A 72,089-nucleotide genomic window follows, 5' to 3' on the forward strand; every position below is an offset into this window, starting at 1 on the left:
TGCAGGTGGACTGGGAGAATCAGGTAGGTGCTGGACCCCAGGATAGGGAGTTTGTGGAGTGTCTAAGGGATGTATTTTTGGAACAGCTTGTGCTTGAGCCAACCAGGAACGAGGCTATTTTGGACTTGGTGATGTGTAATGAACAGGAATTGATAAGTGATCTTGAAGTAAAGGAGCCATTAGGAAGTAGTGATCATAACATGATAAGTTTTTATCTACAATTTGAGAGGGATAGGGGCAGATCAGAGGTGTCAGTGTTGCAATTAAATAAAGGAGACTACGGAGCCATGAGGGATGAGCTGGCCAAAGTTAAATGGGCGGATGCCCTGGCAGGAAAGACAGTGGATCAGCAGTGGCAGATATTCTTGGGCATAATACAAAAGATGCAAATGCAGTTCATTCCAATGAGAAGGAAGGATTCAAAGAGGGGGAAGGGGCCACAGTGGTTGACAAAGGAAGTCAGAGATTGTATAGCATTAAAGAAAAAGAAGTATGACAGGGCTAAGATGAGTGGGAATACAGATGATTGGGAAAGTTTTAAGGAACAGCAGATCTTAACTAAAAAAGCAATACGGAGAGAAAAAATCAGGTATGAGCTCAGTCTAGCCAGGAATATAAAAGGGGATAACAAAAGCTTTTTTAGCTATGTGAAGAGAAAGAAGATAGTTAAGAACAATGTTGGCCCCTTGAAGAATGAATTGGGAGAAATTTTTATGGGAAACAGGGAAATGGCAACAGAATTTAATGCATACTTTAGATCTGTCTTCACCAGGGAGGACACAAGCAATCTCCCAGATGTATGGATGGGCCAGGGTCATAAGATATCAGAGGAATTGAGACAGATTGACATTAGGAAAGAAACTGTGATGAGTAGACTGGTAGGACTGAAGGCTAATAAATCCCCGGGTCCAGATGGTCTGCATCCGAGGGTTCTAAAAGAGGTGGCTCAGGAAATTGCGGATGCATTGGTAATCATTTTCCAATGTTCCTTAGATTCAGGATCAGTTCCTGAAGATTGGAGAGTGGCTAATGTTGTCCCACTTTTCAAGAAGGGAGGGAAGGAGAAAACGGAGAACTATCGCCCTAACGTTAGCCTAACGTCAGTCGTGGGGAAGATGCTTGAGTCCATTATTAAGGACGAAATAGTGGCACATCTAGATGGCAGAAATAGGATTAGGCCGAGCCAGCATGGATTTACCAAAGGCAAATCATGCTTGACTAATCTGTTGGAGTTTTTTGAGGGTGTAACAAGGATGTTAGACGAGGGTAAGCCAGTAGATGTTGTGTACCTAGATTTTCAGAAGGCATTCGATAAGGTGCCACATAGGAGATTGGTGAGTAAAATCAGAGCTCATGGCATTGGGGGCAGGGTTTCAACATGGATAGAAAACTGGTTGGCAGATAGAAAGCAAAGTGTAGCAGTGAATGGGTGTTTCTCGAACTGGCTGGAGGTGACTAGTGGGGTACCACAGGGCTCTGTATTGGGACCACAGCTCTTTACGATTTATGTCAATGATTTAGATGAGGGCATTGAAAACTATATCAGCAAGTTTGCTGACGATACTAAACTGGGTGGCAGTGTGACATGCGAAGAGGACGTTAGGAGAATACAGGGAGACTTGGATAGGCTGAATGAGTGGGCAGATACTTGGCAGATGTCATTCAATGTGAATAAATGTGATGTTATCCACTTTGGAAGCAGGAACAAGAGGGCAGAGTATTGTCTGAACGGTGTCGAGTTAGGTAAGGGAGAAATGCAAAGAGACCTAGGAGTCCTAGTTCACCAGTCACTGAAGGTGAATGAGCAAGTGCAACAGGCAGTGAAGAGGGCAAATGGAATGTTGGCCTTTGTTACAAGGGGAATTGAATACAAGAGCAAGGATGTCCTTTTGCATTTGTACAGGGCCCTGGTGAGACCACACCTGGAATACTGTGTACAGTTTTGGTCTCCAGGTTTAAGGAAGGACATTCTGGCAATTGAGGAAGTGCAGCGTAGATTCACTAGGTTGATTCCTGGGATGGCAGGGCTGTCTTACGCAGAGAGATTGGAGAGATTGGGCTTGTACACGCTGGAATTGAGGAGATTGAGAGGGGATCTGATTGAAACGTTTAAGATAATTAAAGGATTTGATAGGATTGAAGCAGGAAATATGTTCCAGATGTTGGGAGAGTCCAGTACCAGAGGGCATGGATTGATAATAAGAGGGCAGTTATTTAAAACAGAGTTGAGGAAGAGCTTCTTCTCCCAGAGAGTTGTGGAGGTGTGGAATGCACTGCCTCGGAAGACGGTGGAGGCCAATTTTCTGGATGCTTTCAAGAAGGAGCTGGATAGATATCTGATGGATAGGGGAATCAAGGGATATGGGGACAAGGCAGGGACTGGGTATTGATAGTGAATGATCAGCCATGATCTCAGAATGGCAGTGCAGACTCGAGGGGCCGAATGGTCTACTTCTGCACCTATTGTCTATTGTCTATTGTCTATTATCATCCTATGTGATGGATAGAGGGAGAGAGGGAGGGACAGAGAGAGGGGGAGGAGGGAGAGGGGAGGGAGGGAAGGGGGAGGGAGGGATGGAGGGAGGGGAGGAGGGAGAGGGGAGGGGGAGAGAGAGAGGGAGAGAGAGAGAGACGTTTGCATAGGAACAGTGAGAGGTGGTACATTTGTGGGGACTGTCTCTGGCAATTCACTGAATGCTGTATAATTGCTGTTAAGAATTGATCAAGCAGTTTGTGTATTTAAGCATGTCTTTAAATTAGTGTCAAGGAAAGTAATTAATTATGGATGCTGCAGAAATTAAGCTTTGGTGAGATTCAAAGGGAATACCCACAAAAAATGTTTGTATTCTCAACGGGGTGGATATCCGCAGCCCAGGTGAATTGTTGATTAGAGTACTAAGTTCTATTAAAGTATTGGGTAAAGTTACATTGGTTGAATGGTGGTTTGATCAATCAGCAGGTAAGGATGTCATGTTAGTCCAGACTAGCAGAGACAAGACTGAAGTTGTGCAGCCTGATAAGGTAGGGACACCCAGAGAGGCAGGGCCAAGGGTAGTCCATTCTTTTTGAGAAGGGTGGCATGTAACTGAGGGTGAAAATGTTAAAAATAAATTGTAGCTGGTGGTGAAGGCTTTAGGGACAAGTTGTCATCATTTCTGTGAAGTGAGGGAAAGGAGTTGTCTGGTGTGAAAAGTCTAATGGGCCCTTCAGTGGGTGGTGAAAATTCTGAGCTGGTTTCAGCAATTACATCACTGATAGGTAAATGCCAAAGGGTACTGGCAGAGAATCAAAGTAATTGTAGGCTGAGAATGTTCTCAGGAGTCAAGCCCATCCGTGACGGGAAGGAGGAATATGAGACGTGGGCGGAGCAAATATCTCAGTTGCTGGATAAGTGGCAGTGCTCAGATAATGAAAAGGCAGCAACTGGTAGAGAGTCTAAAAGGTCCAGCTCTGAGGTGGTGAGGTCTCTAAATGCAGAAAATCCATTGGTCACGTCCATGGGCTACATGCAAATGTTTGAAAATATAAGCATAAATGAGGAACTGTATGGTACACCTAGCCCCAACCCATCATATTATGTCCTGGAGAAGTAGCTAGAGTTATGGGAAACTCCAAATTCCCCAAAATGCCTGATGCCAAAGCCCTCCTGGTGGATGCTCTGGAGAATTACAAAGAAGAGGCTTGCTGGGATGGAGGTGAGACCCGAACTGCAGAAACCTTCAGCTGTACACATAACAGTAAGGCAGTGATTGTCAGGAACACCTCGGAGAGAAAGGTCACCCTCAGGCGTGGGATGCCAATAGCATATCTTTTCCCGACGACCATAATGTCAAGTTTTTCGGTGAGAATCTGGGAGAGAGACAATCTCCTGGATCAGGAAAGTGAATGGCAAAGTCATTCAATTTTAGTAATTCCCCAATACCCAAGGAATGGAAAAAGAGACTAACAGAAGATATTGAAGTTTGAAGATGTATTTTTTCCTGATGAGTTTGATGTGGGTTGCTCCAAGAGTACTCACCAGACTGTCCAAGTGACAGAGGACACCCCTTTCAGAGAAAAGTCTCAACAGTTAGCACCAGCAGAGGTGGAAAATGTTCAGCAGCATCTGCTGAAGCTGAAGGAAGCTGGAATTATTACTGAATCAAGGAGTCCCTATCCATCACCCATAGTGATGGTGATGAAGAAGAATGGGAAGGGATGAATGTGTGTTGACTATTGGACACTGAACGGACACACTGTCCCTGACCAATATACTGTTCCACAGATCAAGGATGCTCTGGCCTGCCTGAGTGGAGCAAATTCACTGAGTGTGTTGGACCTAAGGAGTGAGAATTATCAGATATCCATGAGTGAAGCTGAGAAAGAGAAGATGGCATTCATAGAAACATAGAAAACCTACAGCACAATACAGGCCCTTTGGCCCACAAAGTTGTGCCAAACATGTCCCTACCTTAGAAATTACTAGGCTTACATATAACCTTCTATTTGACTAAGCTCCATGTACCTATCTAAAAGCCTCTTAAAAGAACCTACACGTCCTCCCTTACCACCATTCAGGGCCCCAAACAGTCCTTCCAGGTGAGGCAACACTTCACTTGTGAGTCTGTTGGGGTAATCTAGTGCATCCGGTGCTCCTGGTGCAGCCTCCTCTACATTGGCGAGACCCGAAGCAGATTGGGGGACCGCTTCGTCGAGCACCTCCGCTCCATCTGCAACAACAGACAGGATCTCCCGGTTGCCACCCACTTCAACTCTGCTTCACATTCCCATTCGGATATGTCCATACATGGCCTCCTCTACTGCCATGATGAGGCCAAACTCAGGTTAGAGGAGCAACACCTCATATACCGTCTGGGTAGTCTCCAGCCCCTTGGTATGAACATCGAATTCTCCAGCTTCTGGTAATTCCCTCCCTCTCCCTTCCCCCATCCCACCTTCACTCTGTCTCCTCTTCTAGCTGCCTATCACCTCTCATGATTCTGCCTTCTTCTACTACCCATAGTGCTTTCCCCTTAGATTACTTCTTAATTGGGAGGGTGAACAGCCAGAAGTCGTGGTCCATGTAGGTACCAATGACGAGGTTCTGCATGTGGAGTTCAGAGAGTTGGGTGCTAAGTTAAAGGCCAGGATCTCCAGGTTTGTGATTTCAGGATTGCTACCCATGTCATGTGCTGGTGAGGACAGAACTAGGAAGGTTATACAGTGTACTATGTGGCTAAGGAGTTGGTGTAGGAGGGTCAGTATAAGGTTTTTGGATCATTGCACTCTCTTCCAAGGAAGGTGGGACCTGTTCAGAAGGGACAGCTTGCACCTGAACTGAAGGGGGGACTAATTTCCTAGTGGGAAGGTTTGTTAATGCTGCACAGTGGGGTTTAAACTAGGGTTTATGGGAATCAGAGTGCCAGAACAGTTTGTCACCAAGTTTCAGATATGGCCCATGTGCAGAGCGAGAGACACTGAAGCAGGTCGACATTTCACAGACTTTAATACAAACAGTGTTAAGGGAAAATAAAACAAACGCAAGGCCAAACAGGGCCATTAACTAAAACTCTCAAAGGAAAACAAGACCTACACTGCGGCTGAAAAGAACATCTAAACATTAAATGAATATCGCTAGTCTTCAGAGCTAGTTGATTTGAAAGTCCATTATATCAGGGAAAGGACGTATACAAAACAGCAGCGAAGCGTTGCTATGCTCTGTCCAAGTCTCAACAAGCACTACGACGTCAAGAGTTTAATACTATCACAATTAAATAATAATTATCTGACAAGTGCAAATTCACAAGCACAATTGCCATATCTACTGCACTGCTGAATCCGTGGTGGTGACACAGTTAGCGAAGAGGTTGTGGAGGCAGATGTTGGTTAGACAAAGTTAGGAATCCAAAGGTTGAGCGTGTTGCGACTAGAGTCCTGAGCTGCATATACTTCAATGCAAGAAGTATCATAGCAACGGCAGATAATACTGCTAAAGATGAGTTAGCTGGTTTGCAGACAGTGGCGATGTGTAGTGATGAGAGGCTGTTGATAGGACAAAATTGCAGTCAACAGAATGAGTTGCAACGTAAAATATGGACAAAATCAGAAAGGGCAATACAGGACTAAAAGTGTTGTATCTGAATGTGTGTAGTATACGGAATAAGGTAGATGAACTTGCAGCACAGTTGCAGATTGGCAGGTATGATTTTGTAGGCATCATGGCTAAAAGAAGATTATATCTGGCAGCTTAATGTCCAAGGTTACACAGTGTATTGAAAGGACAGTCAGGAAGGTAGAGGGGGAGTCATTGCTCTGTTGGTAAAAAAATGAAATGAAATCAATAGGAAGAAGTGATATAGGGTCAGAAGGTATTAAATCATTGTGGTTAGAGCTAAGGAACTGCAAGGGTAAAAAGGCCCTGATGGGGTTGTATACACAAACCCAAACAGTAGTAATGATGTCACCTACAAATACAATGGGAGATAGAAAATGCATGCCAAAAGGGCAATGTTGCAATAGTCATAGGGGACTTTAATATGCAGGTAGATCGAGAAAATCAGGTTGGTGCTGGATTCCAAGAGTGGGGGAATTTCAAGAGTGCATATGAGATGGCTTTTTAAGAACAGCTTGTGGCTGAGCCCACGGGGGGATCAGATATTCTGGATTGGTTGTTCTGCAATGAACCAGAACTGATTAGAGAGCTTAAGATAAAAGGAACACTTCAGGACAAGTGATCATAATATGATTGAATTCACCCTGAAATTTGAGAAGGAGAAGCTAAAGTCAGCAGTATCAGTGTTTCAGTGGAGTAAAGGGTATTACAGAGGTATGAGAGAGGAGTTGGCCAGAATTGATTGGAAAATGACACTGGCAGGGATGACGGCAGAGTAGAAATGGCTGGAATTTCTGGTAGCAATTTGGAAGTCACAGGATATATACAACCCAAAGAGGATAAAGTATTTTAAAGGAAAAATGATGCAACCGTGGCTAACAAGTGAAGTCAAAGCCAATATAAAAGTCAAAGAGAGGGCATATGATAGTACAAAAATTAGTGGGAAGGTAGAGGATTGGGAAGCTTTTAAAAATGAACAGAAGACAACTAAATAAGTCATTAAGAAGGTAAAGATGGAATATGAAAATAAGCTAGCCAGTGAAATTAAAGAGGATACCAAAAGTTTCTTCAGATACATAAAGTGTAACAGAGAGGTGAGAGTGGATATCGGACTGATGGAAAATGATACTGGAGAGGTAGTAAAGGGGGACAACAAAATTGCAGATGAAGTGAATAAGTATTTTGTGTCAGTCTTCACAGTGGACGCAGCTAGCAGTATGATAGAAGTACCAGGTGTCAAGGTCATTAAGTGTGAGAAGGTACCATAACTAGAAAAAAGGCTTGGTGGAGACTGAAAGGTCTGAAAGTAGTTAAGTCACCTGGACCAGATGGTGAACAACCCAGGATTCTGAATGAGATGATTGAAGAGATAGTGGAGACATCACAAATAATCTTTCATGAATCACTAGATTCAGGAATGGTTCTGGAAGAATGGAAAATTGCAAATGTCACTCCACTCTTCAAGAAGAGAGAGAGACAGAAGAAAGGAAACTTTAGGCCAATTAGTCGGACCTCAGTGGTTGGGAAGACGTTGGAGTCACTTTATTAAGGATGATGTCTCAGGGTACTTGGAGGCATATGATAAAATAGGCTGTAGTCAGCATGGTTTCCTTAAGGGAAAATCCTGCCTGTCAAAACTGTTGGAATTCTTTTAAGAAATAACAAGCAGGACAGACAAAGGAAAATTGTTCAAGATCAAGATTAATTGTCATTCAACCATATATGAATACTCAAGAATACAGTGAAACAAACCAGCACTCCTCTGGGTCTAAGCTTCAAAACACAGTACCAACAATCATATACAGCACAGGGCACACACAGCACATAAAACAGCAGTAAACATAGAGTTACACAAAAAATAAATAATATAATAAAAGTCCCTGAGTGACATGTTCTATGAATTGATGGAGCATGAACGTTATTGGTAAAATCAAGCTCCCTACAGTCCACAGACGAATGCACACACCAGTCGAGCTTGCCTACCACCAATCGAACACTAGAGGGCAGTACCTATGGGAGGGGCCTGATCCCAATCCAGAATGGATGGTGCATTGCCTCAATTCCTTTTTTTATCAATCATTTTATTAGTTAATTTAAAAAAGTATATACATGTGTATATATATAAACAAGAGGAGAATTGTCTCAAAAATCTATATCAATAACAATTCAAATGGAAGGAAAAACACAAATTATCACAATCATACATAGAATTAATCTAAAAGTATATAATAAAAAAGAGATAATTGATTCTCCTCTTATCCATAACAAGAAGGAAAAAGATAAAGAAGTTTTTGTAATTGAAATGTACATCGAAAAAAAAACCCAAACCACAAAAAAATGATAAAATAAAAGCTGGGCAGCTCATCTTGAGAGTTACAGCAGGAAAAAAGGAAAAACTTTCTGATCAAATCCAAAACTTCCAAAAAGGTAACTGGAAGGGCCTTAAGTCAGAGCCTTTGGAAATAATGAATAAAGGGTCTGGCTCCTTAATTCCTGTTGGCTGCAACAAGCAGCAGCGCAGCAAGAGGCCTAGTCCTCGCGACAACCAAGGCCATGCAGCTCCTCCGCCTTCTGTCTCACCAATTAATCAATAAACTGGACTTACTGACTTACAGGGTCTCGTGATCACGAGAAACATGTCCAAGACAATCACTCACTGTTGGCCTGCACACCACTTTTGTGCCCCGACTCCAATGGCTTTCTGTAGCAGGCAGCAACACAGTCTGCACCGAGTCCAGCTTCTTCAGCTCTTCCGCTAATGAGCTACTTGCCAGTGGTGCAGACCTGCAGTACGTGACATTCTTAATGTCCAGCAGAGTCTTGCAATCATAAAAAAGACAAAAACACCTTTGGTTTGCCCCAGAGAAGCTGGTGCATCTGTACGCACCGCCATTTTTCCAGATTGTCCACCGTACAAACATCCTATAAAGTTTTTGGACCTTTCACTATTCAGAATTTGTCGGCAATATGCGCTGCACAAATTGCAGATGCAGAAGGAATTCCTAAATGGATTCTTCAGAATGCTGGGAAGTTACAGGCCTTCTGGGCTAGTCATACACCCCAGCATATTCACCAATTCTTATTAATGTTATTCCCATAGCTTTGTTACCAACTCCACGAGTGTGGAAAACCATATCAGATATACGCATGGATTTACAAATAAGTGGTAGAGATGTATACAAAGGACTTAGTACTGAATTGAGTAAAATAGTCAAAAATCAGGGCTTGATAACAGCACATAAGATCAGAGAATAAATGGCAAAGGCAGACTGGGGCCTAGTTCATTCTATAATGTTACACCTTTATCCTAGCGAAAACTTAGTTTTCACTAGCCCCCTAGTCAGGTTGTTGAAGAGATCCTGCACAGCCGTATGGTGGTAGCAGGATTACTGCTCATTCCCATGCAATGGCAATGAAGTGCTAGCCCTGGTCCTCCACTTTACTGAATGTAGGGTTAGTAACAAAATCATCAAACCAACCTTGATCACATTCACAGTGTTCTCCTACACCAGTCTCTCAGCAGGGAAGACACAAATCAAACAACTTCCTGGAGATCGCCAGCTTTAGGAAGAGATATTCACCCACTACCTGGAAGGCTGGGCACTAGGTATAGGCCACGATCTTTAGCTCTGACCTTTTCTTTGTGGAAGAAAGACGTAGACCAAGACCCTCCTTCCAGGACAGCATCCATATCGCTATTATGGAGAAGAGTATGAGTGCACGCCGTGCATGAGGCCCACCTCATCCTCACCCTCTAAATATCAAAGCCACTGGGCCCATCCCCTCCCTTCCCTGCAGCTTGGGGAATACAAAATGTAAAGGGGGGAAGGCCAACGTTACTATAATAAAAGCTGTGCAGCAGAATTTCAGCAAGCAGTAGACCTTCGGACAAGGAACCTAACAAATTTATGCGAATTTATGTTCCTCCAAAAACTGTTGTAGCCATCTGCTATAATCAGGGTGGAGAAACATAAACCCCAACAGAACAAAACTGAAATCCACTGCCTTGGAGCAATGTCTTACTGGAGTAAGACAATGGCAAGAGGACAAACCAACTATTATACAAAGAGAGCTCGCAGCTTTATAAAAATGATAGTAAATTACCAACAAATTAATGAGCTACAATTACTAGATAAGGGAAGTGGCAAACTCCTTTACAAGATAACACCTTAAAATGGGAAAACATTCCTGTGAGCTATGACTTATAATCCTTCCCTGTCAAGGAAGATGCAGAACAAACTTCTCCACGACCCAGTATACTATCACATTCGTCAGATAAGAGGATCCCTATCATTAACTGAGGGGTCCATGGACCCCAGTTTTGGAACGCTGTTTTAGAGCAATATTCACAAATATGGCGCTGTGATGGATCAGCAGTGAAATTCCAGAAAGACAGATCCACTCAATTGTAATCCCTGCTGCTGATTACAATAGGGTTTTTTTTATATCAGAAACTGAATTTGAACCACATGAGTTGCAAGCACATCTTTTAGGGAATCATACAGATGAATTTGCAGAGGATAAAGCCCTAGGATTAAGTCTAAAACAAGTAACTATAACAGAACCGGTTTTGATATGTACTGACGCTAATTATGTTTGGAATGTGGTAGAAAGAGATCTTCTCATCTGAATAACTACCAGATGGAAATATTCCATGTGAAAGAATATTTATGAATTAATATTGACTAGACCATTAGTACACATGTTACACATCCCCAGACATAATGCAGGTCTCTTACACAGCTGTGGTAATAAACAAGCAAAGCAAGCTGTTGGGATGGACCTCACTGTGGTAAGGGAGGCCAGAGTTTTGGTAGTAACTAAACAACAAATAAAAAATAATCAGGATGATTACTTCTAAGAATTCTCCTGGATACGACTGAACCCAATTCCACTGGATTTCCAACAAGGTACAAGTATGAAGCTGATGGTAAAACTAAGGTTTGGCTTTGACCCGCTAAAAAAAATAAGAAGCAAATGCCTTCTGCCCACATGCAGGAAGCACTGATTCAAGAAGCCCACAAGGATTGAAACACAATCATGGTGGTGGAATAGCCACTCATCCAAAATTAGCTGAGTTATACTGGTGACCTTACATACTGAGTGATTATAACAAATTGTAATTGTATCTGGCTGATAATAACAGAGCAGTCACAAGACTACTTCCTATAAGACAAACAAAACCAACAGTGCCAATGTAGGTGTGGCAGATTGATTATTTAGGCCTATTCAAACATCCAAAGGCAGCCCAAATTATCGGTATATTCCTGTGATAATTGGTTTTTGTACAGGATATACGTGGTTAAACTCAACGAGTTCTTGTAGAGAGACTGCAACCACAACAACACTCTAAAGCTCTGTATTCGGAAATGTTAGCAACCCCAGCTGCAAACTTGCCAACCAAGGGTCTTCCTTCATTGTTAAAGCCATGCCATGTGTGAACCAGCAGGTGTACAAAAGGAGCTCAGCACCCCAACTCAGCTGCAGTTGAGTGCCACAGTGGATCCAAGGAATTGAGGGATTAAGAAAGCCTGGCAAAACGGGTCTACTCTGGAGACAAAGTAGGCTACACTTGTCCCTGAAGTGCGAATGTCAGTAAATAGAGTGCCAATTGTGACAACAGGAGTAGACAAGAATGCTACACCTTATTTCAAATGTACAATGTCCACCTAAATATACCCCTGATGGCTAAAGTAGATTGACCATCGCCTACACCCCAATTCAAAAGAAAGCAAGGGAACCTTAAAAGAGAGATTGGAGACCACAAAAAAAGGGACTGGGTCCAAGAAAAGAAATTCCATAAAAATAAGTCTGACCCTAGCTTCCGTCCTAGATGGAAACTTCCTTGTGTCGTTACCTAGGTTATCAATGATAGGACTGTGGTAATCGTGATCAGAAGGGGAAACAACACTGTAAGTAAAACTGTCTCTACAGATAATACCAAACCAGCTTCAGCAGGATTTATTTCCACAGAATGAGTGGAACCCTTATATTAGACGAGTACTTGGGTCCACCACGTAACCCCTTGGTAAGGGCTATTAAGATGTATTGATGAGTCTCTATTTTTATAGACTCCTCAACCTCATTTATTCATTATGAAACAATTTCAAATCCGCATGGTAGATGGTGCTTATTACTGGCTTACTTTCTAATTAAAAAATTGTTATGGTTAATGTTTATGCTCTGAATGTCAATTGTCCTGAATTTTTTAAGCATTTACTCACATTTCTTCCCAATTTAAATGATTATATGTTAATAATGGGTGAAGATTTTAATTGTTGTTTAAATCCTTCGATGGATAGATCTAAGTCTAATCAGCTACTCCCGAATAAATCAGCTTCTCTCATCAACTCCTTTATGGTTGACTCTGGAGCTTCAGAAATTTGACGATTTCTACATCCCAAGGATAATGAATTTTCATACTTTTCTCATGTATATCATAATTATTCCAGAATTGACAATTTCTTTATTGACCATCATTTACCATTATGACCATTATTGACCATCATGTTATTGATTGTAACTATGACTCTATTACCATCTCTGACCATGCACCCCTGAAATTATCTATCAGGATAATGGTTACATCTTCCAGTGCTAGACAATGGTAGTTCAATTCTACTCTACTTCAAGATTCAGACTTTGTCAATTTTATAAGACAACAAGTTGTTTGTTTCTTTTTAACAAACTCTACAGATGAAATTTCTAGTGGAATATTATGGGACACTTTTGAAGTATTTATCCATGGGCAAATTATTTCATATTCTGCTGGAGTGAAAAAAAATGAATTAATACTGAAATGCTCACATTGGTTGATAAGATTAAAGAAATTGATAAGATATACTCTGTGACTCCTAGTAAGGAGCTTTATAAAAAGAGAGTTGAACTCCAAATGAAGCATAGTTTATTCTTATCCTCTTTGATTAAAGATTAATTAAGTAAAACTAGGACCCCGTTTTATATACATGGAGATAAATCTGGTAAATTATTGGCTAATCAATTGAAAACCACTTTGGTTAAACATCAGTTTATTAAGATCCATAAACGAGATGGTACTTTGACGGTTGATCATGATGAGATAAACAAAGTTTTTCAAGAGTTTTACAATTCTTTATATCAATCAGAATTTCCCAATGACCTCACCATAATGCATGAATTTTTAAGGAAATTGAATATTCCAAAGTTATCAATCAATGAATGTTTAACATTAGATGCTCCTATTATGGAAGATGAAATAAAAGAGGCTATTTTTTCGATGAATTCAGGCAAAGCTCCTGGCCTAGATGGTTACACAGTGGAATTTTTCAAATCTTTTTCTATTATACTTTCTCCTTGGTTATGTAATTTTTTTTTCTTTTTGTAATTCAAATTTTTATTATTATTTATTTTTATTTTACAAAGCAGCACAGCATATCATAGAGCAGATACAGTACAGCATATTTACACAGCTATCCCATGAGAGGAAAACATATAAAACTAAGAAACAGAAAAAAACTTCTAATTTAAGCTTAAATTAACATACAACCAAAACTGATCCTTGTGTCTTGCACTTATCCCTCACTATTAATTCTTCCCAACATGTGTTCGTATGATGAAATCTTAACCATTTCCTCAGTCCATTCCCTCACAGTGTGACATCTGGGTTTTTTCCAGTTTTGCAATATAATTCTTGCAGCCGTGATGAGACTCACCTTTAAAATAGTAAATTTGTCACTGTTTACATTAGGTATCACTGTCCTATCCCCCAGGAGACAAAGCCATGGGCACAAGAGCAGTGTAGGACCCAACCAATTCCCCAACAAACTAAGAACTTTACACCAAAATGGATGAACCATGAAACACTCCCAAATCATGTGAAAATATGTGCCCACCTCATTTTTACATTTCCAGCATTAATGATTATCAACAATCCCCATTTTGTAGAGTCTAGTTCAGGCATGGGTAAACTACGGCCCGCGGGCCATATGCGGCCCGTTAAGCTTTTTAATCCGGCCCGCAGAACTTGATGAAATTATATTAATAAACCTTGTTAACGTTTTTTCCCCGCAATTCTGGCGTCTTCCCAATAGATGACGCAATCTATATACATTGACCTTTGTTGAGGTGCAGCGTATTACTCCACATTTGCGCTTTACTTTGTGACCTTGTGGCGACCCATTTCCTGGCACATCCGAACTGGCTCACAATTAGCCAGCGTTCCGGCTAAGGGAGATAGCCTGCGGGGATTTGCGAGCACAGAGCTCCGCATATTGGCGCGCTCTCACTGTTCTGTCATTGTGCAGGTCGTTGTTGAGTTTTGGCACAGGGGACAATTGAATAAGAAGGAGCAGGACAAGTAGACCTGCATCTCCTACCGTTTTTGAAATAAAGACAGTCAGGAGGAGAGTGATGATGATAATATCTTGAAGGATAACAGAATTTTCAGTGCTTTAAAATAATAACTGTTACTATTAAAAAAAGCTGTATTTTATTCATTTAATTTTCAGTGTTTTAAAAGACATTTCAATAAATAGCTAAATACCATGGGACTTCAAAGACATGTTGTAATGCATTTGTTCATTTTCAATTGAAATTAAAGCACATGTTTTCTACATATCCCATGATATTTTATTTTCTCTTATGAGGTGTATTACCAAAACACTCCGTCCATCTGCTCCTGGTCCGGCCCACCCTGTCAAATTTTAGAACCCTTTGTGGCCCTCAAGTCAAAAAGTTTGCCCACCCCTGGTCTAGTTGGTGTCCAATAATATTTGTGTACTATCTTATACTGAATAAATTTCCCTCTCGCTTCCCTAATATGTCTACACACATTTGATAAAATATTTGATCACTCATTATCTTCAATATCACTTCCAAGATCCTCCTGCCATACTGCTTTGAGATTGTTACACGGTTCACCCACAGAGTGTTTGAACATTTTATAAAACACTGATGCTTTATGAACTTCCTGTGGTAATGTAAAGTATTCACTCAAAGGGTTACTTTGTGGGCCACCATTCTTGAATATGCTACTAATGCAATGTCTTATTTGTAAATACTTCCAGAAATTCCCTTTATCTACAAAGTTATATTTCCTCTGCAAATCCACAAATGACATCAAAATCCCATTCTCATTGAGATCACCTACTGTATTTACACCTTTAATTTTCCATTCTTTCCAGTGCACTATTCTTTTCCCAATACGTATCACAGGATTATTCCAGAGCGAGGAGTACAACTGATTTAAATGTGACATTCTACAAGCTTTATGAATTGTACTCCACACACTCCTTGAGTGAAATAGTATAGGATTTAGATTAGTCTTGTTTTCCACATGTTGTGAGAGAATGTTAAAGGGAGTATGTGGTGCACCCAAGCTCCATTTTATAACTACCCAATCTAAATCAACATCAGCCCTGTCCCACTATTTAGATAACTTGGTCATTTCAAAGGATAATTTATATGCCCTGTCGTCTGGTAGACTGAGCCCTCCTATGTCCCTAGACATACGCACCTTACTCATTTTAATTCTGGGCTTCATAGGAAGTCACTAATAATTTTGTTGTATTGCTTATAGATCAAATCTGAAATATTTAAAGGAAGCATCATAGAAAGATAGTTAAATTGAGGTGCTATGACCATTTTAACTACATTGACTTTACCCCAGAGTGACAGTCACAGTGCCCCTCACTTATCCAGCTTATTTCTTATCCAACTCAATAATGGATCATAATTTAAAGTAATTATTTCATCCAAATTCTGAGTTTGACCCCTAGATACTTCATTTCAACTGGCACCCATCTGAAATTAAACTGAGATACTGAATTTGAATAACACAAATTTTGACATTGGCATAGCCTCAGATTTAACTGCAGTTGATTTTATAACCAGACACTTCAGAATTGCTTTCATTAGTGGGGGTAAGGAATTAGGAGGGTCACTAATCAGTAATAAAATATCGTCAGCATATAGCATCAACTTATGCTGCTTTCCACCTCCCTTCACCCCTCTAATATTTGGATCTGCTCTAATCATGACTACCAACGGTTCCAAAAAAATCGTAAATAACTGTGGGGAGGGAGGCAGCCTTGGCGTGTACCCTGTGAAATATTGAAAAATGGGGATATGATACCATTTGTAATAACTGCAGCCTTAGGGTTTTTATACAAAATTCTATTTTCTCTTCTTTCTGAAGAAAAGTATAGTCACTGTTTTGTCATTGAATAGTCTCACGCACAGGAACATGGCATAGTTAGACTAGAACATTGTGAAAGACCCTATTTTGTTTAATGAAGACTTCTTGATTTGACAGATATCTTATTGCTCTTTCCCTTTGTGGCCAACAAAAAATTGAACATATTTTCAATGAAGATTTTAGATGTTTCCATTTCTCCAAATATGGCCACTATTCCACTGCATTGTTAACAAGACAACTTCCTGCATTTCTGGGTTATGTTCTAAAAGGTTCAGTGAGGTCCTTGATTTGAGTTTTTGCATAGGAAGATAAGATGGAATGATACACTGAAGGAGAAGCTAAGATGTTTTCCTACCTGGTCAGCTGAAACTAGTAAGTCCAATAAACATTCAAGAGATTTTAATTCCATATCTACCCAGATCACCAATTTGCCCTTAATCAAACAGTTATGAATAGTTTGTGCTGTGTGCTGTGGTTAACATACAATGGAAATTAGTCCAGAACTATTGGGTGTCCTTACAAATTGAATTACATTTCAGATAAACTTCAACTATAAATTGCAAATGGGGAAACATGCCTATGACAAATCGTACTACTGAAGACCAAATAATGGTCTAACTTTTAATGCTAACTTTTGGGCTTACACTGATAATACTACTCCCCAACTGAACAGAATCAGAATCGGTTAATATCACTAGCATGCGTGTCATGAAATATGTCAGAATCAGAATGAGATTTATTATCACCAGCATGTGATGTGAAATTTGTTAACTTAGCAGCAGCAGTTCAATGCAATACATAATATAGAAGAAAAATAAATAAATAGATAAATAATAGATCTTATTCAGTGTACTTTATGCAGTATATTTATATTGAATAGATTAAAATCATGCAGAAACAGAAATGCTATGTATAAAAATAAGTGAAGTAGTGTCCGAGGGTTCAATGTCCATTTAGGAATCAGATGGCAGAGGGGAAGAAGCTGTTCCTGAATCGCTGGGTGTGTTCCTTCAGGTTTCAATACCTTCTACATGATGGTAACAGAGAAAAGGGCATGCCCTGGGTGCTGGAGGTCCCTAATAATGGAAGCTGCCTTTCTGAGACACACTCCTCGAAGATGTTTTGGGTACTTTGTAGGCTAGTACCCAAGATAGAGCCGACTAAATTTACAACCCTCTGCAGCGTCTTTTGGTCCTGTGCAGTCGGCCTCCCATACCAGACAGTGATGCAGCCTGTCAGAACGCTCTCCACAATACATCTACAGAAGTTTTTCAGTGTATTTGTTGACATACCAAATGTCTTCAAACTCCTAATTAAGTATAGCTGCTGTCTTGCCTTCTTTATAACTGAATCAATATGTTGGAACCAGATTAGATCCTCAGAGGTTGTGACACCCAGGAACTTGAAACTGCTCACTCTCTCCACTTCTGATCCCTCTATGAGGATTGGTAAGTGTTCCTTTGTCTTACCCTTCCTGAAGTCCACAATCAGCTCTTTCAGCTTACTGATGTTGAGTGCCAGGTTGTTGCTGTGGCACCATTCCACTAGTTGACATATCTCACTCCTGTATGCCCTCTCATCACCACCTGAGATTCTACTAACAGTGGTTGTATTGTCAGCAAATTTATTGATGATATTTGAGCTAAGCCCAGCCACACAGTCATGTGTATATAGAGAATAGACAATCAACTATATGCTTTCTAAAGCAAAGTGCATAAGTTTATAAAACTGTATACATCTTGATGCATCTGCAATTTCTCTTTGAATGAGGTATTCATCCTAATTATTCCAACTTCTGCCCTCATCAGATACCTCTCCAATTGTTCTTTGGAATCTAAATCCATCATGACTTCACAAGGTGTTTTCCAAATCTTTACCACCCTCTATGTGATACCATTTTCTCATTCTTATTTTCTTGCACATTTGGCAATTAATTTATATTGGTGACTCTTGGTTAAAGTCATCCCAATTGAGAGAATTAGCTTCTTTCTACTTGCTCTTTTGAAATCCTAGTATTTAAAACTTCCATTAGGTAACTCTTATACAGTTAAGTAAAATGTCACCGTGTCTCGCCAGCGCTATCTTGCCATCTCTTCCTTACTTTTGCAAATGCTTCACCTTTAATGTATATTATTATACTGTGAACTCATGTTACTGATAGACATAATTTTCTATAACTAAAATGTGCGATTACTATTCCTTAGGCAAAAGAAGACAGCAATACATAGACAGTAACTTGTTTGCAGGACTTGTTTTCAGAAAACCTAAGTAAAGTTGTACACTGCATTGACAACAATGCAGACACCCCTGCGAAAGAGGTGAACTACCTGATAAATTAATGGTGACAGAGACTGTGATTCCAACTTGCATCAAGGAAATTACAAGAACAGTTTTTTTTGGAAAAAAAAAGATTTTAAATGGACTTATAATATGGACATTAATGCATCATTGTTGTATGTTTTTGGAAAATTATAATGGTAATATTCCTTTGTGGTATGGAAACTGAGATGGAAGAAATAAATACTCTAATAATAAAATCACACAGAAACCCTTACATTAGAAAGTACTCAAAGAGTTCTTTGAGCAATGGATCAACAGGGCCTTCTTAGCATTGGCAGCCCATTGGATCAGTTGGGTGGAGCGATAGCCTATTCCCAAGAGTCGTATTGGTGGGAGTCTTGATCTAGAAGTCGATATCCATAGGAAAAGGCTGGGTTATAAATCTCCACTTAGCAAGTAAGGGGGTTGTAATGGAATTTTGCTTCCTGGGCCAGTGTGCCTCATATTTTGCCAAGCTCGGCTTTCTAAGCACAGCAGCTGCTACTTGTAAGATCAAATAGTTGTAACTAAACTTCCAACTAACATTGTTAAGCTTCTGGTCATAAACATGAACCAGTCTTCAATTCTTAAAATGTAAATGGCAAACAGTAATCCCCTTGACGTTAAAACACACAGATTAGCAAACAAGCTCTGTGTATGGAACAGACTGCTAGCCCATAACCCCTGTCTAAATGCTGGAAGAGGTGCAGTATAAATCAATAGGTTATTTAATTTGGCTTGTTTCAAACAGGCAAGCTGACTAAATTGCTTCATCCAAAGAAGCTTGCAGACTAGATGGAAACTAACACTTAGCATATCAATAACTGGTCAATTAATGTTGGAAGTTTTATGTATCCTAGAAAGTTAGCTTCACAGCATTAATTGGAGGTAGCTGGGATTTATGTCTCCAAGAGGTTTTTAGAACCTTTGTGTAAAAGGTATCTGAGGAAATATATCAGGTGTGTGAAAATTCAAGCTTATCTGGAATGTTGGAATGGGATACGGAATATCAGGAAGAATGAAAGAAACATGTGGTGAACCAGAATCCATTCCTCTGGCTTTGATTTTTGTGACGGACAATCTTTATCATTTATACTGTAAGTCTTCTCTTATTTATAGCAATTGTACTTACATTTTGGAAATCCCTTGTGTTTTAGGAATGGCTTATAATTTGGAAATGTTTTAAGATAGAAATCCTCTGTGAGTTTTAAGCTTGTTTGAAGAATGTTGGTTGGATTTAAATGTTTATCAATGAAAACAAGTGAACTGTGCTGTGGTCCTCAGTCTCTGCCTGAATGCCTGAGTAGAAGAACAGCCAGGTTATCAGGCTTGCCAAAGTGCGGATAGCAGGGTAAATAGAGAACTTTTTAAATGGTCAGATTGAAAGGTATTGATGGTTGTACATGAATCATTGAAATGTGTAAGTACATCAAGCAACTGGAAAGGAAAATGGCTCATTGGTCTTTATTGCAAAATCTTAAGATGAGAAGCTATGTGTCCTTCTGTAATTGTATAAGTCATCACTTAAAACAATCTCTTCAGATCTAGTTGCAACAAAGTTTCAATGGATTGATTCCAGGGATGGTAGGTAATACATTCTCTGAGGAGAGATTAAGCAGTATTTCAAAATTTGAAGAATGAGACATGATCACCTTCAAATATTCAAAATTATTGTTGTTAGGCTTGACAATGTAGTTTCAGGGATGATGTATCCTTGACTGATGTATCCAGAGTCACAGTTTTAGAATATGGGGTTGGTCATGTAGGATTGAGATCTGAAGATAATAAATATGTAGTATATGCAGGCACAGTCACCGAATATCTTCATGTACAGATCAATAGATTTCTAAATACTGAGGGAATTAAGGCATATGGGATGAGTTTGTGGCAGTGATACTAAGGAACATATAAACTATGATCATACTGAATAATAAAGCAGGCACCTTGGGGCTGAATGTCCCTCTTTCGTGTTGATTTCCCATGTTCTTAAGTTGAGGCAAGAAGTTACTCCCAACATTGGAGAACAATCACTGGAAGGGCCGGAGCCATTCGAGAAACTGGCTCACTGCCATGCTCATGGGCAGTTTTGAGTGGGCAATGACACTACCCTTTACAGCATTGTCCATATTATAAATTATATTGACGGAGTGTGTTCAGACAGAGGCATTCTGCACCAAAGGTGGATTCTGACTGACCACAGTCACTCTCTGCTGTGTTATATGCTTCATTTGTACAACAAGCATCCACAAGGTGGAGAGTTGTCCAAGATCAAACATGTTTCATCAGTTTCCCGACTGAAGCTCTAAAAATACAAGGCCAATCCTTCAAAAACCCTCTACGTGACCTTGTAACTAATTATAATACAATGGATTCTGGTTAATTGGGGCAGCCGCTTATTTGTGACCATTCTTAAACAACAAAAACTAATGGAGAGAATAACCAGGATCCACTTTGTTTATTTGGTACACTATGTTGCTTAATTGGGACAGGAGGTTGTCATCGAAGAGTTTCTAACTAGTGTCAGCCACATGTACTTGTGTGATTTTGAGAGAACAGTTTTTAAACAGTGGCAGTCGTGTGTACTTGTGTTTAAAAAGCAGGGATTTTTGTCACTGATAGTTGGAGAGGAATAAGCAGGAAAACAATTCAGAACTGTTTTGCTCTTTGCAGTTTCAAGCATTTAGGCTTGGAGATGCCAGAAAAGACCAGGAGTGAAAATGAAACGATTTCACTACTTCACACTACAAATAATTTGAAGGAGTCAACAATGTTCTTGAATGTTAAAATGAAACTTAAGATTTAGAGGATGTAATCGTTGACAGCATTCTATGAAGGCAGTCCATTATCTGCACGGATTTTGTCGTTAGGAATTAATACACAGTTGTATAGCACTCATAAAGTATTGGTTGTGTTCTAATTTGTTCTGTATTTCATTTAAGTGTTACTTAGTTGTCTTTTTTTGTACCTTTTAAAAGTACTTGCTTGAAATCGGAGCATCCACTTATTTGGGCCAGAACATTCTGGTCCCAATAAACCGGAATCCACTGTACATTTATTTGTAAAGATCTGTCAGAGTTTAAACTTCACCATGAGGATAACGGTCCAGGGGTCCTTTCGCGTTTAGGCTCCTGCCTGTATAAGGCTGTGTTCATAATTATTTGTGGATAGATGTGCGATTGATTAGTTACTATTGTAGTTATTTTTAATTGTTGAGATAAATAATATTAATAAGAGATCTGTTCGAGCGAGGAGACGAGCAGGCAGTCGCGCGGCCGCTTTGTGCGAGGCCCCGGACATGCCAACCAAGCACAAGGCGGCGGGTGTCGGTGGCGACGCTGAGAAACCTCCGGCTACGGTACGGGACACCGACATCAGCGCCGGCCGCGCTATGGAGAACGACATCCTCGATTCGCTGGAGGATCTGGGGTACGGAGGGGGCTGGGGTCGGGGCGAGCTGGGCTGGGCTCGGGTGGCCCGTACCTTCCCGAGGCTTCCACCGAGCTGGGCCGCCGGCCGAGGCCGGTGCCGTGCTTTCGCCTTAGCGTTGGAGACCGGCCAGCCTTCCTCCTCTTCCCGCTGCAAGGCAGCGGCATTTCGCTGGAGGTCCGTGCTTGACGCGAGCTGCCGGCGGGTAGGAAAAGGCCTAGAGGCCGCTCGGTCGCCATCCTCTCCTTTCTGATGCTACAGGTTTTGATGTAACCAGCCTCGAGCTTGATTTTATTCTAAACACACACAAAATGCTGGAGGAACTCAGCAGGCCGGGCAGCATGTGGCTTGCTATATTAGTTTATTCTGCTCTTTTTATTTAATAGTTTGTCGGTCTTAAATACCTGATACAACCTTGTGGCAGGCCTGGTGATCTGACCTATTTTAGGTCTTGCCCTAAATGACAGTAGTCAAGGATGTTAAACATTTCCTGAATCACTTTTCAGCATTATTGGCTAAATCTTTTTGCTACCACACAACCTGATTTGATCTATGACAATGTAAATTCATAGATGTGTCATATTAATTTATTTAATCTCATAAATCAAGAAAAGCAATAATGTAGCAAAACCGGGATGTAGGGATCAAATTTCAGCAAGTGATAGAAAGGACTTATTAAAAAGAGCAATGTTACAATATTCATGGGGATTTCAATATAGAAGTAGATTGGGAAAATCAGGTTGGTGCTGGATCCCATGAAAGGGAATTTGTAGAATGCCTATGAGATGGTTTTTTGAGCAGTTTGTGGTCAACCCCATTAGGAGAAAGCAATTCTGGATTGAGTGTTATGAAATTTGATTAGGGAGCTTAAGGTAAAAGAGCCCTTATAACACGATGGTAGTTTCACCCTGCAGCTTGACAGGGAGAAGCTAAAGTCAGATGTATTGGCATTACAGTGGGGTAATAGGAATTGCAGAGGCATGAGAGAGGAGCTGACCAAAGTTGCTTGGAAGGGGACACCAGTGGCTGGAGTTTCTGGGAGCAATTTTCAAGGTGCAGGAAAGATGCATCCCAAAGATGAAGAAGTATTCTAAGGGGAAGATGAGGCAACTGTGGCTGACGAGAAGTCAAAGACAGCATGAAAGCAAAAGAGTGGGCATGTAATATAGCAAAAATTAGTGGGCAGCTTTGGGAATAATTGGAAAGCTTTTGAAAATCAACTGAAGGCAACTAAAATGCATTATGAAAGGAAAGATGAAATAGGGTGATAAACTAGCTAATAATATCAAGGAGGATACCAAAAGCATTTTCAGATATATAAAAAGTAAAAGAGAGGTGAGAGCAGACATCAGACTGCTGGAAAATGACACTGGAGAGGTAGTAATGGGGGACAAAGTAATGATGGATGAACTTAAGTATTTTGTGTCATTCTTCACTGTGGAAGACACTTGCAACCAGAAATTCAAAAGAGTCAGGGCAGAAGTGAGCGTTGTTACTATTACTAAGGAGAAGGTGCTTGGGAAGCTGAAAAGTCTGAAGTTAGATAAATCACCTAGACTGGATGGATTACACCCCAGAGTTCTGACAGAGGTAGTTGAAGAGATTGTTGAGGCATTGGTAATGATCTTTCAAGAATAACTAGATTCTAGAATGGTTCCGGAGGACCAGAAAATTGCAAATGTCACTCCACTCTTTAAGAATAAAGGAAATTATAGGGTAGTTAGCCTGACTTCAGAGGTTGGGAAGATGTTGGAGTTCATTATTAATGATGAGATTTCGTGCTACTTGGAGGCACATGATAAAATAGGCCAAAGTCAGCATAGTTTTCTAAAGGGGAAATCTTGCCTGACAAATCTGTTGGAGTTCTTAGAGGAAATAACAGGCAGGATAGATGGCCAATGGATGTTGTTTATTTGGATTTTTAGAAGTCTCTTGAAAAGGTGCTGCATGTGAGACCTCTAACAAGATAAGAGCTCATTGTATTACAGGAAAGAAACTAGCATGGAGAGAAAATTCAGAAATCAGAGATGCAAAAGGACGCATGCAGTATTCCTAAAGGTTAACTTCCAGGTTGAGTCAGTGGTAAGGAACACAAATGCAATGTTAGCATTCATTTTGAAAGGACTGGAATACAAAAGCAAGGATGTAATGCTGAGGCTTTATAAGGCATATATGGCAGGTTGAATTCAGAGTATTCTGAGCAGTTTTGTGTCACTTATCTAAGCTAAGTGTTGGCATTGGGGAGGGTCCAGAAAAGGTTCATGAGAATGATTCCAGGAGTTAAAGGGTTAACTTATGGGGCATGTTTGATGCTCTAGGTCTTGACTCACTGGAGTTTAGAAGAATGAGGGGGGATCTCATTGAAATCTATCGTATATTGAAAGGCCTAGATAGAGTAGATCTGGAGGTGGTGGTTTCTCTAGTGGGAAAGTCTAGGACCAAAGGGTACAGGCTCAGAGTAGAGGGATGTCCATTTAGAACAGAGATGAAGAATATTTTTGTCCAGTGGTTAGTGAGCCTTTGCAATTCATTACCACAGACGGCTGTGGGGGCCAAGTCATTGGATATATTTAAAATGGAGGTTTATGGGTTCTTAGTTACTCAGGGCATCAAAGGTTATGGGGTTGAGAGAGATGATAAATCAACTATGATGGAATAGCAGAGCAGGTATGATGGGCTGAATGCTGTAATTCTTCTTCTATGTCTTATGGTTGTATATTACAGGCTTGCACTAGAGTTAAATACAGTGGTTTGTTGTATCGCCCAACTATTAATTGCATTCTCTTTATAGATAGAATGTGAGCATTCTGACTGAGAAAACTCAACATCCTATTTGATCCTGAAAATCTAACACCATGGTGAGGCAGAGCTGGCAGGGTAGGGTTTTAGATAGAGAGTGGTGGAATATGGAAAGAATTGCCAGAGGATGGGCCTGTTTCTGTGCTACATAACTGTGTTCAATGGTATTACCATTAAATTTTTTGGATGGCTTACCATTGATTTTGGGCAAGGGGGTTATTTCTGTGCGGTATATCTCAGACACTCTTACGATACAAATCAAGGGTTAGTGTGTACTCTCCACTTGTCTGGGTGACTGCAGTTCCAGCAACATTCAAGCAGTTCATTGCACTGGATTCTGTAAAAATGCTGTGTAATATAATTGTTTGTTATCTTTGTCATCAGTTTACCTTGGCTGCTCTGTATGCCACATAAACAATGTGCTGCAATCGCAAACATCAAAATAATTTTCTGTTCTCCATACTTTCAGGGGCTAGTCTTTGCTGATTGATTGTTGAGGAAGTAATTGTCTCTTAGCCTGGTGTGGCTGATGTAGTCTGTTTGGTTTTCACTACAGCCTTTGTCAAGGTTCCAAATGAGATACTTGTCCAAAAGGTAAGATCTCATGGAATCCAGGGCAGTTTGGCAAATTGGATCTAAAATTGGTTTGGTGGCGATTGAGGCTTGTTTTAGCAAACTGTGCCTGTGACCTGTGGTGTATGGATTTTGTGCAGGGTCATGTTTACATTAACATTTTGGATTTTTTCATAGAAGGCAAGATTGATAAGTTTGCCAAGACGTGAATATTGGTGATAGTATTGATCATGAGGATAATCTTTGGCAACAGAGCAAGATGGATGGAGAATTGGTAAATGGGATTAAATCTTGAAGAATATGAGGTGATGTATTTTGGGAGGTCACTGTCGAAAGTAAGTAGTTGCTTTAAAAGGGGTACACAGAAGATTTATCAGTACACTGATGTTCATAGTTGATAGGTGTGTTCAAAGACATTTTCAGTCTCTCGTTGCTATAGTTGGAAGTTTCTACCTGCTTCAAAAGGCAGCAATTATGCCTGTACCCAGGAAGAGCAGAGTAAACACAAAGTACACTGCAGATACTGTAGTCAAATCAACACATACAAACAAGCTGGATGAACTCCAGCAGGTCGGGCAGCATCCGTTGAAAGGAGGAGTCAATGTTCAAAGGTCTCGGCCTGAAACATTGACTGCTCCTTTCAACGGATGCTGCCCAACCTGCTGAGTACATCCAACTTGTTTGTAAGAGCAGAGAGAGCTGCCTTATCATCCAGTAGCACTCACATATATGATGATGAAATGCTTTGAGAAGTTGGTTAGAATTGAGGTCCTGAACTTGCCTATCTTTTGCCCAACAATTTGCCATAATAGGTCTATGGCCAATGAGCTTGGACCACCTGAAGAAGAAGAAGAAAGCCCTTAACTCTGAGTGGAGTCATCGTGATGGCGTTTTTTTTAAGCAGGCTTTCTAATTTTTACAAGGTCGAGTTGCTAGTTCGATGCTCAACCCAGCACGGATGGAAAGCGTACAAGGGAGCCGGCTGGATTCGAACTTGGGAGCCTTTGCTCCGAAGTCTGGTGCTAATGCCACTACGCCACCAGCTGGCACTTGGACCACCTGGACAATATTAATAACTGTGTCAGGATGCTGTTTATGGATAGTGTTTTAACACCATTATTCCTGCAGTCCTGATAGATAAGCTACAGCACCTGGGCCTCTAACTGGATCCTCAACTTCCTAACTGGAAGACCACAATCTGTGGAGATTGGAAATACCATCTCTACCTTGCTGACAATCAACACTTGACACTCCTCAAGTATGTGTGCTTAGCCCACTGACCTCTCTCTACACCCGTAACTGTCCTACTCACTCTACACAGCTCAAATGCCATCTATAAATTTGCTAATGACACAACTATTGTTGGCAAACTTTCAGATGGTGACGAGAGACTAAAGGAGTGATATATCAGCTAGAGTGCTGTTGCAGCAACAACCTTGCACTCAACGTCAGCAAGACCAAAGAACTGATTGAGGAATGAGAAAGTAAGATGAGGAAACACACACCAGTCCTCGTAGAGGGATCAGAAATGGAAGGAGTGAGCAATTTCAAGTTTCTGTGTATCAGCACCTCTAAGGATCTCATCAGGACCCAACATATTGATGCAGCCACAAAGAAGGCACGACAGTGGCTATATTTCATTAGGAGTTTTGAGAAGATGTGGTACGTCACGAAAGCCACTCACAAATATCTGCAGTTGTACCATGGAGAGAATTCAAACTGGCTGCATCACTGCCTGGTTTGGACGTGGGGTGAGGGGAAGCGGCTGCTGCAGAGAGTTGTAAACTTAGTCATGTCCATCATGGGTACTAGTCTCTGTAGTGTCCAGGACATCTTCAAGGAATGATGCCTCAAAAAGGCAGCGCCCATCTTTAAGGACCCCCATCATCCAGGCATGCCCTGAAGGCACATACTCAACAATTCAGGAACAGCTTCTTTTCCTCTACCATCTGATTTCTGAATGGACGTGTACTTTAATTCAGGTTCCCCCCCCCCCCCTTTTTATGTGTTGCATTGTGCTGCTGCTGCAAAGACGACAAATTTCACAACATATGCCAGTGATATTAAACCTAATTTTGATTCTGACATTGTTTTGGTCAAGTGATTTTGGATATGAGTGGAGACTAAATTGGTTGGGTTTGTTTTCCCAGAATTAAAACATAAGACCAATAGCAGAATTAGGCTATTCGGCCTACTCTGCCATATCATCATGCCTGACTTATTAGAACACTCAACCCCATTCTCCTGCCTTTTCTCTGTAACCTTTGACATGCTTACTAGTCAAGCTGAAGGTTAGAATGAACACGGAGTCATTCTGTATTGTGACTGAGCAGTTGATGGCTCTGGGCTTGTACTCGCTGGAGTTTTAAAAAAAATGAGTGAGGGGAGGGTTCTCATTGAAACCTATTGAATATTAAAAGACCTAAATACACTGCACGTTAAGAGGATGTTCCCAATCGTAGGATAGTCTAGGATTGGAGGACATTGAGTCAGGATAAAAGGACGTCCTTTTAGAACAGAGATGAGGAAGAATTTTTTTAGTGAGAATGTAGTGAATCTATGGAAATCATTGCCAGAGGTTGTGGAGGCTCAGTCATTGAGTATATTTAAAGTGGAAATTAAAAGTCCTTGATTAGTCAGGGCATCAAAGGATAACGGAAGAAGGCAGAAGAATGGGCTTGCTAGGGTTAATTAATCAGCTATGATGGAATGGCGGAGAAGACTCGATGGACTGAATTGCCTAATTCTGATCCGATTTCTTATAGTCTTATGGACTCAATGAAATAGACAATAGGTGCAGAAGTAGACCATTCGGCCCCTCGAGTCTGCACCGCCATTCTGAGATCATGGCTGATCATTCACTATCAGTACCCAGTCACTGCCTTGTCCCCATATCCCTTGATTCCCCTATCCATCAGATATCTATCTAGCTCCTTCTTGAAAGCATCCAGAGAATTGGCCTCCACCGACTTCCGAGGCGGTGCATTCCACACCTCCACTACTCTCTGGGAGAAGAAGCTCTTCCTCAACTCTGTTTTAAATGACTGACCTCTTATTCTCAATCCATGCCCTCTGGTACTGGACTCTCCCAACATCTGGAACATATTTCCTGCCTCAATCCTATCAAATCCTTTAATTATCTTAAACGTTTCAATCAAATCCCCTCTCAATCTCCTCAATTCCAGCGTGTACAAGCCCAATCTCTCCAATCTCTCTGTGTAAGACAGCCCTGCCATCCCAGGAATCAACCTAGTGAATCTACGCTGCACTTCCTCAATTGCCAGAATGTCCTTCCTTAAACCTGGAGACCAAAACTGTACACAATATTCCAGGTGTGGTCTCACCAGGGCCCTGTACAAATGCAAAAGGACATCCTTGCTCTTGTACTCAATTCCCCTTGTAACAAAGGCCAACATTCCATTTGTCCTCTTCACTGCCTGTTGCACTTGCTCATTCACCTTCATTGACTGGTGAACTAGGTCTCTTTGCATTTCTCCCTTACCTAACTCTACACCGTTCAGACAATACTCTGCCCTCTTATTCCTGCTTCCAAAGTGGATAACTTCACTTTTATTCACATTGAATGACATCTGCCAAGTATCTGCCCACTCACCCAGCCTATCCAAGTCTCCCTGTATTCTCCTAACGTCCTCTTCGCATGTCACACTGCCACCCAGTTTAGTATCGTCAGCAAACTTGCTGATATAGTTTTCAATGCCCTCATCTAAATCGTTGACATAAGTCGTAAAGAGCTGTGGTCCCAATACAGAGCTCTGTGGTACCCCACTAGTCACCTCCAGCCAGTCCGAGAAACACCCATTCACTGCTACCCTTTGCTTTCTATCTGCCAATCAGTTTTCTATCCATGTTGAAACCCTGCCCCCAATGCCATGAGCTCTGATTTTACTCACCAATCTCCTATGTGGCACCTTATCGAATGCCTTCTGAAAATCTAGGTACACAACATCCACTGGCTTACCCTCGTCTAACATCCTTGTTACACCCTCAAAAAAACTCCAGCAGATTAGTCAAGCATGATTTGCCCTTGGTAAATCCATGCTGGCTCGGCCTAATCCTATTTCTGCCATCAAGATGTGCCACTATTTCGTCCTTAATAATGGACTCAAGCATCTTCCTCACGACTGACATTAGGCTAACAGGGCAATAGTTCTCCATTTTCTCCTTCCCTCCCTTCTTGAAAAGTGGGATGACATTAGCCAGTCTCCAATCTTCAGGAACTGATCCTGAATCTAAGGAATATTGGAAAATGATTACCAATGCATCCGCAATTTCCTGAGCCACCTCTTTTAGAACCCTCGGATGCAGACCATCTGGACCCGGGGATTTATTAGCCTTCAGTCCTACCAGTCTACTCATCACAGTTTCTTTCCTAATGTCAATCTGTCTCAATTCCTCTGATATCTTATGACCCTGGCCCATCCATACATCTGGGAGATTGCTTGTGTCCTCCCTGGTGAAGACAAATCTAAAGTACACATTAAATTCTGTTGCCATTTCCCTGTTTCCCATAACAATTTCTCCCAATTCATTCTTCAAGGGGCCAACATTGTTCTTAACTATCTTCTTTCTCTTCACATAGCTAAAAAAGCTTTTGCTATCCCCTTTTATATTCCTGGCTAGACTGAGCTCATACCTGATTTTTTTCTCTCCGTATTGCTTTTTTAGTTAAAATCTGCTGTTCCTTAAAACTTTCCCAATCATCTGTATTCCCACTCATCTTAGCCCAGTCATACTTCTTTTTCTTTAATGCTATACAATCTCTGACTTCCTTTGTCAACCACTGTGGCCCCTTCCCCCTCTTTGAATCCTTCCTTCTCATTGGAATGAACTGCTTTTGCATCTTTTGTATTATGCCCAAGAATATCTGCCACTGCTGATCCACTGTCTTTCCTGCCAGGACATCCGCCCATTTAACTTTGGCCAGCTCTTCCCTCATGGCTCCGTAGTCTCCTTTATTTAATTGCAACACTGACACGTCTGATCTGCCCTTATATGTTGGAAATATATTGTCACTCAGTGATATTTCATCAAAACCTTTGAGATGCAACTGGCTTCAATAAAGTGGAGAACCAGGAAAAACTGTTTAGGTTTGGGGCAGCATTGGGTGTGGGGGGGGGGGGGGGGGGTGGGAGGGAGAGTGTAGTGTTTGCTTGGATTCCCAAAGTTTATATTTGAAGAATGGGCATTTATTGATGGCAATGAGAGGCAGGTTATTTATGATAAGCTAAATAATGCTGCTTCAGGTTTGAGTTGAGGAGGTAAGCAAGAGAGATTGACGGAGACGGAGGTAGACATTTGCTAAATAAACTTTATTAAGACATTTAGCAAGATGCCACATGGTAGGCTAGTCCAAGAGGTTAAGGCACATGAGTATATTCAATCTGAAGTTCAATCCAAGTTGGTGATGAGAGACAGAGAGTGATGGTAGAAGGATACTTTTCTGATTAAAAGTCTGTGTGCAGGGATTGATGCTCGGTCCTTTATGGTTTGTAATATGTTAATGACTTGAATGGGAATGTAAGGGGTATATGAGGGGTAAGTTTGCAAATGACATGAAAATTGTTGTTTCATGGATAAAGAGAAAAGTTGTCTTCGGTTCCAACAGGATAAAGTTCAGATAAAAAGGTGGGTGCCATGTTGATGGATCGGTTTTAATCCTAACAGTTGTGAGGCAATTCATTTTGCAAAGTGACATGTCTAGATGTACACACTGAATGATAGGCTGCTAAGGAATGTTGAGGAATAGAATGACTTTGAGATTTAAGTTTGTTCTTTGAAAGTGATAACACAGTGGATAGGGTGGTGGTGGTGAAGGTAAATAGCATGCTCGTTTTCATAATTTTGGGCATGAAATGGAGACTATAAATGTTGGAATCTGAAGCTCGAAATAAGCTGCTGGAAGAACTCTGGGTCAAGCATCATCTGTGGAGGCAAAGAAATGGTTATGTTTCAAGCCAACATCTGATAGATGTGGGAAGTGTAAAGAGACGATGCAATGTTGAAAACTGAATCATTTAAATGAGATATTATAAGATCATACTTGGGAGTATTGAAAACAGTTCTATTTGTCACATTATTGAAAGGATTTGGTCCTTCTGAAAGGTGTACTGGGGATTAACCAGGATATTTCTTGGATTGGAGAATTTAATTATGGAGAGAGATTGAAAAGTCTAAGTTCATTTTCTCTGGAGTGAAGAAGGTTATGAGGGGACCCAATAAAAGCATATAAAATTATATGAAACATAGTTGGAATAATTTTCCTTTGTAGGGTTTTCAAAAACAAGAAGGCATACGTTAAGGTGAGAAGGAGTTTTAGAGGGGAATTGATGGGGTAAATCTTGTCGTGTGGTTTATATTTGGAACTTGTCACCACAGGAGGTGTGGGGGATCAGATACAATTGCTACATGCATGAGACATATAACAGGCAAGTCATAAATGCAGACCAATACACAAATATGAGTAGTGTAAATGGGCAAACATGTTGGCAATGGTGTAATGACCAGTCTTTCTATGCTGTACAACTCTGATTTTTCCCAATATACCTAGCACACAGACACATCTGATAGATGTGGGAAGTGTAAAGAGAGGATGCTATGTTGAAAATGCACAGGTGATCAGATAGCATCACTGGAGAGAAATCAACAGCTCAAATACCATTTATCAGAATTTCTTTTTTTTATGAAACTATTTCATTAGCATTTCAAAGATGTGAATGAGAACATGCAGACCTAAACTGGATATTAACCAAAGTATTTAAGTGAAAGTTATGTTTAGAAAGAATCATCCTGACATTTTATTTAACACAACACACAAAATGCTGGAGGAACTCAACAGGACAGGCAGCATGTATGGAACAGAGTACACAGATTTGGGCCGAGACCATCGGGATTTTATTCAGAGAGTCTAATTCTTTTTGAGGCATGTTTCTCAGTTGCAGTGGATTAAACTACTGTTGGATTAATAATTAATTTCAAAACATTTCAACAAATTCATATTCTTATTGGTATCTGTGCTTATAGCTTTGCTTCAAAAGAGTGTAGAGGTTGGAAATCCATCTATACATAGGACTTCATTAATAAATGTGGGAATAAAAGACTTGAATGTTCACTGTAATATTTTACAGATACAAAGGCCCACTACTAGACAATGGCGCTCTGGATTTGGCAACAACTAAAGGGGCAGCTTCTCCAGAATATACTAAACTATGTGCCTGGCTTATAATGGAACTGAAAGCTCTTTTCAAACTGGTTGAAAATGTCAATGCAACTACTAGTAAGTTTTTTAATCATTTGTTACAAATTGTAAAACTTGAATGACGATTTTAATCCGGATTGTACATGAAATAACAATATTGGAAAATAATGTTGTAACGAGGTGCTACACACAGCGCTGAAATAACGACACACAGTCAGTAAGTCGTTTCGAGACTAGTTTATTCAAACTTCGCGGCGCTGGCATTTAATCCCTAGTGCCCACCCTCTCCGGGCGGAAATGATGTCAGAGGTGCATTACCAAGGTCTTCCCCCGCATGCTGGCTATTTGTGAGCCGGTTCGCCTGCACAAAAAGTGGGTTGCCACATAACCCCACCCCCAGAACCAGCGATACACCCCCCAATGTCCACAGTCTGGATCAACCTCTGTTTGGGAGGTCTGCCTCTGCGCCGCAGTGCCTGAACCTCGAATGGCTGCACCAAGTCCACATGGACTGGTTTGAGTCTGTCTACAGTGAAAACCTCCTCTCTGCCCCCAATGTCCAGAACGTACGTGGACCCATTGTTGTTGATCACCTTGAAAGGCCCCTCGTATGGCCACTATAGCGGTACCCGGTGTCTGCCCCTTCGTACAAACACAAACTTACAGTTCTGCAGGTCTTTGGGTACATGGGTCGGGGTCCGTCCGTGCTGTGAAGTCGGTACCGGGGCCAGGTTGCCAAGCCTTTCGCATAGTCTGTCCAGGACTGCTGCGGGTTCTTCCTCTTGCCCCCTTGGGGCTGATATGAACTCTCCAGGGATGGCCAGGGGTGCGCCGTACACCAACTCGGCCGACGAAGCGTGCAGATCCTCTTTGGGCGCTGTGCAAATTCCAAGCAGGACCCAGGGAAGTTCGTCCACCCAATTAGGTCCTCTCAGGCGGGCTATGAGAGCCGACTTCAAGTGACGGTGGAAGCGTTCCACTAGTCCGTTCGACTGTGGGTGGTAGGCAGTAGTGTGGTGTAGCTGCATTCCCAACAGGCTGGCCACAGCTGACCACAGGCTGGAGGTGAACTGGGCACCTCTGTCAGAGGTAATGTGGGCCGGTACCCTGAAGCGTGCTACCCAGGTTGCAGTCAGTGCTCAGGCACAAGAATCAGCTGATGTGTCAGTGAGTGAGACCACCGCTGGCCACCTCGTGAACCGGTCTACCATAGTTAGGAGGTACCGCACTCCTCAGGACACTGGTGGGGGGCCCACGATATCCACAGTAATGTGGTTGAACTTCCAGCGGGTGGGTTCGAACTGCTGCGGCGGGGCTTTAGTGTGCCACTGCAGCTTGGCTGTTTGGCACTGCGCGCACGTTCTGGCCCATTCACTGACCTGCTTGTGAAGTCCGTGCCACACGACTTACTGGAGACCAGCCAGACAGTTGTCCTGATAGATGGGTGCACCATACTGTGTATGGAGTCGAAAACTCGCTGCCTCCAGGCTGCCGGAATGATGGGGCGAGGTTGGCCGGCAGCCACGTTGCACAGGAGGGTCCTCTCACCTGGGCCTACGAGAAAGTCCTGCAGCTGCAAACCGGAGACTGCGGTCCTGTAGCTGGGCATCTCATCGTCTGCCTGCTGCGCCTCCACCAGTACTGCATAGTCCACCCCCAGGGACAGGGCCTGGACAGCTGGTCTGGAGAGTGTGTCCGCCACGGTGATGACCTTTCCTGAGACATGCTGGATGTCCGTCATGTACTCAGAGATGTAGGACAGGTGTCGCTGCTGGCGGGACGACCAGGGATTGGACACCTTCGTGAACGCGAAGGTCAACGGTTTGTGGTCCGTGAACGCAGTGAATGCCTTCTAAGAAGTACCTGAAATGCCGGATTGCCACATACAGTGCCAACAGCTCCTGGTCGAAGGCACTGTACTTGAGTTCGGGTGGTCGTAGGTGCTTGCTGAAGAACGCCAAGGGTTGCCAGCGCCCCTCGATGAGCTGCTCCAGCACCCCACCGACTGCTGTGTCGAATGCGTCCACTGTGAGTGCGGTCGGAACGTCCGTTCTGGGGTGCACCAGCATTGCGGCATCTGCCAAGGCTTCCTTGGCTTTAACGAAAGCGGCTGCAGCCTCCTCGTCCCAAGTAATGTCCTTGTCTTTACCCGACATCAGGGTGTACAAAGGGCGCATGATACGGGCTGCTGAGGGGAGGAAATGATGGTAGAAGTTCACCGTACCAACGAACTCCTGTAGGCCTTTGACAGTGTTGGGCCGGGCAACGTGGCGGATCGCGTTTACCTTGGCGGGCAGAGGTGTTGCCCCGTCTTTGGTAATCCTGTGGCCCAGGAAATCGATGGTATCGAGACCAAACTGACATTTGGCCGGGTTGATCGTGAGGCCAAAATCACTCAGGCGGGAGTAGAGCTGGCAGAGATGGGACAGATGCTCCTGGCGACTACTGCTGGCTATAAGGATGCCGTCCAAATAGATGAACGCAAAGTCCAGGTCGTGTCCCACCGCATCCATCAGCCGCTGGAACGTCCGTGCAGCATTCTTCAGGCCGAACAGCATTCGGAGGAACTCGAAAAGGCCAAAAGGGGTGATGAGTGCCGTTTTGGGGATGTCTTCAGGGTGCACCGGGATTTGATGGTATCCCCGGATGAGGTCTACTTTGGAAAAGATTTTTGCCCCGTGCAGGTTTGCTGCAAAATCCTGTATGTGCGGCACAGGGTAGCAGTCTGCAGTTGTAGCCTCGTTCAGTCTGCGGTAGTCACTGCATGGTCTCCAACCCCCCGCTGCTTTGGGCACCATGTGCAGGGGGAGACCCATGGGCTGTCGGACCTCTGTACAATCCCCAATTCCTCCATCTTCTTGAACTCCTCCTTCGCCAGGCGGAGCTTTTCCAGGGGGAGCCTTTGTGCGTGGGCGTGAAGGGGTGGTCCTGAACCCCGTGTCTGGGCATGGCTGCCATGAACTGCAGTGCCAGAATCGATGGAAAGTCCGCCAGGAATCTGGTGAATTCGTTGTCCGACAGCGTGATGGAGTCCAGGTGTAGGGCCGGCAACTTGGCTTCACCCAGGGAGAACGTCTGGAAAGTTTCAGCATGTACTAGTCTTTTCCCTTGCAAGTCGACCAGCAGGCTGTGAGCTCGCAAGAAGTCCGCCCCCAGGAGTGGTTGGGCCACGGCGGCCAGTGTGAAGTTCCACGTGAACCAGCTGGCACCAAACTGCATCTGCACTATGCAGGTGCTGTAGGTCCATATCATGCTGCCATTTGCGGCCCTCGGAGTGGGTCCTGGCTTCCTGTTGCAGGTGTCATACCCCGTCGGGGGCAAGACGCTGATTTCCGCTCCGGTATCAACCAAGAAGCGGCGTCCTGACTGTTTGTCCCAGACGTACAAGAGGCTGTCCTGGTGGCCAGCCGCCATAGTCATTAGCGGCAGCTGGCCCTGGCCCTTACAGGGCAGGTGACAACGGTAGGCTTTTGCGCCCCACCGCTGGTGGCAGAAACACCACTGTTCACTGGCCTCCTCACTTCTGCCTCTGTGTTGTATGCGCCCCCCTGCCGGGCCTGGTCTGGTCCGCTGTTGGGCGCGTGGCCTCGTAATCTGACCGACGGACACCACGCTCTCCCTCTTGGCTTTCCACAGCACGTCTGCCCGGGCTGCCACCTTCCGGGGGTCACTGAAATTTGCGTCAGCCAGCAGCAGATATATGTCCTCAGCGGTCGCAGCGTCCAGAAAGTCATCAGTTTTAGTGAAACTGCATGAACAGATGAAGAATCGGTCATCTTTGGTCCAAATCCCGTTCGGACTGTCGGGGTCACCAATGTAGCGATGTGCTACACACAGCTCTGAAATAACGACATGCAGTTGGTAAGTCGTTTCAAGACTAGTTTATTCAAACTTCGCGGCGCTAGCATTTAATCCCTAGTGCCCACCCTCTCTGGGCAGAAATGATGTCAGAAGTGCATTACCAAGGTCTCCCCCCCGCACGCTGGCTATTTGTGAGCCGGTTCGCCTGCACAGAAAGTGGGTCGCCACATGGTAGTAATTTTGCACTAACTTGTTGAATAGGTATTCTGATGCAAATATGTTCTGATAACTTTGCAGGCCTTTGTGCTCATTCATTACTCGCTTGTACTTTTACAGTTATCAGTCTGACTTACTGTGCCTTTGTTCAAGTTAATAAAATCACAGAAAATCAATTGATAATTTGTATCGTAAACACCACTCGGTTCAAGAACAGTTACTACTCCACGATCATCAGGTTCTTGACAAAAGGATAACTACACTCACTTGCCAATCAATTGAAATCTTCCCATAACCAATGATCTCACTTTAAGAACTTTTTATCTTGTTAACTGATGTTCTCATTATTCACTAATATTTGCATCTACACAGTTTGTTGTCTTCTGCACTCTGGTTGATTTTTCATTGATCCTGTTATAGATTTATCTATAACAAATCTATAGCAAATCTATAGATTTGCTGGGGTATCCCCACAGGAAAATGACTGTCAGGGGGGTAGATCGTCACTTATGTGTTTTGATAATAAAATTTACTTTGGACATAGGCATAGCATGGAAAAAAGCCCTTCGGCCCATTGAGCACCCATTTACACTGATTCCTTTTATTCTCCCCACATTCTCATTACTCCCCAGATTCTACCACTCAAGTGCACAGGAAGGGGAATTTGTAGTGGCCAATTAACTTAACATCTTTGGGATGTAAGAGGAAAACAGAACACCTAAGAAATGCTCACCTGGTCACAGGGTGAACATGCAATAACCTGAGTGATGCAACTCAAGGGTAGTGGCTCTATTAGTTGTGCCCCTGCATTAAAGTTCAAAGTAAATTTTATTGTCAGAGTGCATATATGTCATCACATAAAACCCTGAGATTCTTTTTCCTGCGGGCATACCCAGCAGATCTATAGAATAGTAACTGTAAACTGGATCAATGGAAGATCAAGTAGAGCATAGAAGACAACAAACTGCAAATGCAAATATGAATAAATAGCAATATATAACAAGAGCATGAAATAATATGATAGTCATTAAAGTGAGATCATCAGTTGTGGGAACATTATTAAGAGATGTGTGTAATGTAATTTGTGAATCACATCCTCAGAATGTTTGTTGGTATTTCCATTTGCTTCTGCAATAGTCTCATTTTGTTTTTTAATATTCAAAGTGAATGCTCGACTTTTAACTAGAATGCTACATTTTTGTCTACAATATTTTTCAACCGTGATACTTTGATTAGTATGCTGGTCATGTCTGTATCTTACAACTGGAACAATGGAAGAAATGCTGTAAGACTGTGTACTAAATGGGTCAATTGGGAAAATATTTAAATATCTAGTTTTAGAACTTGTGACTTATATATTTTTGTCAACTTCGTAGGTCCCACAGAAGCTGAAGAATTTCAACTGGAAATGAGTGGCTTGCTAGCTGAGATGCAGTGTCCCTATTCTGTTCTAACGACTGGAGATGTCACTAAACGTCTTCTGAACAAAAATAATTGCCTTTTACTACTTAGTAAGTTACAGGAAATTTTCTACTTTAAAATTAAAACTTTGTAATGGTTGGCTATGCTGATGTGTTTAAAGGTAATAGTTGTTTTTCCTTTCCATGCCTTGTGGTGCATTGGGCAGCAATGTTTCTTTAGCATTTTTGTCTTTTGTTTTATTGAGGCTGAGTTGCTTGCTCAATGCTTAACCCAGTACGGATGGAAGGCACGCAAGGAGCCAGCCGTATTTGAACCGGGAACCACTCAACCTTGAAGTCCAGTGCAGATGCCACTACACCACTGACCTAAAGATAATAAAGTGGCCACTTTAATAGGTACTTCTTGTACCTATTAGAGAGGCCACTGAGTGTATGTTTGTGGTCTTCGGCTGCTGTAGCCCATCCACTTCAATGTTTGGCATGTTGTACATTCAGAGAAGCTCTTGGAATTACTGTCACCTTCCTGTCAGCTTGAACCAGTCTGGCCATTCTTCTCTAATCTCTCTAATTAACAAGGCAATTTTGCCCACAGAACTGATGCTCATTAGATGTTTTTTTTGTTTTGTGCCCCATTCTCTGTAAACACTAGGGACTGTATTGCATGAAAATCCCAGGAGATCAACAGTTTCTGAGATATTCAAACCACCCGTCTGACACCAACAATTATTCAGTGGTCAGAGTCACTTGGATCATATTTCTTTCCCATTCTGATTTTTGGTCTGAATAACAACTGAACCTCCTGACCATGTCTGTGTGCTTCTGTGCATTGAGTTGCTGCCACCTGATAGGCTGATTAGATATTTGCCTTATGAGCAAGTGTACCTAATAAAGTGGTCACTGAGTACATGTTCTCTTCAAAGATTTGTGAATGTGCATGGATGCAGTTACTAGTGCTTGTACTGAATGAGCAATCCTAACTTGGATACAGTTTACTATTTTAGTGCTTTAGGTTGAATTGATTAAATCATGAATTTATGATTACAAAGATTAACCAGGACATTCCTTCAGTTGGGCAAAGCATTTAGCCCAGGAGGTTTGCCGGCTCTCAGAAACAACAATCCAGTTAATCCTGTCCTTCAGCAGTATTTTCTCCCTTATTTTAGAATAATGAGAGTGTTTATTGATTTCCTGATTTGGAGGGAGGTAAGCAGTGTTTTTCCTTGAAGATCTTTATTGGGATCTTTTATTTTTCTGTTTTTGTTGATATAAATTAATTATCTAGATTTGGTTTTGCATATTCTGGACAAAGTGAAAACTTCTCATAGTCAGGCGGGTCAAAGACCAGAGGATACAGATTTAAGGTGATTAGAAAAGCACCATGGGTGACACAGAAAAACTTAAGTCGAAGAATTATGATACAGAATTGATGCCTTGAAAGTATGATGGTTGTCCAAAAGGGATTCAACAGCTACATTAGGGGGGAGAAATATTATACTCACTGGAAAAAGGGAATTAAGTTGCTGTTTCACAGACCTGGCACAAGCTTGATCGACTGAATGGTTTGACAAATTGTCATCAAAAAAAACAACTGATGGTCTCAGAAAAAGGCACAACTTCCTTGGATATTGTCTCAAAAACGCTTGCTACCTACACTTCAATTTATTTGTATTTTTCATTGCAATGAATTCAAATCAAATTTTCTGTTTTTGGTCTTGGACCAAGCTTTCAACTGTGTATACCTTGGGACACATTTTGAATTGCTTACAATAGGAAATAATTCTTTATTTGTACTGCCTTGGAGGTCACTCAGTCCAGCTCATTGTTGAAGAGATCTATAATGCTGCAAGGGTGTGATCAATATTCCCAAATTAGATTTATGTCCTAGCTTTTACAAGAAAATGTCTGCAATTATCCATATAATAATTGCTCCTTCTCTACATTACTTCTAGCAACTGTGAGATTTCTGTATGAATGTGGTTATCACCTGCTTCATTGTTGAATACCTTATGAAGTCTAGCAAGAAAGTGTAATGTTAGGATTCCCAGCCACTTGGCTGAAAGGTATTAGTGCAACCATTGCCTAGTTGGGCTGAGTAAAAGGACAGGTTTTTTTTTCATTGATTTTACTTTAAGGCAGTGGCTGTAATGAACTGAGGTAGATATTACTACTTAAACTGTTTACCTTCTCAGTGCTTACTTAACTTGGTTTAATCTTTCCTTAATCTTGCTGGCTGTGCCCTTGACTCCTAACAGCAATATACTAGTCTGGAGCTTTCCCTATCTCACTTTTCAAAGCTTCCCACTTGCTAGATATCCCTATTTACATATGAATACTTCAGTCAATTTTTATGAGTTCCTTTCTGATGTCTTCTTCCAATTCAGCTTCAATTCGAGGATTAGTCCTATCTTTCTGTCTTCACACTAATAGAATGGCCCGAAGTGTTCCCCAACTAATAGTCTGATAGGAAATACATCCAATTTCCTAATTATGCATTACGATTGGATGTACCATTTTACCTTCAAAGCACATTTGTCCTGTTCACTAGATACACAATTTGCTTTTCAGATCAGGAAGCTCTATAATTTTTAGTACCTTTGGCAACTCAAACTATACCTAACCTCAGCGTCACTGAATAACAGGATTGAAACAAAACTTGTTGAAATTCCCATGTGCACTTAATTGAATCTTGGGGATGGAATTGGGCTAGAAGTGGATGGAATGTTTTTACCCAGATTATATAGCCTTTTGATATACGAGGTTGCAAGATTGACCGAAAGGAGTCTGGTAGGTACTCAATCTGTACTTCACCAGTAGACAGTGATTTCATGGAAGGGTGGCATTGGGTTGGGATAAAATCCAACTCATCATTTGTGTATTTCTCTGTATTTTTCACTTAGCTTACCTGATCTCTGAGCTCGAATCTTCTCGGATGCTTGGTGTGAACAACCCACCCAAGAAAGAACCAGACAAGCCAAGCCAATCCTTTGTGGAGTTGAAAACTATATGCATTACTCTGGGTATGTCCAAGCCCCCGGATAACATCACCATGTTCCAGTTCTTCAGTGGGATTGAGAAAAAGGTACAGACAATAGAATTGTCCTAATCAGCACTACTTAAAACTTGATTTATTAAGTCAGACTGTTCAAGTAAAATATCTTTAAAAATGCAATATGTAATGGAAATCCCACTTCAAAAAAATTTTCAAGTAAATTACATAAGCAGAAAGCTTATTTGATTTTGACCTGGAAACTGAACAGCTGCTGTAACTTAAAGTGAAGGTCCTATCCTCCCAAGGTGTAATATTAATATTATTTTTAAGCGAATGATAATAGAGGAAACATGATTTTTTTAAAGTTTGAGTTTGAGTTCCATAAGGATGATTGCAGGTTTCAAGCTAATGTAAAGCTGCACTTCTAGATGTGTTATTGACTGGCACAGTTTCACTGTACCTTATTCTCAGGTGTCCACACATCAGGGTTTGCAACTTCTCTATCTCAGTACCCAGTTCTGTATAGGAGACATTGCATTCTACAAATGAAAGTCCCATTATTTTAGAGCAAAGCTTCTCAAAAAAACTTTCAAAACTGTTTTGGTTTCATAAATTGTTTGATTTGACCATTTGCCATTGATTAGTGGTCTGCCACAAGGTTTGGCGTTGGGACCGCTTCTTTTCACATTCGACGATTTGTCTGAAGGAATTGATGGCCATGTGGCCAAGTTCATGAATGATAACAAAGATAGGTGGAGGGACAAGTAATATTGAGGAAGCAGGGTGTCTGCAAAAGGACTTGGACAGATTGGGAGAATGGGTAAAGACATGGCAGATAGAATATTGTGTAGGGAAGTGCATAGTCATGCACTTTGGTAGAAAGAATAAAGACGGATTATTTTCTAAATTGGGATAAAATTCAAAAATCAAAGTTGCAAGGATACGCGGGAGTCCTTGTGCAGAATTCAAATGTGCAAAGTGACTTGGAGGTCCTTGTTAACTTGTAGGTTGAGTTGGTGGTAAGGAAGACAAATCCAATGTTAGCATTCATTTTGAGAAGACTAGAATACAAAAGTAAGGATGTAATGCTGAGGCTTTATAGGATATTGGTCAGATTGTACCTGCAGTATTGCGAGCGGCTTTGGGCCACTTATGTAAGAAAAGATATGCTGACATTGGAGAGAGTCTAGAACAGGTTCACGAGAATTGTCTCAGGAATGAAAGGGTTAACATGATGAGTGTTTGATGACTCTGAGCCTGTACTTGCTGGAGTTAGAAGAATGAGGGGATATCTCATTGAAACCTATCAAATATTGAAAGGTCTAGATAGAGTGGATGTGGAGAGGAGGATGTTTCCGAATATGGGGGAGTCCAGAACCAGAGGTCACAGCCTCAGAATAGAGGCACGTACATCTAGAACAGAGATGAGGAATTTCTTTAGCCAAGAGGGTGGTGAATCCGTGGAATTCATCGCTGTAGGCCAAGTCATTGGGTATATTTAATGCGGGGGTTGATTGGTGCTTGAGTAATCGGGGCATCAAAAGTTGCTGGAAGAAGGCAAGAGAAAGGGGTTGAGAGAGATGATAAATCAACCAAATGGAATGGTGGAACATACTTGATAGGCCAAATATTCCTCTCTCTTATGGTCATTTTTTATAATTATGACTGATTTGCCCATCTTGCTGTTTGAGGGAATCATATTCCTTCATTCTTCAAGAAATTCTGAACTGCTTTTGACTAGGATGTTGATGTCCCCTTGAGGAAATTTGTCTTACAAGGAAACTTAAAGATGGCTTATATTTTTATATGAATATTTTTTATCTTTTTAAAAAAACAATGTAAGATCATGCTATAGCTGTTATACTCATTGGTTATGCATGAGGATGATCAATTGAGAAAGTGTGAGTTTACAAGAATATAGTGCAGGAAACTGGAAGAACTAATAAACTCTTAATGTCATGAAATCCATCTCCAGAAGCAACTGAGATTCATTTAATTTCAGCACCTGTTCTGGGGTTTGATTGGAAATTGCTCTTCAGATGTAACTGGATTTAAGTGAAATGAGTAACCTTTGTTTCTGGTAGAAAAGGTTTCCACCAACACATATGGTCTTTGTGATAGTCATGCAAAATATGGTGGCCCTTTCAGATAGAACCTCACAATGAAACTAAACCAACCACTTCACGTTCAAATCTCAGGATGCAGAATTTTGTTTTAAATCCTGCGATCTAAAACAATAAGATGCCATTGGAATTGCAGCAAGGAGAACTTTCAGGATGTTTTTATCTTCAAAAATTATTTTTTGACAATTAAATTGAATGAGTTTTCCTAGATAAAGTCCTATAATCCATTCCAATAGGTGGGGAATTGGAAAATTCTTAAAATTATTACCTATGTTGCTGACGAGTCTACTGACACTGCGAAACAGAGGGAGTCTGTCACAGATGTGAAAACAGCGTTGCGTGAATGTTAATGCTGAAAACCTTTTTACATTCTATACATTTTGAAGCTAAAAAGGTGTGGGATATGGAATTTTGAAAATCTGCACTGTAGTTAACTTTGGATCTCTGTGAAATGACCTGTAACTTCTTTGCAAGTTTTAATTGCATATGCAAAGCATATGATTTTAATATTTTTTCATTTTGTTTGAAATTGTATTCTGAGCATTTGAAATTTGCATTGTTTACAAGTAAATGGCTAACATTTTTTGGATAGTATCAAGTAATTTTGCTCATAAATCCAGGCCTAACCATTATGGCTACTGCATCAGCAAGCTTCCTTTTATCATAAGGCGAAAACTACAGATTTTACTTCCTTGATTTGAACTCTGCATTTGGGTTTCTTTAGATGATGTTAGATCATGTGTGGTTTGCAGAAAAGTGAACACTGATACTAGTAGCAAAAAATTTAGTTGTGAGCTGATTATTTGTCAAATAACATTTGCACCACAAATGGCAGGGAATGATCCTCTTCACAAAAGTAAATGTGACCATCTCCTTTCAGCATTGAATGGCATTATTTTTGTCAAATTTCCCATCAGAATTGAGGTCACTAACCAAAAACTAATTTGGATTACTTGCGAGAACTGGATGTGACTCATGTTATGTTTCTCCCTTTATGTACCCTGGTTAAGTCAGCAGAATGGAAGTGTTTTCTTCCAACATAGTTACTACTACATATTTGATAAGCTCGTCAGCATTCAGGACAAAGCACATGCTTGATTTGTTACCCATCTAGTAGCTTCAAATTCTTTAATTACTAGTGATCATGGCCTTCAGCATTTCTACAAGTTTCTAAACCCTGACCTGTGCCACCAACATCCACAGGGAAAATATAATCTAAATGAAGTCAGAGTGTATAATGTCATTTGGAGTGACACACTTGAAGTGAAAACAGAAGGGTGAAATGCTGAGAATTCAGAAATAACATCTTGCCTTTGTTCTGTCCAGTGGCAAGCAAATAGGGACTGAATTGCCAAAGGAGCCCAAATTTACATTAATATTTGTGTTGTTATGTAGTGGAAAAAGTGAGACTACAGATATTAGGTGCACTGCTTGTAGTTCAATTTAGATAACCAAGCTCACATTATTAACCTTTAAGCAGTTTTGTCTAGGAACTCTTTGATTGTCAAAAGCACTGGTAAAACTTAAGTAACCTTTTCCAAACAGACTTTTGGAGACAGCAGCTATATGTCATCCACTTGTTTTAAATCACTAATTTTGACTTTTTGTACTATTTAAATGTCTCAGCTCAAGTGGACAATTTAGAATTAACAAACTTGGGATAGGTCACTTGGCCCCTTTTAGGTCACATTTTCAGTGAATAAGATCACAGCTGATCCAACATGGCCTCAATTACATTTTCCTTCTACCTTTCCATTTGTTTTGACTTCTGTAGTTTAGTTTAAATGTCAGGTCTTCCACCTATACTTTCCATGACTCCTTTCCACAACACTCTTGAATAGAGAATTCTAAAGATTCTTGATCCTCCTGAGGGAATAAATTTCTTCTACTCTAAAATATTCTGAAATAAGCTCCCTTGATTCAGAAATAACCCTTGAATCTTGTATTTCAGTAAAATCATTTCAAATGGTTCTCTACTCAAATGAATAAAAGCTCAAGCTGCTTAGTGTTTCTTCATACATTGGCATCTATCCTAGAAATCAGTCTAATAAACCTTTTCTGCACTGCCTCGAATACAAGCACATCATTTAATATGGACACCAAAAATGGAAGCAATATCTTGCGTGCAAACTCACCAACATACTGTGAGCCTGCATTAAATCTTCCCTACTTTGATACTCCATATCCCTTGCAATAAAGTCAAAATCACATTATACATCTTGCTGTGACCGTGTGCAAATGTTTTGTTTCATATGCTAGGACTCTTTGGTCCTTTGGAATGCAACATTTTGTAGTGTCTCGCCATTAAAGTGGATATATGATATTTATCCTTCTAGGGAGGATGTTTGTCATTTGCTTAACATGTCAAAATATCTTTTCATGCTGTATGTCCTCAGACCCTGCTAACCTACCTATTTTTGTACCATCGGCAAATTTGGCTACAATGCCTTCAAAGATGATAAATAGTTGAGCCCCTGGCATTGAACTCCATGGCACACCACTAGTTACTGACGATCATTTATCTTAACTCTGTTTCTGTTAGTCACTCCCTTATCCATGTATATTGCCCCCAACCCTGTGTGCTCTTAACCAAACCAATTGTAGCATGTCTACACTTTACCCTTTAGCCACCCTGTTCATTGCATCCCCAAGAACTCTTTGGCTGAGACGTCCATTCTGTGTTGGAATCCAATTTATTGGCTCTTTAAAAATAAATGTTTCTAGCTGGGTGATTTCTCTATTTAGATTACTTTGTTTAATTTTGTATGCCATTTCTCAAATGATTGTTGGTTTACAACTTTAAATAATGTCTTTTGAGTTACTTCATCTATGCTTTAACTTCCAGCTGAAAGAATCATTGTCAAAAGTACCCCCTAATCATGTGGGTAAACCTCTAATGAAAAAAGCACTTGGCCCACTTCACTGGGTAAGTAATTTACTTATTAACTATTTGTGATATCAATAATTGTAATAATTTTCAATCTGAATGGAATAAATGATTGGTAATTTTGATCCATAACTAGCTTTAACTAGATAATTATCCAGTACTTTAATGCACTCAACAATAGTGTTCTTCTGATTACTGACAAAATTTCTTGAGCACTTTCGATGCCAAATCCTGTTTTCAACCATGTTGTTTGTAAATATTGTCAAAGTTCAAGTTGTTAACTTTATTAACTTCATTGAAATCTGACTGGGATCCAGGCTTTATAAATAGGAAGTAAATGTGGGGAAATAAGTAGTTTAAAATCTTACTAAACTTTTATCTACTTCCTGGTTAAACCTTGGATGGAATGCTGTGCATATGTTGGTACCACTCACGGTAGGTTGTCAAGTACATGGAGAGGCAACAGAAGAATGATATGTGCACTTTACAGGACTAACTCAGTGGAGGGATGAAGGGATGATGGCCAGCATAAACAAACGAGGGAAAGAGGCAGAGCAATTGGTAAAGCCAGAGGAGGGGTGTTGGACAGATGAAGGGGGGAAGAGTGGAAATGCCAATAGGATGGGAGGAGTTGGTGGAGTCAACAAAAGGTTGCAGATGATGGAATCTGGGCAAGGAAAAGAAGAGCAAGGAACCCAATAAGGGAGGTGGATAGCCAGATGGGAACGGTAGAAGGATGGAATGTAGTGGTAGGAGTGTATGGGCAGTGGATAGATGGAGTGGTTGGAGGAGAAGAGAGAACCAGGGTGATAGGGAGTTGGGGTGGGAGTAGAAGGAATTGGGTAGAACAGAACATGGCCCTTCAGCCCATGATGTTGTACCAACCAAAATAAAATTTTGTGATCAATCTATCCCTTCCCTCCTACAACCTCATAATCCTTCATGTTTTTTTTATCCACTTGCTTGTCTAAGAATCTTTGAAACATTTATATTGCATCAGCCTTCAACACCACCCTCAGTGGTGCATTCCAGGCACTCAACATTCTGTGTTACAAAAACATACCTCTGATGTCCTCCTTCTCTCACTTCCTCTGTCTCTGCTACATCTGCTCTCAGGATGAGGCTTTTCATTCTAGGACGGAGGAGATATCCTTTTTCAAAGAAAGGGGCTTCCCTTCCTCCACCATCAACGCTACTCTCAACGAATCTCTTCCATTTCATGCTTTGCTGCTCTCACCCCATCCTCCCGCCACCCTACTAAGGATATGGTTCCTCTTGTCCTCACCCACCACCCCACCGGCCTCCGTGTTCAGCTAATAATTCTCCGAAACCTCCGCCCTTCCACCACCTCAACACATCTTACCACTAAACACATCTTTCCCTCCCCCCACCACTTTCTGCTTTCCACAGGGTTCGCTTCCTATGCAACTCCCTTGTCCATTCGTCCCTCCTGGCACTTACCCTTGCAAGCAGAATAAGTGCCCTACACTACCTCCCCTACTACCATTCAGTCCTTCCGAGTGAGGCGGCTCTTCACCTGTGAATCTGTTGGGTTTGTATACTGGGTTCAGTGTTCCCGGTGTAGCCTCCTGTATATCAGTGAGTCCCAACATAGACTGGGAGATGGGTTCGCCAAGCATCTGTGCTCCATCCGCCAGAAGAAGTGGGATCTCCCAGTGGCCACCCATTTTAATTCCACTTCCCATTCTCATATATCCATCCATGGCCTCCTACACTGTCGTGATAAGGCCACACTTAGGTTGGAGGAACAACACCTTGTATTCCATTAGGGTACCTCCAACCTGATGGCATGAACATCCATTTCTCAAACCTCCAGTTATGCCTGTATGCCTCCCCCTGCCCCCCCTTTACCATTTCCCATCCTCTTTTCCCTCTCTCATGTCTGCCCATCGCCTCCCTCTGGTGTCCCTCTTTCCCCCCCCCCCCCCCCACCACCTTTTTTTCTTTCTTCCATGGTCAATCAACTTTCTAGCTTTTTGCTTCATCCCTCCCCTTCCAAGTTTCACCTATCCTGGTGTTCTCTCTCCCCTCCCCCCACCTTTCAAATCTACTCTTCAGCTTTTTATTTTCTCCAGTTCTGGCAAAAGTTTTCGCCTCAAAAAGTCAACTGATTTTTTTTTTCCATAGATGCTGCCTGGCCTGCTGAGTTCCTCCAGCATTTTATGTGTGTTGTTTGGATTTCCAGCATCTGCAGATTTTCTCTTATTTCTCTGCTAAACTTTCCTACACTTATCTTAAACAGATGACCTTTGGTATTGGCCTTTGCCACCCTGGGAAACGGTGCCAGCTGACCACTGTCTCATAATAACCTTTATAAACACCTCTATCAAGTCACCTCTTTTCCTCCATCAGCCAAACAAAAGAGGTAGCTCACTCAATCTTTCCTCATAAGACCTATTCTCTAATCCAGGTTACGTCCCAGTAAATGTCCTCTGCACTCTCTAAAGCTTTCACATCCTTCCTGTAATGAGGTGACCAGAACTGAGCACAGTCTAACCAATTTTTTTTTATGGAGCTGCAGCATAACCTCACAGCTTTTGAACTCAGTCCTCTGATTAATGAAGGCCAGCATACAATAAGCCGCCTTAACCACCCTAGCAACTTGTGTGGCAACTTTGAGGGATCTATGGACTTGAACCCCAAGATCCCTCTGTTCCTCCACACTGCTAAGAATCCTGTCATTAACCTTGTACAACACCTTCAAGTTCAATCCTCCAAAAGGGATATCTTCACATTTTTCAAGATTAAACTCCATAAACTGCTTTTCTGCATCCTGCCTTCAGCCTAGAACAGTCTTCTGCACTATCTGCAGCATCGCCAACCTAAATGTCAGCTGCAGATTTACTATCCAACCCTTCCACTTCCTCATCCAAGACATTTGTAAAAAAAAGTCTCAGAGATTAGGGGTACGAGAACAGACCCAAATGGAATATCCCTAGTCGCCAACCTCTAGGCAGAATACACTCGTCTATTATCATCATCTGCTTTCTGTGGGCAAGCCAATTCCAAATTCAGGCAAACGTGTTTCTATAGATCCTGTGGCGGCATATTCTGGTGACTTTGTCAAATACTTAAATTCATATAACCATATATAACAATCACAGCACGGAAACAGGCCATCTCGGCCCTCCTAGTCCGTGCCAAACTCTTAATCTCACCTACCCGCACTCAGCCCATAGCCCTCCACTCCTTTCCTGTCCATATACCTATCCAATTTTACCTTAAATGACACAACTGAACTGGCCTCTACTACTTCTACAGGAAGCTCATTCCACACAGCTATCACTCTCTGAGTAAAGAAATACCCCCTCGTGTTTCCCTTAAACTTCTGCCCCCTAACTCTCAAATCATGTCCTCTCGTTTGAATCTCCAAACACCACATCTACCACTCTACCTTCATCAATTTGTTTTATCACCTCCTTGAAAAACTGTTTTAAGCTTCTAAGACACGACCTGGCCCTCACAAAGCCATATTGTCTCTCCCTTCTTCAAATGCTTGTAGAATCCACTCCAATAATTTGCCCACCACTGATGTAAGACTCACTGCTCTATAATTCCCAGAATTATCCCTATTACCTTGATCAAATCAGGATCAGGAAACGAGGAAAGGGGTGGGGAGCAGTTTATCAGAAATTGGAGAATTCCATGTTAATGCCATCAGGTGAAATATGGAGTACTATGTCTTATGTCTCCATGATACAAACATTGAAGAGTTTCTGTCACCTGGGGATTTTTCAGAAACTGGGTTTGATCTCTTTATAGCAGAGAAGATGAAGGAATACTTGTAGTTTTGGTACAACTAGTAGAAGAAATATTTTTCATCCAATTAGATGGATAACTGGGACCTTGCATTTAAAATATTTGGAAGAAGAGGGTAAGTTAGATTCTCTTTATACAAGGAATAAGAATGACATGCATTACCTGAAATCTTAGTTGAATTTGGTTCTTTCAGGACCCTAATTGTAAATATACTGCAGAGATAAGAAGAGGCAAAAAACTGATGAACCATAATCATGATTTTTGTACCAACAATATTCATTTTTCACTTTTGTTGCTAATGATTCCAATTCTAGCCAAGAAAGCAGAAAAAAATTACACTTACAGTAAAGATAACAGCCAACTATCCTAGTTGGGAGCAGTATTGCAGTACACAGACACGATCTTTCATTATAGTAACGGATTTTAAAATTACCTAATTGTAATGAGCTCCTCTGCTTGCTGCAGAAAGGTAATTTGAACTCACCTTGACTCAACTTCCAACCATCAGGACCTATAACATGATAAATGTAATGCTAAGTATTGGGTTGCATTGAAGGAGTTGTACATCATTTAGTCAAAGGGGATTGCACTGCAGTCGACTAGGTCTATTTCATAAAAGAGTGATTCTTTGTTCCCATTTATAATAGGTCAAAATGTTCTGCACATGTAGTCACCACTTACAATCCTCATTTACTCTCTTTCTCGTGTTTTTTGATATGGAGAGCCAAGCAACTCAGCACCTGAGATTTATCTGACAGGAAAAGCAGACTCTTAACCAACAAGATCTCTGGTGGTATACAATGAACACCCTAGAATGCCCTGATGGCCCTGACAGCTCACTGATGTCAAAGACTTTTTTGGACAATTTTTAAGATGCTCTAACAGACCAAAACATTTAAAAGCTTTTCAAATAATAATGTCTAAATATAAGTATTAAGATTTTTTTTAATGTTTAGTTCAAAATGCATAGTTTTACATTAGTTTTATTTTTAATTTTTGCTTGTAAAATTATTTGCACTTGCCTACTTAAACATTTTCCATGGAATTGATCATGCAAATGAGTAATATTGCCATTTGTATGGAAGTCCTTGTTAGTATAAAGCTGTGCAGTTTCCCCTTTTTGCTAGTATTCCACCATTGGGTTTGTCTAGTTACAGAGCCAAAATTTAAATGTAAGGCATTTTACCTTTAGGACATTACAGAATTATATATTTAGATAAGTACTTGGAAGAGAAGGGTGCAGAGGGCTATGGTCCATATGTGGGTTGATGGGATTAGACAAAAGAACAGTTTGGCATGGAATGGATGGCCAAAGTGCCTGTTTCTGATCTGTAGTGTATATCTTTATTTCAACATGCACAAGTACATGCCCATGATGTCTGAAGATGAAACATCATTAGTGGATCCCTACAGTGTATTTCCATGGCTAATTATTGGAGCAGCATTCTTCTGCATGAAACAAAATTTATAGTTGGTTCTCTCTCTGAACCATTTAAATCTTTGTAATGTTTTGCTGCTAGGTTACAAGTGAATAGTGTCTGCTTGTTAAATTTAAACCAAACTGATATTCTTCCAGTAGGTAGCTAATTTGGAAACTTTAGTGATGTAGACAATGTTGATTAAGTATTTGAGCTTGTGCATATTTTCTTTTGGTGTAGTTATAGTTATAATTTGCTCTCTGTTTCTAGGAAAAACTAGAAACCATCAATCAAATCCTTGTTAATGAATATGAAGTGCGACGAAAGATGTTGCTGAAACGTATGGATGTAACCATTCAGTCATTTGGGTGGTCTGACCGAGCTAAGGTATAGTACTCATTGATTAAGATCTGTATTGATTTCCCCTTTATTCCTAAACACATTGACCCTTGTAAGAAAATCATTTCCTAACAAGATCAATTTCAGAAAAGGTTTTGAACTGTACATATATGGTTATGAATAATGGATGTAAGCTGGGTGTGCCATTTGTAATCTGACTTAGAGTACCCTATATTCCTTTCACTTAACTGAAAGGCAGCTACTGGAATAATTTTCATAGTTTCATTAGATTTGCCTTTTGAAGATGTGTTTTGTGAAAAAAATTTCACCTTTTCAGGAACTTTGAAATTGGTAGAATTTTTAAAACTAGTAATAATTTGTGTACATTTTCAGAATCTATTTATTCAAACCATAAGGTATAGAAGCAGAATTAGGCCATTTGGCCTGTCATTTCATCATGGCTGATCCATTTTTCCTCTCATCCCCAATCTCCTGCCTTCTCCCTGTATCCTTTCATGTCCTAACCAATCAAGAATCTAACAACCTTTGCCTTAAATATACATAAGTACTTGGCCTCCACAGCTGCCTATGGTAAAGAATTCCACAGATTTACCATTCTCTGGCTAAATAAATTCTTCCTCGTCTCTGTTCTAAAAGGATGCACTTCTATTTTGAGGCTGTGTCCTCTGGTCTTAGACCAGGGGTCAGCAACCTTTACCACTGAAAGAGCCACTTGGACCCGTTTCCCACAGAAAAGAAAACACTGGGAGCCGCAAAACCCGTTTGACATTTAAAATGAAATAACACTGCATACAACGTTTTGTTTTGCCTTTATGCTATGTATAAACAAACTATAATGTGTTGCATTTATGAAATTGATGAACTCCTGCAGAGAAAACGAAATTACATTTCTGCATGCAACAAAAACATTTTGACCTCCGAAAAAAAGACGTTGGGTTGAAGGTTACTTTTAAGTAAAATACTCAATGTCTATTTGAGTCCTTCTTGTATTTATGAAAAACGCCAAACTTAAATTTGCCGTCAGCAGCAAACCAAAAATAACGTCAGCCAGCTGTCAACCTGAAAAATAAAAGGACTATTTCACTGAACAATGAAAACATATAAATATACGCAAAATAATAGGCAATTAAAATATTTATCATCCTTGTTCAGGTTGACTCACACCTGACAATGCAGTCGTATTCAGTAGGGATGGATCGATGCTTAGGGGAGTGACCGGGAAGGATAATGTGTTTTTTTCCTCTCTGAACTCACAGAAGCGTTTCCCAAACGATGTTTGCATTGCGATGATTGCAGAATGTAAATACTCCGAATTTATCAAGTCGTGACCTTGTTTGAACTCTCTCAAATTGGGGAAGTGAGACAATGTGCCTTTCTGTAAATCTCTGGCAAGCACTGTCAACTTGCGCTCGAATGCCAAAACATCCTCCAACATGTGCAGGGCTGTGCGTCCTTTCCCCTGAAGAGCTGTGTTCAGCGTGTTCAGGTGCGCTGTCATGTCTACCATGAAGTGTAGCTTTTCCAGCCACTCTGGCTGTTCCAGCTCAGGAAAGGTGAGCCCTTTGCTGCCCAGGAAAGTTTTCACTTCTTCCAGACACGCGACAAAGCGTTTCAGCACCTCCCCTCTGGACAGCCAGCGATAAAAACACGTTGTAGCGGTGTGCTACACGCAGTCAGTAAACTGCAGTCAAAGATAGCTTTATTCGAACTAAACAGCCTTGCTTTTAAGCCTCCCTCAACCCGCCCCCCCATGGGCGCGGATGCTGCAAAAGACACGTACTCACAAACACCCGTAGGCTATCTCCCTTAGCCTGAACGCTGGCTAATTGTGAGCCAGTTCGGATGTGCCAGGAAATGGGTCGCCACAACGTCTTATTTAGATTGTACAAGATCACCATAATCTTCAAATTTAGATTTACATTTCAAAAACTAACAAACCAACATAAAATACATTTTAATTAAATACTGACCATGTAGCGGTGTGCTACACGCAGCGCTAAAATTACGACACGGAGTCGGTAACTGCAGTCGAAGGAAAAAACTTTATTCGAAATCTTCAGCCTCACTTTTAAGCCTCCCTCAACCTGCCCCCATGGCGCAGAGGCTCCAAAGCTCTGTGCTCGCAAACCCCCGTAGGCTATCTAATTGTGAGTCGGTTCGGATGTGCCAGGAAAAGGGTCGCCACAACCAATTATTTCTCAAAGCAACAGGGAGCCGCAGCACAGACGTAAAAGAGCCACATGTGGCTCCGGAGCCGCGGGTTGCCGACCCCCGTCTTAGACACTCCCACCATAGGAAACATCTTCTCCACATCCACTATATCAAGGCCTTTCATCATTCCCTGGGTTTCAATTAGGTCGCCTAAATTCCAGTGAATACAACCCAGAGCCATCAAACACTCTTCATGTGACAAGCTATTCAATCTTGGAATCATTTTCATGAACCTCCTTTGAACCCTCTCTAGTTTCAGCATATCCTTTCTAAGATAAGGGGCCCAAAACTGCACATAATACTCCGAGAGGCCTCACCAGTGCTTTATAAAGTTTCAATTTTATATCCTTGCTTTTATATTTCAGTCCTCTTGAAATCACTGCTAACATTGCATTTGTCTTCTTCGCTATAGACTCAACTTGCAAATTAAACTTTAGGAATCCTGTACAAGCACTCCCAAATCCCTTTGTGCCTCAAATTTTTGTATTTTCTCTCCATTTAGAAAAATTCAACCCTCTCATTTCTCCTACCAAAGTGCATGACCATACAGTTCTCAACACTGTATTCATCCGTCACTCCTTTGCCCATTCTCTTAATCTGTCTTGTCCTTCAGTAGCCTCCCTATTTCTTTAAAAGTACCTGCCCCTTCACCTATCTTCATATTGTCTACAAATTTTGCAACAAACCATGAATTCCATCATCCAAATTATGAGCACGTAACACTCTCTGCAGAGAGTGGTGCGGACAGCCCAGCGCATCTGTAGTTGTGAACTTCCCATGATCCAGGACACTTACAAGGACAGGTGTGTAAAAAGGGCCTGTAGGATCATTGGGGATCCAAGTCATCCTAACCACGATCTACTCCAGCTGCTACCATCTGGGAAGCAGTACCGCAGCATAAAAGCCAGGACCAACCAGCTCCAGGACAGTTTCTTCCACCAGGCCATTAGACTGATGAACTCACGCTGATTTGAGTGTACTCTACATTACATTGACTGTTCTATTTATTATAAATTACTGTGATTGCACATGGCACATTTAGATGGGGATGTAACGTAAAGATTTTTACTCAAGTATGTGAAGGATGTAAGAAATGAAGTCAGTTCAGTTCAATAAAAAGAATCAGTCCCAACACAGACCCCTGTGGAACATCACTAGTAGCCAACCAGAAAAGGCTCCTTTTATTTTCACTCTTTGCTTCCTGCGAGTCAGCCGCTGCTTTATCTATGTGAGAATCTTTCCTGTAATACCATGGGCTTGTAGCTTGTTAAACAGCTTCATGTGTGGCACCTTATCAAAGGCCTTGTGAAAATCCAAGTACACAACATCAACCAATTCTCTTTTGTCTAGCCTGCTTTAAAGAATTCCAACAGATTTGTCAGGCAAGATTTTCCCTTGAGGAAACCAGGCTGACTATGGACTATTTTATCATGTGCCTACAAGTACCCTGAATCCACATCTTTTATGATCAACTCACAACATCTTCCCAGCCACTGAGGTCAGACTAATTGGCCTATAATTACCTTTCTTCTGTCTCTCACCCTTCTTGAAGAGTGAAGTGACCTTTGCAATTTTCCAGTCTCTGGAACCATTCCAGATATATACAGATTTATATATAATATTGTCTGTATTTTGTAAGCTTGTTTTAAACTTATTTTGGAAAAATGATAGACTAATTTTACCACATCTTTCAAAGCAGTGCAGTAGGTTTTTGGGATTTTAAGTCTTTCTCTGTCATTTCCAATTATACATCGATGGTTAGTTTGCAGGTTTAGGGGGGAACCTGCTAAATGTAACAAATGATGGACACAAACCAACTAGATACAGCTTGTGGTTATAAAATATCCCCAGGTTCCCCATGCTAAGAAAACTAGCCAGAGGAAAACTGTAACAGTGAAGATTCCAATTTTATGTAGATTTCAGAATTATGATCCAGTACTTTTACCTTTAATACCAAGTTTTTTTATATATTTTCTGCTCTGTACAGAGCCAGGTTGAAAAATTGGCTAAAATTTATCAGCCCAAGCGTGCAACCCTGAGTCCAAAAAGCACTATTTCTGTTGCACATCTACTAGCTGCTCGGGAGGACTTGTCCAAGATTTTGCGAACCAGCAGCGGCACCATCCGAGAGAAGACTGCATGTGCTGTCAATAAGGTACAGTTACTCATGCCTCTGCCAGTACTGACAAAAGTGGAGCCTTGCTGAACAACATTGCAGTGTGTCATTCATTGTAACAAACACGTGTTAACTCTTCACTGGTAATTGTATTATCTGTTTGCACTAGATTGAAGGTTTTAACCCTCAGGGTGCAAGTGCCTGACCTCCTGCTTGTCAAGTTTTATACAGTAATTACAATGAAAACTTAATGGTGGTGTATTTCCTCTAAAGTCACCGATACTAATATGGGTACTGTATATAAGGTATAATACCAAGGGCCAATTTATACACCCAAAATTTAGGAAGTGCAGTTGGGTGATGGTCTCCAGGAGAACATGGATAACAGAAATAGGCAGATACATATAACATTGATACAGCAAAGGACAATGATAATTTTGGTTGATATGAAGAGAACATAAATAGCTCAATTTTACTGAAGTAGGGCTGGCTTGGGTGGTAACAAGGAATTCTGAGGGTCTTTGGTGGCACGACATATTTAGATAGGCAGTGTAAAAATTGCATGAGATTCTTGAATTAATTATTAGAGGCATAAAACACAAGTACAAATGACACAAACATGTCATGGCCTTGAACAGAAGAAGTGTATAAGGAAGCATTGGAGTGAATCCCTCCCCACACTGCTTGAACTAGTGGTGATTATTGGCATGAAGAGTATTGATAGTGTAGATAAGGCAGCATTTATCAGAAGCTTCTATAAAAAGTAGCCACGCTTACAATAACAATGAAAAGCATGAGAGGAAAAAAGGTGCAGTGAATTTGTATGATCTGCAATGTAGAGCCTGAGTAGTTGTAATAAGAAGATTTGCTGAATATCAAAACAGAGCTGGATAAATCCATGAAATGGAAATTTGCAGGATTGTGGGTAGTGAGATTACCTATCTATCTGGTATGAGTTCAATTGGCGTAGAGTTCCTCCGACATCTTAATAAACTCAGAGTTTTTTGTTGTGTTTTGGAATCATGGACTGCACTGTTTAATATTTACTTTGTAGGTGTCAAAAATGTAACTTAACTTATTTTCAATATTATATTATCCTTGAGTGATTACTCTTCTTGATCTCTTCACTATCCAGGTGCTTATGGGAAGAGTGCCAGATAGAGGTGGTAGGCCAAATGAAATTGAGGCTCCACCACCAGAGATGCCACCATGGCAGAAAAGACCAGACAATGTCCAGTCTGGTGGTGGACGAGGAGGTGGAAGAGGCGGATATGATCAAGGCTCCTACGGAGGAGGTGGAAGAGGCGGATATGATCAAGGTTCCTATGGAGGAGGTGGAAGAGGCGGATATGATCAGGGCTCTTATGGAAGAGGTGGATATGATCAGGGATCCTATGGAGGAGGAGGAAGAGGCGGATATGATCAAGGATCCTATGGAGGAGGAAGAGGTGGATATGATCAAGGATCCTACGGAGGAGGTGGAAGAGGCGGATATGATCAAGGCAGCAGAGGTGGGGGCCGTGGTGGCTATGATAGGACAGAACAAGGAGGACGTGGAGGAGGCAGAGGAAAAATTCAAGGCGGATGGTCAGATGGAAGTGGTCATCAAGATTCTAGCTACCATGGGGGGCCCAGTGGCTATCGAGGTGGTGGCTACCAATCAGGTGGTAGCAGCTATCAAGGGGGTGGCTATCAAGGAGGTGGTTACCAAGGACATCAAGACAACAGGTATCAGGATGGTGGCCATGATCAGGGAGGAGGACGAGCTGGAGGACGAGGAGGTCGTGGCCGAGGGGGTCGTGGAGGGCGTGGGGGTCAAGGTGGTGGGTGGAGCAGCAGAGGTGGACAAAGCTACAACCAGGGAGGACAGTTTGAGCAATATTTCCAGCAAGGAGGCCAACAATATGGTACAACTGGTTTCTATCAAGGTAGGCAGTATTCCAGCTGATAACTTAATAGTCTTCACTATTGGCTTCATCCTGCAAGGGGCACAGATTTGCCCAAGTACCAATTACCAACTGGAATGCCACTACTTTGTATTGAATGAGCAGTGTTGCAGATTTGTTGTCTAAACAAGCAGAATGCAGACAAGCCTTTCCTCCATCTGAAGCGATTTCTTTTCCTGCCTCCCACCCCCACTTCTCACACAAGGGTTTACAATGTGAAACTGTACTTGAAGCGCAGCAAAAAAAAGGTTTTTCTTTTCTGCATGTGTAAGTGCCAACGGCACAACTAAAACTCTTAGTTTATTGAAAGTGCACTACAAACCGAATATTTGAGCCCAAACTGAACCCACCTTCCCCTTTCCGCTGGCTAACATTTTCAGCAAAAGGATTTGCAGAGCTTGTTTCTCTTCTGTTCTCAAGGTTAAGCCACATAATTGTTCTTGCTAGCTGGTAAATGTACATATGTAAACTTAACAAGCAGGGTGAATGATGTGGTGAAGCTGCATGGGAGGTGAGCAATAAAGTATCTGAATGCTGTTTTATTGTTTGGAATTGTTGAGTTTTTGCTGAACTCAGGATACAGGTGATAAGAGAAATCTTTTGAGTCATGAGAGATTTCAGCATCAACAGTTTTGCTTTAAGTATGTATGTTGTGTTTTGTGTTTATGCCAAGTATGAAATGAGGAATTATGGTGGGGTAGCACCCATTCTGAGTTATAATGTTCATTAGATGCTTACTGTGTATCATCCCATTTGCAAATCCTTGTGATTTGAAAATTGCAGAAGATAGTAACCACAGAAAGGGCTAAGTGTTGGGTTTGACTAATTCAGCCTTAAAATATGATGCACAATGCCTATAATTCTACAGACAAGGGAGAATATTGACCAAGTGGGGCTTATAGCAAAACTCGGTGATTTTGTTCCCATTGTAGGAAGAAAAATCTGGCATGGACGACTCCATGCGTATTTCATTAAAATCGAGTCTGTTTCTGATTGCAGGATATTTATTAATCCGTGGTCAAAATGCTGGAAATAAAAGGAAATTTGAAACAAGTAATCCTTCATGCATGCTGTTGCGTTGTAATTTCAGTCATCTAATTCAAACAAAAGTGGGGTTTTTTTGTCTTATTGATTCACAGTCTTTGTCATCACTGTAGTTTCAGCCAGGAACAACGGTGCTAAGAAGTGTTTTCATCACGGGTTATGATTACATGATCAGATCTGAAAATTATAATAGTTTCTCCTTGCAGTTTACCACTTGTATACTGACTATAGTTCACTCTTGTAATCACATAGCAACAGCCCTTTATCAACTTGAGCTGCAGGACATTAATGGTATGAATGGCTAGAAACACTAATTCACCTGTAGTTTGTGGTTGTGGCCGATTGTGAAGAGATCTTGTCAATCTTTAAAGATTGTATTTTGCTCTTCAAACAGTTACTTAATATTCCACAGACTTGCTTGTGAGGACTAAAACTGAGTATAAAGTGTTCAAATATCATTAACATCTTTTGTTTCCTTGTATGTAAAGTTTCTATTTAAGAAAGAAATGGCGCTTCATTTAAACAATTTATCTATTTTTTCCAAGAATGATGCTAAAAATTGCCAGCTGTAAAGTATACTAAAATAAGTATATACAGAAGATTTTGGTTAATTGGGGCATTCGTTAATCAGCGTAGCCACTTGTTTGGGACAATTTTTAACGAACAAAAACTAATTGAGAAACCAGCCAAGATTCCCTTCGTTAATTTGGGACATTATGCCATTTAATTGGGACAGAAGACTCACTGAACATTTTCTGACAAGCATCTGGCTGCGATAACAAGATTTCAGGCTTGAAGGTGGCAAAAGTGGCCAGGAGTGGAAATGATTTCACTACTTAAAATAAGTTAGGAACTGCAAAGAGTTGTCAACAATCATTTTGAAAGTGATTTAGAAGGTGCAATCAGCAATAACATTGTATGAAGGCATTCCATTATCTGCTCTTGGGTCATTTACAGTCAACTTAAAGAACACAGCCATGTACACTAGATGAATTCCTCCATCAATAACTATCAGGAATTAATACAGTTTTATGGTATTGTAGTAATATTTATAGTGCTCTAATTTGTTGTGTATTTCTTTTAAATGCATAATATGTTACTTAGTTTGTCTTTTTTATACTTTTAACTATTTCCATGAAACTTTGGTTAGTGTCCCAGTTTACTGTTCCTGTGTGGATTAAAAGGGATTAAAGATCCAACTGCCATTTAAATGGGGGGGGGGAGGAGGAAATTCCTAACTGATATTTGGATGGCCTGCATTTGAGGAACTGACTCAAGGGTGGGAAATTGGGCTTGGCTAATACAATGTAAATCCTCCTGAAACATAGAAGAACCACATGTAGATTTAATCTAACACAGAGCTACAGATAACTGAATCAAAACTTTTTCCTTGCTAATGCTGTTGTATTGAATGCTCCAGAAATGCATCATTCATGTCCTTATTTTGTCCTGCTGTTAACTGATATCAGCAGGGTGGCTTGTAGGGGTATTGCAATTTTGAACTGGAAGCAAAATAAATCAACCGGGATTTCCCCTCAATGTTATCTAACCATATAACGATTACAGCATGGAAACAGGCCATCTCGGCCCTTCTAGTCTGTGCTGAAAGCTTACTCTCACCTAGTCCCACCTACCTGCACTCAGCCCATAACCCTCCATTCCTTTCCTGTCCATATACTTATCCAATTTTACTTTAAATGACAAAATTGAACCTGCCTCTACCACTTCTACTGGAAGCTCATTCCACACAGCTCCCACTCTCTGACTAAAGAAAGTTCCTCCTCATGTTACCCCTAAACTTCTGCCCCCTAACTGTCAACTCATGTCCTCTTGTTTGAATCTCTCCTACTCTCAATGGAAAAAACCTATCCTCATCAACTCTATCTATCCCCCTTCATAATTTTAAATACCTCTATCAAGTCCCCCCTCAACCTTCTACGCTCCAAAGAATAAAGACCTAACTTGTTCAACCTTTCCCTGTACCTTAGGTGCTGAAACCCAGGTAACATTCTAGTAAATCTTCTCTGTACTCTAATTTGTTGACATCTTTCCTATAATTCAGTGACCAGAACTGTACACAATACTCCAAATTCGGCCTTAGCAATGCCTTGTACAATTTTAACATTACATCGCAACTCCTACACTCAATGCTCTGATTTATAAAGGCCAGCATACCAAAAGCTTTCTTCAACACCCTATCCACGTGAGATTCCACCTTCAGGGAACTATGCACCATTATTCCTAGATCACTCTGTTCTACTGCATTCCTCAATGCCCGACCATTTACCATGCATGTCCTATTTTGATTATTCCTACCAAAATGTAGCACCTCAGCATTAAACTCCATCTGCCATCTTTCAGCCCACTCTTCTAACTGGCCTAAATCCCTCTGCAAGCTTTGACAACTTACTTCATTATCCACAACACCACCTACCTTAGTATCATCTGCATACTTACTAATCCAATTTACCACCCCATCATCCAAATCATTAATGTATATGACAAACAACATTGGACCCAGTACAGATCCCCGAGGCATACCACTAGTCACCAGCCTCCAACCTGACAAACAGTTATCCACCACTACTCTCTGGAATCTCCCATTCAGCCACTGTTAAATCCATTTTACTACTTCAATATTAATACCTAATAATTGAACCTTCCTAACTAACATTCCATGTGGAACCTTGTCAAAGGCCTTACTGAAGTCCACATAGACAACATCCACTACTTTACCCTCGTCAACTTTCCTAGTAACCTCTTCAAAAAATTCAATAAGATTTGTCAAACATGACCTTCCATTCACAAATCCATGTTGACTGCCCCTAATTAGACCCTGTCTATCCAGATAATTATATATACCATCTCTAAGAATACTTTCCATTAATTTACCCACCACTGATGTCAAACTTACAGGCCAATAATTGCTAGGTTTACTCTTAGAACCCTTTTTAAACAATGAAACCACTTGAGCAACTCTCCAATCCTCCGGCACCATCCCCGTTTCTAATGACATTTGAAATATCCTGTCAGGACCTGGAGACTTTAATATTCTTTAAAAGCGCCAGTACTTACTCTTCTTTAATTATCATAGTTTCCATAACTTCCCTACTTGTTTCCCTTACCTTACACAGTTCAATATCCTTCTCCTTAGTGAATTTGTTCAAAATCTCCCCCATCTCTTTTGGCTCCACACATAGCAATCGACTGTGATTCTCTATGGGACCAATTTTATCCCTCACTATCCTTTTGCTAATAATATAACTGTAGAAACCCTTTGGATTTATTTTTACCTTACTTGCCAAAGCAACCTTACCTTCTTTTAGCTTTTCTAATTTCTTTAAGATTCTTTTTACATTCTTTATATTCCTCGAACACCTCATTTACTTCATGCTGCCTATATTTATTGTAGATCTCTCTCTTTTTCTGACCCAAGCTTCCAATATCCCTTGAAAACTATGGCTCTCTCAAATTTTTAACCTTTCCTTTCAACCTAACAGGAACATAAAGATTCTGTATCCTCAAAATTTCACCTTTAAATGACCTCCATTTCTCTATTACATCCTCCCCATAAAACAAATTGTCCTAATCCACACCTTTAAATCCTTTCGCATCTCCTCAAAGTTAGCTGTTCTCCAATCAAAAATCTCAACCCTGGGTCCAGTCCTATCCTCCTCCATAATTATATTGAAACTAATGGTATTGTGATCACTGGACCCGAAGTGCTCCCCAACACATACATCTGTCAGCTGACCTATCGCATTCCCTAACAGGAGATCCAACACTGCCCCTTCTCTAGTTGGTAACTATGTATTGCTGCAAAAAACTATCCTGCACACATTTTACAACTCCAAACCATCCAGCCATTTTACAGAATGGGCTTCCCAGTCTATGTGTGGAAAATTAAAATCTCCCACAATTACAACCTTGTGCTTACTACAAATATCTGCTATATCTAGTATATTACTAGATATACAACTAATTCTGAAACGAACAAAGATCCTGGAATTGTGTATATAGATTCAGGAAGTGTTCTCACGTCCATGTCCATGTAGATAAATAGCCTGTCTAATTTGTGTTAAGAATGGCATCTGAGGGATCAGAACCATAGAGCCTGTTTCTGGCATGTTACCATCCTTGCACAAAGGGGCTCCATTGCCTTTATTGTAAATATCCATGTATGCTATTTTTCCTGTAGTGTACAAAAAATTCATTAGATCTGGCAACAGGATGAAGCAGTTGCTAAAAGGGATTTAAAGCTTGTAGTAATGTGTGGGTTAAATATACAAAGTATTCCGCCCCACAACTATTTTCACATTTCAGTGTCTTATTTTCTAAATTTAAAATGTATTGAAATAGGTTTGAGTATATCCACAAAACTTTGTGCATCATGTGAAAATCAAAAGAAAAGTTCCAAAACCTCTCAACAATTTGCTAAAAATTAAAAACCAAAATTGAGGCTCAGAGTATTCATCCTCTGTAATTACAATGCTAATTTTTGTCAGGTGCAATATAATTTTTTTAACCTACTCATCCAATTTGTTGATGTAAAAAAGATATAGGAGGATCAATGAATTTGTAAGGATAAATGCCCCCTCTCTAAGATCCAACAGTATGGTAAATTTTCAACAGACCAAACCAAATTGAAAACAAAAAAGCAATCTAGACAAGCTAGGGAGAAGCATAAATTTGGAGACGGGTACAAGACAATCACAAAGGAACTGAACATACAGAGCTCAATGCAGTCCATTATGGACAAAAAATGAAACCACAGCCACAGGTCAGGCCACCCCTCTACACTTAGTTGCTGGAAAAGAATGGCACTATTTAGAGGCTACAGTGACACCAACAGTCAGAGTGGGCTGTAAAAGTCAGTAACTGCAATTGTAAATTAAGTTCATGGTTCTACAATCTCTTAAGGCCTTACACAAAAAGAGTATTTATAGAAGAGTGGCAAGTAAGAAGCCGTGGCTTAAAAAAGAAAGCATGCCCTTGGTAAGCAAAAAGACTGCAAAGAGTCATTTAGAAGACACTGTAAAGATGGTCTAGTCAAGTGGTTGGATGAGACCAAAGTGGAACATTTTGCCCTCAATACTAAATGGTAGGTGTCGTGTAAATCCAATACTCTACATCAGTCCAGTAACACCATTCCTACTCTAAAGTATGGTGGAGATAGAATCATGAAATGGAGTTGCTTTTCTGCAGCAGGGACGGGAAATCTGGTCAGTATTGATGGGAAGATGAATGCTGCTAAATACAGAGAGATCCTAGATAAAGTCCTGCTATCTTCTGCCCAAAAGCTTCAACTGGAAAGGAAGTTCATCTTTCAGCAGGACAATGTTCCAAAACTGCCAGAGCAGTGGTGTCAGATGAAGAATATAGGTGTCCATGAGTGGCCCATTCAGAGTCCTAACTTTAACCAGATTTGAACTTTGGAAGACTTCAAGATTGTTGTCCACTGTTGCTCCCCAACTAACCTGGCACAGCTTGAACAATTTTGCAAGGAGGAATGGAGAAATCTAATGAAGAGGTCCAAAAAAAACTATGGGCTGAAATAGTTGCAAGAGGCAGTTCAATTAAATACTGAGCAAAGGAGAATGAATACTTTTGAACTGCTGACATTTCATTTTTTTGATGTTTTAGTTTTTTGTGCTTTACAATTTTCTGTTTTTTGGGCTCTACTGTGTGTGGGGGGTGGGGGAGAGGAGCATGTGATTCACGAATAAAAATTCTCAGTTAAATTGATCAAAATCCCTGGTTATAATTATGTGAACAAAGGGTTGAGGGCAGAATACTTTTACAAGGCATTGTATCACCTGTGTAAGTAGATCAGATATAAGTTTGAACCCTGATTGGTTGTCGAAATGCATAATACTTGGGGCTACGCCTGACTATCTGCCCAGGTAGAAAGTATTGTACTGTGAAGTGTCTGACTTGCCAACAGAACATCATCAATGTCGGATTGAGTCATGATAATTGCCAATTACTCATCCAACTTCTCATTTAATTCTACTGAATAGCTTTTATGCCAAAATAAGTGCCAAGAAAATTATTTAATAGATTTCACATTGTGCTTAATTTTAATTGCACTCTAATTTCAAAAAGCATTTTATTAGGATTAACTATATTAATATTTCATCCTAGTGCAATATCATGTTTTTTAAAATTTTAAGTATTTTAATTATTTCTCCTCTATCTTAACACTTATGCCTCTTGCAACAATGTGAATCTTCCAAGATTTTATAAACATGAAACTGAATTTGTGTTGCCTAGTGGGTTAATTGATGTATTATGCCAACTGTATTGACAGAAAATATGGAAAGTATATGATTTAAAATATCCATGAGAAATGTAATGATTTTTGCACTAAATTTTTTAATATTTTATGATTTAGTATAAATGCTTATGTCAAATTTTTGTGGTGATTAACTTCCATATATAGTATATTAAATGTTCAATGCTGTTTCCAAGTCAGTCATATTACTAAATTAATTTGTAGTAAGGATCATATTAAATTAGGGTCTGTTGACTTTAGACCTGAGCCTCATTAAAGCTGCTAGAGTTGTGTAGAAGTTTTGTTTTTCTTCAGAGTACATGGTGCAAAGCATCCATCCATTGTTATAGAATCACTTTATCTAGAGCTTGTGGAAATCGCTACCAATTCAAACTTATGTACGCAGTGCAGAGAATTGAATCAAGTTACACCATAGAATATAGAAGAATACAGCACACGTACAAGCCCTTTGGTCCACTGTGTTGTGCTGAATCAGCAAAAACATAAATCAAGAAAACCCAAAAAACTAATCCCCCCCCCCCACCTGCACAATGTCCGTATCTCTTCATCTTCCTCACATCCATGTGCCTATCTAAACAACTCTTAAAAGCCTGTAATGTATTTGCCTCTACCACACACCAAGTAGCATCTACCACTGATTAAAGAAACTTACATGCCCTTTGAATCTACCCTCTCTCTTTCCATGCATGCCTTCTGGTATTAGACATTTCTACCTTGGGGAAATTATATACCTTGTATCCTCTATCTGTGCCTTTCATAATCACATAAACCTCTATCAGATCTCCCCCCCAGCCTCTGCTGCTGTGAAGAAAACAACCCAAGTACGTCCAGCCTCGCATGAAGCACAGTCCTCTAAACCAGGCAGCATCCTGGTAAACCTGCACCCTCTCCAAAGCCTCAACGTCCTTCCTGTAGTGGGCAACCAGAACTGTATGTGATACTCTGGATGATTCCTAACCGGCGTTTTATAAACTTGCAACATGCCCTTTTGATTTCTGAACTTGAAACCCCTTTTTACTGTGCGTCTCTAGAAACGACTCATTAGCCCCTGGCTAACAGCCACCTGACTCAACGCTGAGAAAACCCACCTTTCTCTGGCTTCATATGTCTAGGGTGTATATGACTTTGTTCCCACCAACTACCCTGCAATAGCCCGTATACAAAATTATAAAGCACTATATTTGTGGAAGTTCCAACGATCACCAATTCTTGGCAGACCTCCACGTCTTGGCTCCATTGGATTGTGTTTTCTCACCAGATCAAATCCTACAACTGGTTCTCTCCAGCATCTTCTCTCTTCATCTGCCAAATAAAGCCATAGACCCACACTGGTGTCAGTCACAAAGCCGCTCCCCCAGCCTTCTCTAGAACCTTACCCCTGTTCCACTCTCCTGATTTGATGACCCACATTCCTAAACATCCCTCATTTCTAATTGACCCAAACACAGCTTCTACAGAAAGACCATTACTTGAATACCCTGCAACATTAGCAGTAAAACCTTTGGTAGGACTTCTCTAAACCATGAGATGGCTCAATTGCTTTGGGAGATTTAGGGTAGCAAGCATTCTCATTCAGGCTTCAGAAGGGCATCAAGCAAGCAGACTGATATACTGAATGGATGACAAAACATGACGTCATGGGTGGATTATGACTGACATTCAGAAAAAAGTACAAAATATGTAGGACAATTTCAAATAATATTTTAGAGGAAAGCAAAATGTGATATATGAGAAGAAACAAGGGCAATCAGAAAGGGGACAATAGAGCTCAGCTCAAATTAAACAGATGTGAAACAAAGAGCAGGTAAAATATCCAACTTAAGGAGATGCAACAAGTCTCTATTCTTCATCAAAGAGCTCCATCCAGCAAAATACATGAAATGCCACCAATACAATAGAGATGACTATTAGAAAAGTTAGTGTCGCTCAAAAACAGTTCTTCAGGAGGTCAAAGAAGACTATGATTCAGACAAAAAGAGAGCTTTCCTTGGGACACTAGAGTCAAGTAGACAAGGTTGCTATTTTACCGTTAAGTTGCAAAATGAACAGTGGGGCCTATGTCACAGCCCTGAATGTCAGTACACAAAACAGGTTAAGAAAACGGATTATGCTATATGCGGCATGAAGAGTACTCGTGGGGCCAGGGGAACAAAAGTTAGCTATTTCCATTTTTTTTAAAAGGCAAAACATGTTCAGAATCTCTTCTCACCCCTGCTGGGATGATATACCATCAAGAAACTGAAGCTCATTGCAAGGGTGGATTCACTAAACAATGTTCACAGGCCTGAGGTACTGGAAGAAGAGTACCTTACCCAACTGAAGCCAGGAGTGATGCCTATTTTCTAACCAGAAATATTTATACCAGCTCAACCGATGAACAAAGTCAAAAGTGAACTTGAGAGAATGGAGGCACCTGACATCATAACTAGAGTGAATATGGACCTACTGACTAGTGTGTGGGCATTGTTCCTGTTCCCAAGCCAGATAGCACAGAGAGGGTCTGTGCTGATCTAACAAAATTGTATCAGGTAGTGAAGTGGGAGAAGTTTATTCTTCCCTCTGTTGAGCACGTATTGGATATGCTGGGTGGAGCAAATTTCTTCACGAAACTAGGGTTCTGGCAAATCCGTTTAGATCCCGAGTCACAGAAGCTCACAACCTTTATCACACCATACGGACACTCTGCCTTTAAGAGACTCCCTTTTGGGATCTCATCAGCCCCTGAACTCTTTCAGATGAGTTTAAACCAAATTTTGGAGGGACTGGAAGGAGTAGTCTGCCAAATGGACGGTATGCTCATCTTCTAAAGCTCAAATGAGGAGCATGATAAGAGTGAAAGCTGCCTTGGAGAAACAAACAGACTGAACAAAAAGAAATGTGAATTGGTGAAGTTGGAGGTGCAGGTCTCAGGCCACCAGCAGTCCTCAGAGCGAGTACAACCAGATTCAGACAAACTGGCAGGAGTTTGGAACATGGAACAACCTATGAATGTATGAGAGGTCAGCAGTTTCCTTGCCATGGTAAGAAGCTGGGAAAGTTCATTGCAGATTTGGCAGAGAAAGCAAAGTCACTATGTGACCTCCTCTCTCACAGAAAAAAATTGGACCTAGGAAGCACCCCAGGAGATGACATCCTCATCACTTAAAGCAGAGCTTATCTCTCCACCAATATTGGCGTTCCTTGATCCAAACAAAACAACCATTGGCCTAGAGGGGGTGTTCATGCAATACTATAGTGGTGTATGGAAACCGGTGGCATTGCACCATGAGCACTGACTCCGACTAAACAGCATTACTCCCAAATCGAAAAGGAGATGCTGCCTTGTGAACACTTTAGCAGCTACTTGATAAGCACTACATTCCTCCTTGAAATAGACTATAAGCCACTTTTCAGCCTCCTCAGCTTGAAATACTTGGATGACTTACCTCCACATCTGCAAAGATTCAGAATGAGGCTTATGTAATACTGTTATGGCCGTGATTATCTTTCACAACACTGGACACTCTGTGCAGGATGCCATGCAAAAGTGAGTGGACGGAAACTGACTCTGCCCTGATGGAAGAATCCAAAATCTATTTAGCTCAGGTAAATGAAACCTTTCCTGCATCACAAAGTAAACTGGACCAAATTTGCACTGAGTTGAAAAAGGACCAAATTAGCAGCAAGGTCATGCAATACTGTGAGCATGAATGGCCAGCTATTCCAAAAGGAGCTCACAAACTCAGATCTTACTGGCTTGAAAGAGGCACGTTCACCATTCATGATGGGTTGCTGCTAAAAGGGCTCCAGACTCATCACTCCTGCTTCTACGCACACAAAAATCATCAGCCAAATCCACCGAGGACATCAAGGCAGAGAAAAGTGTCACCCAAGAGCAAGGCAACCCGAGTGGTGGTGGCCTGGTCTGAGCACACTGCTGGGAGATTATGTAAAGCAATGTGAAGCTGCAGAAAAGGTGGACACCATTGCCTACAGAGTCTCTGTGGGTGGAGTTTAGGAACAGGAAGGGGTCAATAAATTTACTGGGTGTTTTTTTATAGACTGCCTAATAGTAACAGGGATATTGAGGAGCAGATAGGGAAACAGATCCTGGAAAGGCATAATAATAAGAGTAGCCATGATTGGAGATATTAATTTCCAAAATATCGATTGGCATCTCCCTAGAGCAAGGGGTTTAGATGGGGTGGAGTTTGTTAGGTGTGTTCAGGAAAGTTTCTTGACACAATATGTAGATAAGCCTACAAGAGAAGAGGCTGTACTTGATTTGGTATTGGGAAATAAACCTGGTCAGGTGTCAGATCTCTCAGTGGGAGAGCATTTTGGAGATAGTGATCATAATTCTATCTCCTTTACAATAACATTGGGGAGAGAGATAGGAGCCGACAAGTTAGAAAAGCGTTTAATTGGAGTAAGGGGAATTATGAGACTATCAGGCAGGAAATTGGAAGCTTAAATTGGAAACAGGTGTTCTCAGGGAAAAGTACAGAAGAAATGTGGAAGATATTCTGGGGATATTTGTGTAGCGCTCTGTATAGGTACGGTCCAATGAGATGGAAATTCTGGTAGGGTACAGGAACTGTAGTGTACAAAGGCTGTAATACATCTAGTCAAGAAGAAAAGAAAAGCTTACAAAAGATTCAGAGAGCTAGAAGATTATAAGGCTTCTATGAAGGAGCTTAAGAAGGAAATGAGGGGCCATGAGAAGGCCTTGGCGGGTAGAATTAAAGAAAACCCCAAGGCATTCTACAAGTATGTGAAGAACAAGAGGATAAGACATGGAAGGACCTATCAACTGTGACAGTGGGGAAAGTATGTATGGAACCAGAGGAAATAACAGAGGTACTTAATGAATACTTCACTTCAGTATTCAGTATGGAAAAGGATCATGTTGATTGTAGTGATGACTTGCAACAGACTGAAAAGTTTGAACGTGTAGATATTAAGAAAGAGAATGTGCTGGAGCTTTTGGAAAGGATCAAGTTGGATAAGTTGCCGGGACCAGACGAAGTGTACCCCAGGCTACTGTGGGAGGTGAGGGAGGAGATTGCTGAGCCTCTGGCGATAATCTTTGCATCATCAATGGGGACAGGAGAGATTCCTTAGGGTTGGAGGGTTGTGGATGTTGTTCCTTTATTCAAGAAAGGATGTAGAGATTGCCCAGGAAATTATAGACCAGTGAATTGGTAAGTTGATGGAGAAGATCCTGACAGGCAGGATTTATGAACATTTGGAGAGGTATAATATGACTAGGAATAGTCAGCATGGTTTTGTAAAAGGGCAGGTCGTGTCTTACGAGCTTTATTGAATTTTTTTGAGGATGTGACTAAACACATTGATGAAGAGCAGTAGATGTAGTGTATATGGATTTCAGCAAGGCATTTGATAAGGTACCCCACGCAAGGCTTATTGAGAAAGTAAGGAGGCATGGGATCCAAGGGGACATTGCTTTGTGGATCCAGAACTGGCCTGCCCACAGAAGGCAAAGCATGGTTGTAGACGGGTCATATTCTGCATAGAGGTCAGTGACCAGTGGTGTGCCTCAGGGATCGGTTCTGGGACCCTTACTCTTTGTGATTTTTATAAATGACCTGGATGAGGAAGTGGAGGGATGGGTTAGTAAATTTACTGATGACACAAAGGTTGGAGGTGTTGTGGATAGTGTGGAGGGCTGTCAGAGGTTATAGCGGGACATTGATAGGATACAAAAATGGGCTGAGAAGTGGCAGATGGAGTTCAACTCAGATAAGTGTGAAATGGTTCATTTTTGTAGGTCAAATATGATGGCAGAATATAGTATTAATGTCAAGACTCTTGGCAATGTAGAGGATCAGAGGGATCTTGGGGTCCGAGTCCATAAGACTCTCAAAGCAGCTACGCAGGTTAACTCTGTGGTTTAGAAAGCGTACAGTGTATTGGCCTTCATCAATTGTGGAATTAAATTTAGGAGCTGAGAGGTAACGTTGCAGCGAGACAGGACCCTGGTCAGACCCCACTCGGAGTACTGTACTCATTTCTGGTCCCTTCACTACAGGAAGGATGTGGAAGCCATAGCAAGAGTGCAGAGGAAATGTACAAGGATGTTGCCTGGATTGGAGAGCATGCCTTATGAGAATAGGTTGAGTGAACTCGGCCTTTTCTCCTTGGAGCGAAGGAGGTATGAGGGGTGACCTGATAGAGGTGTATAAGATGATGAGAGGCATTGATTGTGTGGATAGTCAGAGGCTTTTTCCCAGGGCTGAAATGGTTGCCACAAGATCACACAGGTTTAAGTTGCTGTTGCTAGGTACAGAGGAGATGTCAGGGTTAAGTTTTTTACTCAGAGAGTGGTGAGTGCATGGAATGGGCTGCTGGCAACAGTGGTGGGGCAGATGTGATAGAGTCTTTTAGATAGGTACATGGAGCTTAGTAAAATAGAGGGATATGGGTAACCCTAGATAATTTCTAAGGTAGGGATGTGTTCAGCACAGCTTTGTGGGCCGAAGGGCCTGTACTGTGCTGTAGGTTTTCTGTTTCTAAAACTGCACAAAAGCTGAGCCTCTGTCCTGCAGAATTCCAAGACTTTCCATGGCAGATCGAAAGCACAGACATTTCTGAGCTGAAAAGAGACAAATATCTTCTCACTATGCATTACTCCTCATAGAATGATGAGATACCCAGACTGTGCTCTACGTGGTCAGCAACAGTTATACAGCACCTGAAAGCTGTATTCACTCACCATGGAATACCGAAGACAGAGAATATGCAGAGAGTGGTGAGTGCGTGGAATGGGCTCCCGGCAATGGTGGTGGAGGCAGATATGATAGGGTCTTTTAAGAGACTTCTGGATAGGTACATGGAGCTCAGAAAAATAGAGAGCTACAGGTAACCCTAGGTAATTTCTAAGG

The 72,089-nt window shown here is 41.1% G+C and overlaps 1 protein-coding gene across 2 annotated transcripts; it reads left to right on the forward strand.

Annotated features, from left to right (window-relative positions):
* Window positions 1-21,779: 21,779 nt before the first annotated feature.
* On the forward strand, window positions 21,780-58,004 carry fam98a (family with sequence similarity 98 member A). Of its 2 annotated transcripts, none has more exons than XM_059985621.1 (8): window positions 21,780-22,010; window positions 32,528-32,676; window positions 37,992-38,126; window positions 40,934-41,115; window positions 45,994-46,074; window positions 51,504-51,620; window positions 55,792-55,959; window positions 57,056-58,004. In XM_059985621.1, the coding sequence occupies exons 1-8, from the start codon at window positions 21,880-21,882 to the stop codon at window positions 57,866-57,868; spliced, it is 1,776 nt and encodes a 591-aa protein (XP_059841604.1). In that variant the 5' UTR covers window positions 21,780-21,879; the 3' UTR covers window positions 57,869-58,004. The 2 variants fall into 2 exon arrangements, with proteins under 2 accessions (XP_059841604.1, XP_059841605.1); XM_059985622.1 differs by having other exon boundaries at window positions 21,784-21,939.
* The last annotated feature ends 14,085 nt before the right edge of the window (window positions 58,005-72,089 follow it).

Source organism: Hypanus sabinus, chromosome 12, assembly GCF_030144855.1.
Source record: "Hypanus sabinus isolate sHypSab1 chromosome 12, sHypSab1.hap1, whole genome shotgun sequence".
NCBI lineage: Eukaryota > Metazoa > Chordata > Chondrichthyes > Myliobatiformes > Dasyatidae > Hypanus > Hypanus sabinus.

What these genes read in the sequence shown, in the direction of transcription:
- fam98a (XM_059985621.1), top strand. Translation starts at nt 21,880, where the DNA reads ATGCCAACCAAGCACAAGGCGGCGGGTGTCGGTGGCGACGCTGAGAAA. An exon ending in TAATTGCCTTTTACTACTTA is followed by an intron (nt 38,127 to 40,933) that starts GTAAGTTACAGG and finishes TTTTTCACTTAG; the next exon opens with CTTACCTGATCTCTGAGCTC. An exon ending in TCAGTGGGATTGAGAAAAAG is followed by an intron (nt 41,116 to 45,993) that starts GTACAGACAATA and finishes TTTAACTTCCAG; the next exon opens with CTGAAAGAATCATTGTCAAA.